We start from the raw sequence: 72,089 nt of genomic DNA, 5'->3' as shown, positions 1-72,089 counted from the left end.
TTTCAGGTTAAAGCGTTGACAAAAACCAAACAATGGATGAATTGATTGAGTTTTAATCTTCAACTAACTTCTTAAAGCAAACAATATGAGAAAAATCCCTTCACGTAACATCGGGGTTTCTCAAAGTCTGAAAGGTAAATCATTCCAAATTAGACCATGAGAGGGTTATTTAATTATGCACGGATGGATTTTGTTGCTCTTCTTATTGAATGTGCCGAAGAAGTGTAATGTCATTACCATTGTTATGACCCTGGCTGTGTATATTTGATACTGTTCTGTTCCTCCTCCTAGAGTGTGAGCAGTCTTCTTTGTGTGTGTGTGTGTGTGTGTGTGTGTGTGTTTGATTGATAGCAGGTTGGACCTGCTGATTGGCGTGAGCCGCCTGATTGCTGCTCCAGGATTGGCCAGAGTGAAGAGAGAAGCCTACTTGAAGCCTTCCTCTTCACCAATTCACCCACATCCAACTGGGACCAGTGTCTGGCTGAAGTAGTGTGTTGTTGCGTAATATGGAACAATCCACCGTCTGAGTTTGTTGTAAATGTATGAAAGTAGAAAACTGTGTGTGGTAGCCCTGTAGGAGGGAGAAGCCATTTTCTTTTACCCTTTTTTTCTCCTGTGTTTCCTGGTTTAGGAGTTAGGTAAGCTTTTGTCTTTTAGTTAACATTTTTGGTTTGTAGCAGGAAGGTAGGGAGATAGTGTTTTTGTTTGTTGTGTTGGCCTTCTCTCCCTCTGAAGTGAAAGTAAAAAGCTACCCCTAAACGAAAAATACCTGGTGACACTGGCCTGCTTGGGAGTGGGAAGAATGGGGAGAAGCACCACTTGTCTCTGTTTTCCCTAGACCATGGGCCTAACAACCATGAATACACAATGTCCCTGTTTGTTTGTGCAAATATTCCTGCTCCTGCCGACAGCAAGATGATCTCCAATCCATACTTCATAGTGATCTAATCAGGTTTCTAGTGTTTTTGCTTTGGAAAAGTAACAAAACGTACAAAAAGTTTTGAGCGTGCCCACGATGGACACTGTACTCCCACAATGCAATGCACAAAGGAGATTGAATGCACATATGGAATCTGTGTGTTTTTATTATAGACAATATATTTGGGATTTAGGTTAAAAGCTATGGTTTGTGGCACGGCTGTAATACAATAGGGAAGTGTTCATCTTCTGCCAAGCCAGAAACATTCATTTCGGTCAATGTTGAGTTGAGAAAAAAATTATTTTGGTGGAAATCAGTCCAGGGAAATCATCGTATTATTTGGTTTAAACGTGTGACAGACCAGAATAAGCATCTTTTCCACGAGTGTGCATGAGTCAGCAATTTCCAATGTCACAGATAGAACTGGGGTCTCACCTCGCCCACTAATTTAGGTGGAACACAACCAGTGAGCTTTCCCTGCCCCTGGAGCCGCACTTCCACCTCGACATATTTCCCAAGAACTGTACGTAGCCTAACGGGGGGGGGGGGGGATATAACAGCCTATATTTGGCTCCGTCCCACTGCCCAAGAACATGAGGTACAAACCAGTATGCGAAGTTAATCAACGTCAGCCCAGGCGCTACCTGTCAGGAGCGGTTTCAGTCCGCTCACCTTGGCCATTTGCTAATAGCGCTTGACAGTCTCAATCATTTCCACCACGACTTGAGATTCCGAGCCAAATACCGGCGCCTCCCCCCTCGGCCGCCACCTCCTGCTAATTCCAAAAAAGCCTCTAATCAATTTGCGACGCGCAGTGGAATGGCTTTGGATGGTCCCTGTACCCCCCCCCCCCCCCCCCAACACACACACACAACAGCATTCAAACTCACACACTTGTTTATCTGGGGCCACTTGGAGAGCGAAAGAGCGTAATTCAACTACCTCTCCGTAAATTCTATTAGGTGGTGCTGGGTATGGCAGTGAGAGTGCTGTGTCTAATGAAGAGCTCGTGGCACCTGACAGCCTGCCCCGGCTTTTTTTTTTTCTTTTTCCCAATCGTAGCGGCCCGGCTCGCTGGAGACAGATATGGACTAAGTGTAAGTATGTGTTTGGGGCTTTGTGTACATGCACTGTAGCTCTTAGGGTAACCCGGCCGTGACTCACTCACTCTGCAGCTAATGTAGTTTCCGTGCAACACTCCGGACAATGTTTTTTTTTCCTGCGGATACCGTTTAACAGATCGGTGCGATGCGGCTTCTTTTATTCAACATGCATCTCTTCTGCGACGTTGCATCGTGCTGCTCTATGATTTATGTCACATATGCTTGACTCCACGAGCGCTTCCTCCTGCAGAGACATAGCAATGACCAGGCACGTGCACAGACATTTTGGGGGGCGGGTGCTCAAACCCCAAAAAAGGGCACCCATCGCCAAAATTATTTGTGAAATTTAAAAATAATAATGCTGAATATATAAATAATGGCTCCCCTGGGCCAGGTAGGGTTACTGATTCTCCCTCATCTGTTTTACTAGTTGATGGCCTGATCCAAGATATAAGAGGGCTGCTACCCTGAGCTGCTTGCTGCAGTTCCCTGTCCTTCTGCTTTTGGAGTCTCTCTTTTCTTGGCATTATGCTGCAAATTATTTAAATGAGAAAAATCAATGTTGCGCATAATAATCAAGAGTGACTTACATAATCTCTATAAAGCTGACAACACAGTACACACACATTTTTACTGTTTTCTGACAGAGTTGAAGCATAAGTAGCATTACTGTAATAATATGCCACAATATACCTCGGGGCGAAATTCTCACAAGAACTCAAATAAATGTCCCGTCAGATATCAAAACACATTTGGGGGGAATTGATGATAGAGAGAGTAATTGTTATCCTTAAATATTGATGAATAAAGAAAAAATTGGGCTCCAGCAGAAGGGGCACTTTTCTCATCCAGGGCAAAAGGGCCAGTGCTTGAGCAACACTAGGGGTCTATCTGTTTACGTTCTGGCAATGACCATATGTGAGCGAGGCCGAGGGTCCGCAGCCACACGAGAGGATCTTTGAGCATGCAGGCATTAGCTCAGCCCTAAACATTGAATGAAAGCGCTGCTGTATGATTGTTTTCCATGGTCCCTGTATTCATTTTGTGTTTTATACTAAGTATTCATCAGGTTTTTGGGCAGTACTTCCCGAATGACGAATATTTAGCAAGTAATTTTGCTTTATTTCCTCTTTATTTCACCTCATTTCACCTCAAGTGCCCATCTACATTTAACAAGGGAAAAATGGATGAGGGATAAAAAAGACAGATGTATTATTTTTTTTCTTTATTTTGCTTGAGAAGGCAAGAGAACAGAAATAGCCTGAATTTTTCTATCAGCTCAACACTACCGCTCCTAAGTAACTTCTTACAAATGTTGCATAAAACAAAGGGTTATTCTGAAAGATAAAAAGCTATCTCACAAGGAGGCTTCAATTGCAACTGTATTAAATCGAGAATAACCAAGATTGAATAAAACATTGTGTTCAGAAGGTCAACTTTCTGGATTCGCTGCCGGCCATTATCAGTCTATAAGCAGTAAATAAGCAAATATGTCCACTTAAGTGTATCGGAAAAAATACAGCAGATTGCTGATTATGTATTGATCTATAATCTTGGTGTTGCATAAAACTGGAATGTCTGATAAGGCCTGACATGAACCACATCTGAGGCTTTCGGAGCGTTCCATGAATTCTATATTCAAACGTAAAGCAAAGGAGGAAATTTGAATTCTTTTGACCTATGGTGCAGCTTAGGGACAATCAGGGTAAGTTATTATGCATTTATTTTCAGAGGCCATGCCCTGATTATTATTCACAGACTGATATGTCTTGTTTGTCTTGCTCAACTCCCCCGACCACTTCACGCTCTCATTGCACCAAATCCAAAGTTGTCTCCCCAGCAGACGTACAGTGGAAGACTCACGAGGTCTTCACTGAAACACGCTGGATTCTCAGCTCCCGGTGCCAGCCATGCTAATGTGGGTCAAGTCAGAGCAACAGCATCAACATCTTTTTGAGGAAGAGAAGAAAAAGAAACATCCTGTCATCTCGTGCTAGATTATCCTGTACGAATAAAGAATGTACCCACATGCCTCATTTTTCTGATGTTGCACAGCTGCAGCCGGTATCTTCTCTCCCTCCACTAATCCATTTTTAAAAAGACTTGAATCTGCAGGGCACAGCACTGTCCTCGCAAGGTTCCTGCTACATGTGATGTGCAGATGTGATGCTGGGTAATGGGCGCCTGGTGTTAAAAAAAACGACTAAAGCACACAGGCTTTGTCAGTCATCATCAAAAATTCAAAGTAAAACAGCTGATGCTCTGTAGCTACAACTCAAATTCACCGACATGTCTTACGTGCTGGCAAATGTTTGCTTCCAGCTTTTTGAGTTCTTTAGTTTTTGAATTGCATTTTTCGGTTGTTGAAAGAAAGTGATTTTCACCTCCGTCTGGCAGGTTATGTTATGATTTTCAAGAATTCTCCCCTCATGGAGCCAGATGTAATCAGGCATTTTTTTTTTCAAGGGAACTGATATCTACGAGAGTGTGCAATTTAAATTAGAAAAGTTGTTTTATCTGGGGATAGTTTGCTGTTTTTATCCATTTTAAATGTTTCTGGAATGGAGATCATGATAGTTGGTTTGATGTTTTCGTTTTGTTGGCCTAGCCACAAGGCTGGACTGAACTAAAGGGGACTGATGTTGCACCTGGTGGAGCTTTGCATCCTAGTTTTTATAATTATCATTGTTATTATTTTAGGTGAAATTCAGCTCGGTTGCACTTAGACAACTACACACACACACACACATACACACACACGCTACCTAACACTACATTCAATTTGAGACACAGTATGTGGGGGATGTCAGGGGAAGTGAGTAACACTCTCTTCCATCAACAGCTCCAATTGAGATGCCCCTGGGCAAAGCTCTCAATCCTCAATTACTCCACTGGTGCTGCTCAGTGGCCAACTGTGTGCGTATGTGTGTGTGTGTGTCCGGTGTGTGTAAAACCAAATTTGGTGAAGGAACAGTCCCAATTAAAACCATGGCCCTAGATACTGGTGTTCATCAAGGTTATACAATAGATCTTTACTTTTCAAATTTTATGATTTGAGCCCCCGACAGAAGCACTCTCCCACCATCCAAAAACGAAGCCAAAATCATTTTCCAAGTATGAGGGATTTTAAGTGCACGGATGCATTTTGTAGATCCAAGTTGGAAAGTTGACGTATTGAAGTGCAAATGGATGCCTCCCTCCTCATCTTCTCGGTGTTGCTCTCCGTCATGCTTCCATTTCAACGCTTTGCTCAGCTGCGGCTGTAGCGTCGGACGCAGAGTAAAAGTGAATAACCTGACATTTCGGCAGACGAAGAAACAATCTTGTGTAACGCCAAAGCAAAGAAAGGAAAAAGCATGTGAAAGAGGAGTGGGGATATGGTTGTCGGAGATGATAGGAAGTGACAGGGCGAGCACGGGCAACATCAACAAGCTCAAAACAAAAGAAAATCAATGTGGTTTATCGTGTATGGACATTTCCCCCGCGACTGTGGACAGCTGAGATGAAAACGGACATTTGAATTCGGCTCCCGAAAGCAATGCAAATGTGCATGCACCGACAACAACAAAAAAGAGAAGGCAGAAGAAGATTGACCAGACAAAAAATGCCCGGCCTGACTCAGCATGTTTAAAGTGTGCTGATGGTGTGCATAACCCCCGCCCCGCCCCCTGAGGATAAGGTCACGGCGGGGTCACGTCATTAACCTGCCCCGTGCGTGTTTTCGGAATCAGTTGCTTTCCAAATCTCCACGGGAATATCAATCATGAGCAGGCGTCCCCGGTCATTAGTGTGCACGCTCTTCTGAAAACAAAACGACAGAGAATTTTGGTTTTTATTGTGGCCTTGGAATGGAAGCTCGGATGGCAGGACAGAAGTTATCGCATAAATGACATTTAGTTTTTAATCCACATGTATATTATTTTAAGAATTTCCACCTCCATCTCAGCAACACTTTACCTTAATGTTTAACCCTTTGATACACAACATGGGTCAAAAGTGACCCGATGGAGGTTTAATTGTAAATATCTTTGCAATAGATGTATTTCATTATTCAGAATTACAGGAATTCCTCAATTAACTTGTTTTTGCTAATCACAAATTCATATTTTTTTAATTTTTCCTTTTTTATTAAAAAATCCTTTTTGTATCACTACCCTTCTAAGGCACAGCATGGGTCAAAAATGATCCGTATTCATTTCACATGTTATTTCATACATGGCTGTGCCTCTTTGCTATATCTTTTAAAATCTATTTATTTAATCATTTAATATTACAAAGTATTCATTCAAATATCTTGTTTTTGATTACCACAAATCATTATTTTCATTTTCTCTGTCTTAATTTTTGAACTAAAATAGTTTAGTCAAGTTTACACACAAGGGTCATGTATGCAAGTGTGAATTTGATAGGAACCTTTGATTTGTAAATGTTTGTAGTTAGGAACATGTTTACTGAGGACAACTTTTCACATGCCACACTTGTCAGAACTACTGTTTACATATTCTCTTTTGGCTAGCTAATGTTAGCTTATGTAAGCTAGGTCAATTCTAGCTAACGATAGCTAGGTCAACATGATGTAGTTCTGACAAGTAGTTCTGACAAGTGTGGCATGTGAAAAGTTGTCCACGGTAAACATGTTCCTTGTAAAAATACAAAAAAACATTTTAGTTCATAAATTGAGAAAGATAGAATGAAAAAAAAAAATTTGAGCTAATCAAAAACAAGATATTTAAGGAATTCTTTGTTTATTAAATGATGAAATAAAAAGATTTTCAAGAATATAGCAAAAAAACACTCAGCCCTGCATGAAATAACATTGTAGGTCAATATGGGTCATTTTTGACACATGTTGTGCCTTAGAAGGGGTTTCCATAGCTTTTGTATCAACGGGTAAATATAATGTGTTTATGGTTTGTTTCTTTCTTACTTAGATTATATCATTTGACTTAAAGTTATGGTTCTGTTTAAACATCTACAAACATTTAAGTCATAATATCATGGTTTCATTCTCCCAATATTAGGAAAATAAAGTAATAATATAATAACAAAAGTAAAAGGTTCTCATTGCTGCTGAGTTATTAACTACCTTTTTCCCTTTTTCTCGAAATATCATGACTTTTTTTCTCATTAAAATCTCTTTGTTTTGTCATATTGGGACTCTCAGATCTGTCATAGTTTTCTGAATACAACATTTTGTGAATAATAGTTGATCAAAAAGTAATCAGTACAAGTAATTTGTTGTATTAGACTGCAATTCACAAGGTCAATTCCAGGCTTCAACTGAGCCCTGAAAGCTGTATTTCTGTAATTAAGACTAAAAAAAAAGTTTTTATAATAAACTTCCTGTATTTCTACAAAGTTTGGGGAGCCACACGCGACAGATTGGGGCAGAACAAAAAATGAGAAAGCAGAATGGTCGAAATCACTGCAGCAGACTCTGACATTCTGGCTCTCGGCCCCTATGGCTCGGGAAATGCTTTATCCTACATTTCCCATAACGCAAAATCAGTTTCATCTTTCATTAGACGCCTTCCGGCCTGAACGGAAGACATTATGCAGCTGTTATCACAAGCTGTGGAGCACTTCCTCCTGACGGGTAAACCGATAATGCAAAGCAGGGTGGAGTGCCCTTCTGCGGCTCGAGTCGCAAAAATGTAAACTTGAATTGGTTTGATGTGGCATGAAATATCTTTCCGGACATTTGCAGAGGGGCATTTAAAGTTGTGTATGTGTGCTTAATGTATTTAAGTTTGCACGTACAACATATAGTCAGTTTAGTGAGGGGGGGGGATCTCGTCTGCGATTGTGGATCAGAGCCTCTCTTCGGCTCGTCGGCTTGACAGCTCTGAACCCAGCCGAGACGAAATACAACATCAATCTGTTTGAGAAATTTCATTAGATGATATGTGAAACGTTACACACACTCCGAGGAAATGATCGCTGGTGAACGCGTGAGTCAATATTAAACATGATTGAAGTTGTTTTTTTTGTTGCTCTGCTCACAAACAAGAAATTGTTGCTCAGAATGTAATAAATTGCACTTTGTAAACATTAAGCTTTTCACAGCCGTCATTTCATGCTCTCTTGTGAACCACTGCCGTACAACAGATTTTCTCTGGGTCATTTCAGGACCACGGGCGCCGGCTCAGCACGGGTGCGGCGGTGGCGCACTGGTGAATGGGATTGGATTTGGAGAGGCGGTGGACTAGTGGCAGAAAAATCGGACTCTGGGCAGAAAATAAAGCTGGATGGTCTCTGGTTCGACTCCACGGAGTGACAACCAAAAAGCACACCTGGATGGACAACACCTGGATCTGTCCAAAAAAGTCCAAGAGGGTTCTCCCTACCCCCACTGTCTAAGTGCCCCTGAGCAAGGCACCTTACTCCCCCAACATCTGCTCCCCGGGGGACGTGCATGGCTGCCCACTGCTCTGTGTCCTGCTGTGTTCACCAGATGGGTCAAAAGCAGAGGACACATTTCCCCCCATTTGCATGAGTGTGCATATGTGTGGGATTAATAAATGTATCTTTGATCTTTTCTATGATTTGGTGGGAAACATTATCAGTGGGCTGTTGTGAGGCCTGGGCATCGATGGAGGCCACTCAGATGAACTGCTGCCACCCAAAAAAGCCGCAGCTATAATGTAAACTGTTCTAATACTAACCGAGCCATGTAATCCAAGAAGAAAAATTGTTCTGCCACAGATTCGGTCCACAACCCACTGGAGGGTCTACTCCGGTTTGCCAGATCCGGGCCACAAGTTAGGCATTGCAATACCACATGACAGCCAACGGTGGCTATGTTGAGGGAATGTTGAGGCCACAGGCTTTGATAGGTAGAATAAAGTAGTAGAATATCTTTTGTGTGTATAATAAGGAACTTGCTTAATAAAAGAAGTCCCATTGTATAGTTCAACCAGGAGAGATTTGCAGAGAAACAAATGAGAACTCGAAAAATAATGCATTTTAAAGAGGAGACAAATCAAAGCACCACCTTCCTTTCAGCCGAGCACTCGTGTGAAAAGGTCAAACCTCGAGCTCCATTCGAGGGTTCTCCACAGTGATTCTGACAAGGGCTATGTCATGGACGTCTGTGAAAACCCCAGGAAAAGGTGCCTTTGCACCCACTTGCACTCAACAAGGTTACCAACTCGGCACCAAGGTCGCCGATGTCGACGTGGGAAATAAACAAAGCGAGAGAGTCCTCTGTCTTTTAACAAGTGGATTAGTTGACGCCGCTCTGTCGTGCACTGTGACCGGAGCTCCTGAGAGGCGAAAGGGGACTAATGTGGTCAAGGGATAATTACAACCTACGTGATGCTAAAAGCCTCCGCGCTAATCTAGTAAGAACACTCGGTCATGATCTCATAAAATTGTAAAAGAAGCGAGATAAAGGAACAGTCTGCCGCGCTTCATAAAACTGATCAACTGACCTCAACACAAAGAAGCTCACTCTTTTTATTGTGGACAATTATAATCAATTAAAATTAAGCAAGATGGACTCGTAGTTGATTTGCTTTCAAAGCGTAGTCGAAGGATAAGCGCCTTTCATTCGTTTCCTTAAAGTCACTCCTGTGCTGCTCCGCCACTCTGTCCTTCAGACAAAGCTTAAAAAAACGTCTTGACGTATATCTTAAGAGACGGGGGAGTATAAGGCCACGGATATCAAGAAGTACTAAAAGTTATACACTTGACTTTGATAGCGCATCTGCATAACCAGTTTCCGAAACACTCAGCACTGCTGCGCTCCGTAAAAGGGATTCATTTCTCCCCCGTTCCACAAAGGAAGTGCTCCTTTTGCTCTCATCAAAAATTGATCATTGGCAAATAGAAACAATGCACCTCCCCTGTCCGCGGTGGCTTCGCCCTGACAGAAATGAATGCGTTTGCTGATTTCCCCGAGCATCCAGGTTCAATACTTTGTCTCGAAGATGGATGTAGGCTCTTACAAATTGTCAAACGCCGGACAGGCAGCTTCGTTTTTGTTTGTTTTGTTTTCTCTAAACCCCCCCACCCCCCCCCCCCCCCGATAAAATGAGCAAACCAAAAAGGAAATCAGCATACTCGCAGACGCCCGACTCTCGGTGAATTACCCGAGCCGAAAGTCTTGAAGGCAGAGATGAGCGCAATCACTTTTTGTCTCACAAAAGGTTCCAGACACTGTCGCGCGTTCGGCAGGAAGCTTCCCCTTCCATCTCGGATTTAATGCTTTTTCTGAGACTCAGGATATACAAGTGGATCTTTACTAGTCCACACTTCCCATGGATTGATGTTTAAAAAAAAAAAAAAGGCATCAGCAACGGTTCCTTAGCAGGTAATCTGAAAAGAATGCATCATTAAATTCTGTGATTTATGGATGTTTAAGGGGCATAAATAATCCACCGCCCACCCGACGCTACAAAGGCCTCAGAGGGCCGTGTAGACAAGCCACAGACACGTGTGTCATTGGCTGACATTAATAGACACGGTGCGCTCTTCATCCGCTCGTTCTCGTGAGCCGCGGCGCCGTCTGATTCATTGGACCGCGTTTTTTTTTGTCCAGCTGTTTTATGATCGGCAAACCAGGGGTGGAGGAAGGTGGCGGGGAAGCTAATGCTGCAGTCATTTACCGATTGTCCCAGCCCACATTGGTGTAAGTGCAGCACCTCATTTCTATCGCCCTTCTGAGGCCATTACGGCTGCTAACCCAATAACATAATTGACTATGCGCACTGGGCTTCGGGGAGTGGGGGGTTGGCGGCGAGTAAGTTCCTTGGTGGTGGCGGTTGGTGGATGGCTGCACATGGTTGTGTGCGCGTGTGTGTGTGTGTGTGTTTGTGTGCGGCTGACTGGATGAAATACCAACACCGTCAATTCCAATTGAGCCGGGCCCTTGAAACAGATTGCGTCCTCGTGGCGTTGCTGTTCCGCGGGGCTCCTATTGTGGAGGATGGCGGTTTTGGCAGGTTGTCGCACAACCTTTCAGAAGTTGTTTTATCGTTTGCCTCGAATTCACCGCCCTCCTCGGAGTCTGCTTCTTTTGCTTGCATATTGGCTTTTGTGGTGTGAGTCCCTTCTGCCGTTTTCCCCTTTTCCACTTGGCATAATCACCTCATGTGTGAGCCTCCTAATGCCTCTTTGTTTGGCTTTTCCTTGTGTAGCCTGAAGAAAACTGAGGGATCATAAAAAAATAAACTAAAAAAAACTACATACAGGCCTTGCCAGTCAACTTAAAACAACACATGATGGGACATACCCCAGGAGACTGCTGTCCCTTGAGAGCACATGTCACTTAATTGGAATGTATTGATTTCCTAACAACCATTTGCTACTCGCCAGCCACCAATCAGTGGACAGTGCCCGTGTCCTACTGAGGATTCCCCCCCCCCCCCTTCATAGATCTTGATTAGCTGTTTCCGATTAATTGCTGTGACAACAGGGAACCCATTTTTTAAGGGGTGGGATTGATTGGCCAGGGCGACTCAGTGAGACGTGGTCGATATGATGCATTTGATCCCTGCAGTGATAGAAATCCAGTTTGATTTTTCCCTCCACAGAAAAAAGGCTCCACAGCTGTCGAGATGGGATGCTGCTGTTGCTGGAGGGAAACGTCTCACAATACTTTATCATATACAATACTGTAATAAACATAATACTAAAATGACTTGTAGTTTCATTTGCATATTTAGGAGATAGTTGTTATCCTTAATTGTTAATTATAAGTCAGGATATGTAAAAAGCAAAGCAGAAAAAAAACTAAAGCCTTTGATTAGTACAAATGGACAAATTGAACATTTTATATCAACGAGTAGCAGGGGAAGAAAACCTGCTTGGATTTGATTTCAATCAGTTTACATCATAATATCATCAAATATAGATTGAAATTGAATTTGAATCTGCAGCAAACTGAACAAACTAAAAAATGTCAACGCCGTAGATATGTCCGATTGCTTCTATCAAGATTAAAACATTGTTCCGTAAGAATTTTTTGGTTAGAGAATAATTTAAACCTTTTGAGTGTGTTTGTGATTTAACAGCCACGGCTTTTCTAGCTTTTACCGGGCAAGTCCAATGGCCCTGGAAACTCACAGACCAATCGCATTGGTTGTGAATCAAATCAAATATATCATGCGATGCCACTCTGTAAAAATGAATGTGTAGATGCACTTGTTCCATCTAATAGATAATAATATATTGCACTGAATCATTAAACTACTTTGACATTATGATGTTTTTCTGCTCGAGGAAATCTTCTTGTTCTTGGGCGTCTCGGAAATTGTATCTACAATCTCTACATTCACATTCATTTTTACAGGCACTTTTCTTTTTGTTTTTGCATTTACATCTTCTGCAGACCATTTACTGCAGTCAAACTGGGGCCTGTGGGAGAGTTGAATCCTCCAGCACTGAGTAAAAGGTCAGAAAACATAGAAAAACACATGACGGCACCGAGTGGGCCAGTTTTGAGTTGCCTCTAAACACTTTATGTTTGTGTGAGTTTATCCACCGAATGAAGAATCTCCTTATGATCTGATGGGAAAGCGTGAAATCCGCTCCTGACCCGCACTCGTGGCCCCGCTCCATCCAGGCAGATTGCCAAGCTCAAACCATACATGAAGAGGTATTGTCTGTATGATTCCACAAAACAGTAGGTTCACAGAAAATTGGACAATATTCGCACACCGAGGCCTCTCGACCGACCTCCGAGAAACATGTTGGACAGCTGTCAGCTGTAATCATCGGCTATCAAACCGGCCTCAACCCACCAGGGTGAGAGGTGAGCGGTGCCTCTCAGCCCCTCAGCAGTAGGCGCAAATTTGGCTTGACACATACACACGGCTTTTACACCCCGAACCCTGTCCAGTCTCCTGTAGAGTGAGATTGCAATCCATTAGGCCACCTGGGGGACGGACGACTCCACGAGGCTTGTGGGAAAACACACGCACACACAAACCAAAGGCAACCCTGTCACATGAAAGATCACAAAAGTAAAGGCAGGGAAGGAGCGAGAAAAATGAGAGAAGGAGTGAGTCCACTTGGCAAGTGATGAATGGTTAGCGGATTAATTCAGGAAGTCAACAACCTGCGCCTGAGAAGCGCTGGAAAAGCAGATTCTCTGTATCCTCAAGCGACCTTGTGCCAGTAGCATCTTAGACTCTGCTGCGTTCTTTTATTCCGACTTTTCCGATGAAGCATGGAAGCGGGAGTTAAATGTCACTGACCACAGTGAAGCGAATGAGGATGATCCGTAAGTAAGAAGAGACAAAAGAGCTGGAGTCAGACGGCATCTACTCCATCCGGACTCCTAGATGCTAGTTTCCCAAAAAAAAACAATAAACAAGATCCATTAAACGACCTGTGGGAAATATGTGAAAATGTCTTAAAATGCTATGTTGAAGAAAGTAAAAAACAGGGTCTGGATCCATCACCTTAATACTATCTCAGTTAAATTCCTTTCTGGTTATTCATCTGGAGTAAAAACACAACTTGGTGAACGTACATGAGGAAAACAAAACTTCTCCACTGACATGGAGGAGGTGGGACTCGTACGTCTTTAAACACAGTCAACGGTTATGACCTCTCGATTCTCGAAAAAGTCTTTCTTGTACAACTTTTCCACTCACACGCTCACTCCCGACACGAATCCTCCGGTCTCTATGAACAAATAAAAATCCATGAAGCCAAATAATTTGTCTTTAAACAGAAGACAGAGCGGGACAGTGAAGTGCTGCTCAAAGCACCAGGACTCTACTGTTTCAAATCCGTCCAATCCGCTCTCTTTTAAGCAACAATATATTCAAGACGTTGCATCAAGACGTGATGCAACATGGCGACAACCGTAAAGCGCTGTGTTTTTTTTTTTTCTTCCACTGGAGTGTTGCGGTGGATCGGAGTGGCAGATTGAGGTCTGCAGTGAAGACCGTTGCCCTCCGGGGGCTTTGAACCCGACTGCGGCTGCCCTTGAAGTGAAGTGCCTTCATCCCCGCGCCGACTTTGCGTTGGCATTCAATGTAAGGTTGATTGGATCCCTACTGTCTCCGTCGTATAATAAATCAAGCGCCCCCCCCCCCCTCAACCTCTCTCGCAATCACCCCGGTCCCCGTAGTCAGCGTAAAGAGCAGGGACAACTATCATAATGGTGGCGCCGTGGGGTGAGGCCTGTGTAAGCAAAAAAAAAAAAAAAAAAGTGGTCGCGAGGTTAATCTCAAAAACAAAGTCCTCATTGTCGCCTGTTCTCCTTCGCCCGCCTGTAAAGCATCCGCGCCGGCTGGCACGCCGGCAACTCCATAAACTTTAACCTGCATTTTTAAACGAGCGGGGGGGGGGGGGGGTGGGAAAGGACATCGCTCCGCTCCCTCTCAGGACCAACCGGCGGGTCGGCTTCGGTGGTGTCGCGGTGGAGGAGAGAGGATGAGCGGGAGGAGGGGAGGGAGCCGGCGTTTTTTTTTTGCGGGGAGAGTGATTGTGAGAGGGCGGCGGTGGCAGAAGATGTCCTCTGCACAGTGATTAATTCCAGACCCAATGTGATTTATGGCCCCACCACGTCTGCTTTGTAGGTCACTTTGGTGCCACATCACTCAAGCTGCGCAAACAACAAGTCCGATACCAGCGTTGGGCAAACCGCAGAGGAGGACACACATGTGTGCCCCGCGGTGAAAATTCAAATGTTTTGCTCTGAATTCAGTATTTGCCTCCTCTGCCCGTCAAATCCACAGAATTTGGAGAGTGTGAGTCACGGGGCTGGATGTGATGTGCTGGCAATAACACACCAGCGACCCGCAGAGACTGGTGTAGGAAGAGCGGTAAACAAAACGCATGGTGGAGTCTAGTCCCTGCAGGTTCAGCTCTGAACAATGTCCACAACCAAATATGGTATCGTTTTCCTGGTCATTATGTTTTTGTGGTTGTTATCGCTTGCAGCACTCTTTCCCTACTAAAGCTCCCGAGCTGAAATATACCCAAGCAGACACAGATGTCAGCAGCAGCAGGCAAACATGTTTGTGTGCGTCCTGGCACTTTAATTGTTAAAGGCACGGTTATATTTTCACACCTGCTCATCAGGAAAAACTGTTTTTTTTGCGTGTCTAGCACATGTGCTGTCAAATAGTCCAATTTTGTCTTATCCTAAGAAGGGTTGCAAAGGGGCGGAACATTTCTGGTAAATTTCTGAAAATTTTGAAAAAGAAAGAAAAAAATGTTAATAATTAAACGCTGAGCAATTAAAACATCATTCAAAACTCTATTTGAAAGATGTTTGGAATGCAGTACACGCTGCACGTTGAATTTCAACCCTCCACTGTGCATTTCTCCATCACATGCACAGATAATTCCCAGCATCCTGCACACTACAGCAGGGCTATTGAGGCCTGCTGTAGTGTGAAGGACTAGTCAGGTAAGTTTCAATGATATTACTGGGGGAAATATATTAACATGCTGATTGAGGATTGTTCATCTGTCCATCTAGCCTCTGTCTATTCATTTATCCATCAATTGTAAAATATTTTTAAAGACGATTCCAATTGGCCATCTATTTATATCTCTGGCATTGCTTTAGTGTTTTTTTACAAGCTTTTTTCTCATCTTATTCTACAGAACAATTCCATGTGCACTATCTCATGTGTGGAGACATTTCACGCCAGCCAATGTAGAAGGAAAGGCTGTGTACATTTGCAAATACTGTGCAAAGACCTATGTTAAGAATGACACAAAGATGCACAAGCATATAGTCAAGTGCCCAAAGTTTCCTCAGGACTCAAATCAGCCTATGACAAAACAAAATGTCTATATTTATGTCTGTATATGACAAGGTAAATATAGGTTAGTATAAATTACCCACACAATTTCAGGTAAATTACCGTATATTCCTGTTAATTCGTGGAAAGTTTCCAACTTTGAATATTCTGGTTTGAAATTCCCCTAACTGAATGTTTTGCAACCCTAATCCTAAGTACACTTTCTAAATAAAGATTTACTTGCCATAACCACAATCATTCTGTGACAATAAAGACACTGTAGTTTGCATTATGACCTTTGCCCAAGTTGGCCCCACACAAGGGGATATTCGGGCCAATTTCAAGATTCAATTTCAGGGCGGCACTGCCAATGTCAATGTTAGTCTCCCTTATGTTTTACAATTCGAGATCAGGGGGACGCACATCCAGAGGTGGTGTCTAACAGGATCAGCGATTTGGTAAGTGAACAGAAACCCTGAGATAGCCAATGAGAGTGAGGAAGAGTCACTAACTGGATGTTGCGTGGTTGTGTTACAGCCGAAACCTACAACTTCAACAGGACTTTGGCCGTGCTATGGCCGTGGTATTGTGAGTGATTCTCCTTTAGTTACGTTTAAAGGATCATCAGCTTGCATGTTTGTTTTCATTCAAATTGGATCCTGTGTGTTTGGGTGTTTTTCTACTTCTCTGGAATCACCACTTAGAAATGGTTGGTTCAAACTCCACCAGTGTGCTCAAGCGTCTCGACCTGATCATGTAGTCGGCTCTCACAATTAATACCATGAATAATTTATTTCACCTATTGTTGTGTCTGTGGCCTTCCACTTTTTTAAAAGTCAGCTGAGATTTGAGAATCCCCTCGAGTGCGGCAGGCTTTCCAAAAAAAGTTCTGATGACACAAATATCTGACGGGAATCTGTCTGTGAAATGTATGGAAATGAGTCCCAGGTCAGTGATTACAATTGTGATGTAATCATTTTGTGTTGCTAAACACGTTCAAAAACCACAGTTCGGCATCATTGAGAGTCATGAGCAGACAATAATCCATTTGTTTCATTCGATTTCTAAAAACATCAAGTGTGTATTTACCCCCCCCCCCCCCCGACTTAGCTCCAGCAAAGTGTGAAGTAGAAAAACCGAGCCAGTGTTCTTTGAGTCACTTAGCTGAATGAAATTAAAGCTGCCATTAGAAACTCAAATCAAAGGGTTGCCAGGCAACAACAGTCCCAAAATCCATCGCCTCAATTATTCGACTGACGTTAATCCTTTTCTTCGCTGTGGCTCTGGGATTATTGATGCAAATTTCGCGAAACGAGAACGGAGAAGATGTCCCAGTCACTTTCCAACGTCACTTTTTTTTATTTGTCACGTATCATCAGAACCACTCATTGACATCTGGACTAGAGGTTTGTCTCTAAAATCTAGCTTTTACCTAGTTTCAGTGCACATGCTCTTATCGAGGCAGTTTCGAGGAAATAATCACAAATCAATACCACGCCGGGTTGAGCCTGAGGTCAACCTGACCTTCTCTTCACAAGTTTCTCCCACTAGTGAGGCCTGTGAGATGTTAAATTCAACCACAGGTTATTTAAGTACGACATGAAGGGTGGAACGTTTAGCCTGCTTTACTCAACCTGCCGGCTTCTAAACAAGGTCGTCCATTCTTTGGATGAGATGAGGAAGTGTCTCGAAAAAGGAGAGAGAATTGGATTACCATCAGTTACAGCTCAATTGGCTTCGGTCAGCTTCTCTCTGACAGGCAGACAGTGTCTTCATCCTGCAGAACCAGTGACACCAACAGATGAGGCTCAGCATCTCAGCAGCTGCTCGACACCTCTAGGTATTTAAAAAATCTAAATATTAAAATCATGTGAATGCACAGAGGAGCAAGACTGGCTGAAAGTACAGGGCTGGTGACTGTAACTGGTGAGAAATGGATGTCTGGATGTCTGTCTGTTTAAAAGGAGAACTGCATGAAGCTCCTGGCCACATTACACAGACACAGGAAGTAAAACAAGGGTCAAAAGAGAGGTCATAACAGAACGAACTGTGGGGTGAAGAGACAACCTCCACAGATTGATGTCAGTCATATGTTTTTTCATGGGCCTCAAATTACAACTTCAAGATTCTTGTCGGCCAAGATTCTGGGGCCAGAAAGCTTTTGGTTTCTGTTTTTAGTTTCACCGATCACACTTGGACAGGCTTTGGTTGCCTGCAGGTAAACACAAAAGAAGGTCATCGGCTGTGACCTGCCGGCTCTCATAGACCTTTTTCCACTCCAGGACCAGTAAGAGAGCAGGCAAGATCATCACTGATCCTTCCCATCCTGGTCACCACCTGTTCCAGAATCCGGAAAAAGTTTCCGGGCCATCAGGACTAAAACCTTGCGTCACCTGAACAGTTTTTTCCCCATGGCAGTGGGGCTCACAAACAAGCCCCCTGCATCACACTGACTCTGCATCACACTGACTCTGCTGACCCCCCCACCCTCGCAGATAATTTATAACTCTATATTACTGGCACTATCACCAATCTCTGCACCTTAAAACCGCAACTCGATGTTGTTGTTTTTAATTTGTTGTTTGTAAAGTGCACTAACCACACCAAGGCAATTTCCTGTATTTGCAAATATACATGGCAATAAAAAGAATTCTGATTCTGATTCTTATTCTGAAAAGGTGGAACCCACTGACCAAAGTGCATCTGCTTTCCCCTTTTGAATTTATCGGCATTTATCAGCAGTTAGCCATTAATAGAGATTAGCCAATGGTTCAAACCCAAACCAGTGTGATAAGGACTATTTAAAGAGAGAGTTTGCTCCGTGTCCAATCTACTAACATGGATGAAGCAGGCATTAGATCCTATACTACAGCCAGGGGGCAATCAACATAGTTTGGTTACACTTTTTGGGGGGTTGTCATGTCATCCATCTAGTCCATGGCACACAAACAGAAACTGAGGGTTATATTTGTACAACGTACTGTGTAATCGACCATTTTGTTCCTGTGCTATATGCTAATAAGTAAATGGGGTCATTTAGGTCAGTAGTAATAACATAGCCTGCAGCCACAGCAGCGGTGTAACCTCGATGCCTGTTTCAAACCCATTAATAACCCACACTCATAAGCACTGTGGATACAGGACTGATTTATTTTCTGACTCAGAGTCCGGGTGCATTCAGCAGGGGAGGACAGCGCCCGAAGAAAGCGCATTCAGGCCTGAGACCTGAAAAGCCTGAATATCTTCCTTTTCGCCTCTCCTGTTTTCCCTTTCAGCTGACGAGCAGATGTTTGTTTGCCCAAGCGGGAGACCCGCGCTGGAATGCAGCAGGCTTCATTAGCATCGTCCACAAAGCTAGATTTGATTGCATAATGTATACTGAGTGGAAAGAAGGTCAGGCATGCATGGCGCCGTTTCCTCCAGCTCGGCCTTTCACGCGCTGAATCCAGAAGAAAAATAAACCTTCAGCTGTCAACCCACTTCATTTGGATTAGAAACGTAATACGCCATATTAAAATAATAATTTGGGGAATGTTAAACGGCAGAATACTTCTCCCACGGTTTAGCCGAGTTGAAACTTTGAGATGAGAGGAGATAGTCGCTAATGCAAAGATTATTTCTCCGGGATATCCCACAATGTGGTTAAATCTGGATGCGTCTGACAGTGGCGGTAGAATAAAAGGATCTCGGCTGCGTTCGGCGACATGACGGCTCGCTGACATCAAGTGTCTCTCTCTCGAGAGAGAGCGAGTTTCAGAGGAAATCCCTGCCTTGACTTTACAGCGACACAGACAGAGGGAGGGGGGAAATCCTCCCGATGCAGTGATCATTAACCCGGGCCGACATCTTAGCTTCTGTGGAAACCTAAGTTTGAACAAAAGCATTTTCTCTTTTCTCAATTCACACATTATTAACCAAGAATGTCGGAGGTCAGGCTACTCTAAATGCATCTCCAAAAAGTAGACTATGCATTCAGTAATTTTAGTTTTCGATATTTCTTCAAATATTCTCCAATTAACCTTATTGTTCTAAAGCCTTGTTTGCAAAGTGCATTTAGCAACCCCAATATGAATGATTACCAGGGCTCCCGTTGGTGACCATGTTTTTGTACCGACTGCCAAAATTATAACAAGAACACCGGAATGCTCAAGAAAATGAAGTACCCAATTTGTTAGGAGTTTAAATATCCGTTGTTCATGATTATGTCGTCCAAATTATTACAAAGTTTCAATTAGGGTATCTGCTGAGGTACATTACACAAGTTAGACTCTCCAACATCTTTCAAAAAAGAAAGTTTTAGTGGGTGTGAGAATAAACTTCCAATAATCCAACATTTAGTCGGCAGTTCTGTCTCCTGTCTCCATAGTGTTAGCAGGCTGCGCTGCTACACAAGCTTTGTGGACGGTAAATCCTTTAAGAATTGAGAAGGAATCAATCGCGTCGGAGTCGAATCCATATTCTGCACTTTTGAGGTTTTTCCCGCCCAAGAAACTATCTCTTGCGCTCTATTTTCAAGCCAATTATTACGACTTTTCTTTGTTATGTCGGAATGTGTCACATCTGTTGCCTTCCAGTACTAAATCAGCATGTGGTAAATGAGTCCCTCTGGAGCTTAAGATAATTAAGAATGACAGCCTAGAAGAGAGAGAGCTTTTTTCCTTTTTTATTATTTTTTTTACAAATTAAAAAACCACATTGAAAGGTTACCGGATCCTTCCGGGATCATCCGAAATCCTGAAGGTCTTTCACAGGGGGAGGAGGAGGGAGGGTTGTAAGGGCAGTGGGGTAAAATTCAATAAAGTTAAATTATACAAAGCCTGAGCCAGAGCGGGGGGTGGGGGCGGGGGGTACAGGAATAGACACTGGATGACCCATTTCAGGGAGTTCTGCAGCTCGGTAATTCACGATGATGATGATGATGATGATGATGTGAACTCTTACTTTGTCTCGGGGACTGGATTCGTCGGGCCAACAGGAGCTGTGAGTGATGAACCCGCCATCCGAAGTCCGACCTGCCTCCCCCTCCGCCAACCTTTAATTAAATCACGGAGGGACGATTTAGATTTTGAACTCTAAAACCAAATGGCTTCCTAATAGGGAGCGTCCGGCTCGGAGAACCTGGGGTAAGTGCAGTGTTCGTCATTGCGGCACAGGCCTAAACCAAGGCAATAATACTGGAAGGAGGCAGGAAGTCTTCTGCCCTCCTCTCCTTTCCTTCTCCTCTTTTCTTTTTAGTTTTTTTCAAAGAAAACATCTGAAGCAGAAACTACGCCTGGAGTTATATATCATTTCCCCCCTGTTGGTAAAGATCATCACACTTTAACAACACCCATCCACTCGCGGCCGAAAGAGACAAGAGCAAAGAAGGGGAGGAAGAAGAAGGAAGAGCGTGAAATTAAATTTAGGCTTTAGAAAGTTATTGCCCTCTCAGAGAATTTGATGCCCTGAGTATTTACAACCGGTTGTTATCATTTACGGTCACCAGTTTGAAGCCTACAGGATTTGCTGAGGGTATTATTACCAGCGTTTTGCCATTGATGCGGTTGCTGTTGTTCTTATACAGTCGCTGCTGCTGCTGCTTTTGTTGCCCTCCATCATTTCTGGATAAAAAGAGTTCCCGGTCAACAATATATATGTATTTTCATTTACTTCTCCTTCCCCTCCTCTTTCCCCATGACAGATTTCAGGAAAGAGGAGGGGGAGGAGGACAATTAGCCATTCTAGCTATTCTTTCCCGAATTTCCTTTTGGGAAATAATCTCCTGGAGAAAAATCAGGACAAGCGTAAATATTTCTGTTTAAAGCACATATGATAGATGGATACTTTATTAATCCCGTGGGAAATTCAGATCATCCAGTAGCTTGTACACTTAGCACATCACTGACATACACACACAAATCACATACGGAGAACAAATTTACAGACACAGGAATGGAATGCAATGCAATGATGTGACTGTGTCAGTGTCCAGTAGGAAAGTGTTCTTGTGCTGCTGGAGTGGATAGTACAATAAAATACAAAATGTCTATATATATAAAAACAGCAGAAAAAAAAAAAAATATATAAATATCTAAATATATAAGAATATGTAGTATAAGTGAATGCTCCCGGTTGATCTGGATACAGATACAGAGCTATTTGGAAATGGCACTGGACTCACATGTAGTCCAGTGCATTGTTTTAACACTCGATGGAGGAGGTATCTCACTTTTACTGCTGGCCGAGTCCACAGCAATCACATGCTAACGCTCGGCACACACATGCTGGTTGTCGATGCACAACCACAACCAGATGAGCGCACACCAGCGTTCACCAGATTCAATAAGGACATTTCTTTCTCTTCAGAATAAGAGCCAAAGAAACACACTTGACAAGCCCATTGCGGAGCTTTCCTCTCTCTAGGTCCAGAATTAACACATAGCTCCAGTTGCTGCCAACCCATAGGCTGCTGAGGCTAAACGGAGCCCTTTCTGCCACAGTGCAACTAACTGGATTCACCCCCCGTGTCTCAGCTAATCCTATCCCCTGGGCTGAAAGTACCATTAAAGAGCCAAACTAACAAATGGACGCGGCCGAAAGTGACGTATGGCGCAGCTCTGTGTTCGCGGAGCCTTGATAGCGTATGGTGGTGGTGGGTGGTTGAAAGTTAACATTAAAGCTCAGTAGACTACAGCGGGGTTAAAGAATCGTTGGGATTTCTATTTAAAATGGGGTTCTTGAGGAATTGCAAGGTGAGGCGTTTATTTCCAAGGTTTACAATCCGACTAATCTCAAGGTTGTTTTTTTTTCGTGAAGAAATGCAATTTCAGTTTGAATTCATAACACATCAGAGCGGGCTGAATGGAGAGTGAATACGCTCAATCTCCATCCTCGGAGCGAGGGATTGAGGTTACGACCCGGGCCCTCCTCGGCAGCTGGTTGGAGGTGGAAGCTGGGGAGCTTCCACTAAACGAAGTTGTTTAATAGACGATCCAGCCGCTTCCTGGGCAGACCACTGTGTTTGCAGCAGAAATACCATCAATATTCATGTCGTAAAAAATACAACATTCCGTTCTCAACATTCCGTTCTCCTTCAGATTGTCTTAGACGCAACTGCTGTTGAGTGGGCTCTCCGACGTGGGCTGCTATCGACTTAACAACGGAGCGCAACTTCAAGTGTGTTTACTGGGCGAAATGCACCGATTTGTCAAGGGTCTGACCCCGAGGAGTGAACCGCGGCGCCGCAGTCCTGAGTCGCTCCCCGTCTTCTCCTTGGACCTCCGCGCTTGATAGCGGCGGGGCAGACAGTGACTGATTGAGGCTGTGACCCCAGTGATGGACTTCCATTGCGGCTGTCCGGGGTGGGGGGGTCTCTCTCGCGCTGAGGCCAAGCTGTTTGATTTTTTTCGGTCCCGGGTGGAGATCGAGTTCACCCCCCCGGCGTCGGCCTGGGGGGGTGAATTCGAAATCGGGCAATGCAGGGTGTAGTTTTTTTTTTTTAAAACTCGGCGAGGAACGAAGCTGTTGCTTTGCGGTGTCACGGCTCAATCTTGGTGCACAGAGCACAATTAAAAAAAGAATCAGACACAATTGAATCACTCAGACACACCTAAATCGAACTCACTTATTTCTCACAAATACAACAACTGGCAGAATCTGCAGCTGCGACTCGCACATGCTGTTTCCTCGGTCCATCAATGAAAGTGGAGCATGCGTGCTGTGTTTTTATTTGGCCGGTGTCCCATCCACCACAGTGGAGGAGGTGGGATGTGTGACCTATGCCGCAGCAAGCCACTAGGGTGTGATCGAGATACTTTGCTGCCCAACAGCGAGGCTGGTCAGGTTATCCGTCTGTTTTGTAAAGTCTATGATCAATACGCATTTGTTTCTCTAATGAGGACGACGTTCTAGACAGACTACAGCGGCCCTGGTTGGTGGAAATGAAATGCATTTGGCTCATCAATTCAATTGTAATGGTTCTTGGATAAAAATGAATATCTATGGCACAGAGGAACAAAGCAATCAGTTGATTATTGATGGCATTTCCGTGGGGTTTGTTGTCACCGAGAAAACAATGAAACACATTACATAGACTTGTTGTTCTATTTTCTATTTATTTCTATCTACTCTGTTTACTCCGGGCCCCTCATGTGCCAACAATCCAGTGGAAACGTGTCCTCAGATACCAGTGATTTCACATAGTGGGCCAGCAAACCAATGTTTTAAAATCATGTGGGCAGTCGAGGGGAGATTGGATGACTCAGCCTACACTATTTTGTTTTTTGGCTGCTTTGTTATATCGTGTGTGTGTGTGTGTGCCTTATCTGACCTTGTTTTTATTTGTTTTCCGCCGTTACGAAAATGAGATGTCCCGTAATTGCCAGGCCCGAGAGTGACGTGGCCAGATAGAATGGAGACGTTGCGGAGCGTGTGCGATGCGGCCGACGCCAAAGCCGCCGCGCTCGCATTTCATCTGCACACAGACTGTTTGGTGTCCGAGAGGCTTTTTTCTGAGAGATTCCATATCGTTCCCCTTTCATAAAGATGCCATTACTGTCTGGGGAGTAATGGGAGCCACTAATTTGATGGTCTGACCCCTAAGCTATTCATCAGCTCAGAGGGAAGAGAAGGATAGATGATGTGGGAGATCCCATTATAATTTGGCTACGGGATCCAATAGTCTAATGACAGCATTAGCTCAGACAGCTGCAAAGGAAAATGTTTGGAGATGCAGGGGGAGCCGATCCTGGCGCGGCGGAGCGGAGCGGGGGGGACGGAGAGCCGGGCACGGCCGTCCAACTTCTCAGCGGGGAGCAAACATAATATTCACACAGCTCCATAAACAGGGAGACGTCCTTGTCATTGTCTCAGCTCGGCCCCCTCAAGCAGCACTTAAAAGTCACAGCAAAGAATAATAATTTCTCCAGAGGATGGGCTCAGGGTAGCAAAGCTGAATTATTATTCTTCCTTCTATTTTTTTATCCCATAAATACCAAGGTTGTTCTCTTTAAATAAAAAAAAAGAAAAAAAGTCCAAAGCTGGGCTCGAAAAAAGAGGTTGGTGTTTATTAAATTGTAAGCACGGGCGTTTCCACAGAGAGGTCTGGCTGTTGAAGTGGTTACAAATCTCCGTCTGAGTAAATAAATGAATAATTGAGGGGGTTTATCCAAATCCACCCTCATGTAGAGGCTCTGGACTGTTGCTGCGGCATTAACACTGTGACCGGGCGGACATGAAAATGAGATTAGAGGGAGAGAGAGTGGGAAAAGGGCGGTGAATGGGAGACAATGTCAAAAAGTGAGACGAACGCAAGTCCTCCTTTTTTTGAGAACATTTGGGATTTTGACAATTACATGGACCTTGGATCCTCAGAGTTGTTGACTGATAAAGTCCGTGAGGTGAATCCATCAGCTTCCAATGAGGCTCGAGGACCTTTCGCCACGATATTGCTCTGTCGGGATCTGCGGCCTGGATCCACGGGAACGGGATGGGAGGGGTCCCCTTTTTGTCCTTAGTGATCTTTTCTCTTCCTTTAATAAGTTTGTGTGTGTTTTTGAGAACTCTTCTAATATCTTCCACACAGTTAGAACACATTACAGTTTTCAAATAGGAAAGACACAACCATTGCCTACCTCCTCAGGATTTGAGTTATTAGACAAAATCCCTGCTAAACCTAAACGCAGCTTAAATATGTCATGTTATGATCCATCTTTTTGCACATTTTGTGTTTATGGACCTTTATCTTGTGTTTTGTTTTTGGACACTGTTTTCTCTTCTGTTCTTGCACATTCAGTTATTTACTTTCTTACTCTCCTGCTCACTCTGGTGTCTGACTTCACTGGGCTTTACTTCCTGTCTTCGTCTGCCTTCCCTCCTTCACTGATTGGTTTCACCTCTATCTCGTTAGCCGCTGTGTTCAAACCCCCGCGTCCAGTTTACGCCTTGTCGGATTCCTGTGAGAGTTTTAGCGTATTCGTCGAGTTGAAAAGCCCAGAATCTGATTTCATGACATAAAACACTGCCAAACTATTTGATACAGTGAAAAACTCTTAATTTCCTAGACTGTGATGTTCTTATTCCACTCAAGGCATGCATATTTCATTAATGCAAACAGTAGTTATTAACTGAATTTAAATAATCACCAGTATGGGCCTTGAGATAGCTCCACGGCTACTACACCAAATCAAATTCCGTGTGACACACTTATATTTTTCTAAAAATGTCAACACCATATCTACACAACATGCATCAACCCCCTGACTACCACATGTAACTGATTCTATATAATTCCCCCAAAAAATGACGCCGGTTGTGATTTATCTCCCCCCGCGCTGCTTTTGATCCAATCCACAGATCCACTGTTGGTTCCCCCCTCCGCCGGTGTCCAATTACAGCAATAGATTATGTGTCCTTCTCTCTGAGGGATCCGACACACTCGTTCGGCCGTCTATCATTGCGGATAGCTTCCTTCCGAGGCCACCGCTCCCTCGCCCCCCCCCCGTGATGAATCTGCGCCCCGTTCAAAACGTCATTTGAACGCCGTCGGCCGCGGCTCACATTCTCTTGACCCCGGCGTCGGGTCGGGACCCCCCCGCCGTTCGGTCAGCGCGCTCTCATCCCCTCTGAGTTGGTCCGATCCGGGCGGCGGCGAGGGCGGGGGGGGACTGATGGATGCACTGCACGGAGGGAGTAATGTATTGTGGTCCTTGCAGGCAACGGAGATGAGGTTTAAATGATCTAGTACGCAGGGGTTTGTAATCTTGCTGATCAAATTTGCCGGGCATCCTCTCCCCACCACCATCTATATATATGGAGAAATAATGGAGTCCAACACAAGTGAACACAGGAGCTATACTCCATCAAGGGCTGTGCTAGTCACTGCGGCGTATCAGGCTGCTGATCTCCAACCAGCTTCTGACACAGGGTAAAGAATAAAGAGAAGCTGTAGCCACTGCAGGCGTTTGTGATAGACTGCTAATCCCAATTGATGCTTGACATGGGATTCACCTTTACATTAAAGTATCATGATGGAATTTTGGTGTATAACATTTTTTTTTTGCATATTGTTGCGAAGGAAAAATGACCCTTGAGATCAGCGAAAGCTAATCAGACAGATTGTTTTGATCATAAATTGACATGATCCAATGCCTTTTAGTTTTGATCGGGTACATTTTGACTTGTCGTGAAGAAGTCCCACTTGCATCGCCTTGAGCCTCGAGACAGTCGGAGAGACAGGTTTAACGCAATTCGAGACAAAACAAAGACTTCCTTCCTGGTTGTCATGTTTCTTACGCTTTCTTTCCCAGTTCAGTGAAGGAGAACTCAGCGATGAGGAGAGCTCCCTTCTTCCCCGCACTGACAGCACCGCCAGGGGGCTTGAAAGTTACTCATCATATAGTTCTGCCCCGTTGTCGTGTGAAACATTCAAAATCACGAGGCGGTCGGAAAAAAGTCTCTTTCTCCCTCGTTCTATGTGGCATTTGCATCCCCCCCCCCCCCACCCCCCCTTTGCTACAAAGCTTACACAATAATGTACAACCAAACAGTGCATGTATATTGTCAAACACTCCCCTCCACTGTTCGCCAGCAATTATTCTAATTACACACTTTGCAACTGTGCAATTCTCCGGAGAGGCGGTGATGGTGACAAGTGAGGAGCCGCGTTCTAGTAGCAGGCATCGCTTCAACTCCATCCAGATTCTCTAAAGCCCTGGGGGGAGGGAGGGGGGGTTGGGGGGGGTGGCCTGCTTTGTATAGTAAACAAGTCTTCAGCGGATTTTCGCCCGTAAAGCCATTCTGTGGTTCGAGGTCCTCAGACACGGGGGGCACGTTTCGCCAAATCCTCAAACCCTGCGCTGACATTTAATAAGCCTAATGGCAAACAATGTGGAAATCGGTTAACGTGACGTACGGCACGCGGAGGGCTACCGGACAACTGTCAGCCGAACAACAGTGCACTGTCTGCCCTGGGTCCTCGGGGGGGGGGGGGGCTTGTGACTGGCCTGGTGTTGAATGTGGGAAATCGGCTTTCTCACTGCGGGATGGAAGGGATTACTATTATTCAGTTGAGTGTGTATTTCTTTTATTTCACTGGACCCTCACATGCATGTCAATGTGATTTAATGGATGAAAGTGGATCATGGAGCATTATACTAAACATATGAACTATCCCCCGATGTTTTTTTTGTCACGTGTCCACACAGCCTCTGGGAAGGTGAACAAAGAGACGGCCAATGGTTACAGGCTCACTTTCATTCATAAAACCATGTTTACACACGGGGCATACCCAATCGGTCATGAGGAGGGTGAGTCGGTACCGCATACAGGTAAAAAAGATGTGTGTGTGTGTGTGTGTGTGTGTCCTCGTCAACCTTCACCAGGTTTTACCCCTGAACCACGCTGCTCTTCTAGAGAGTTGCGGTCTCGACTATTTTCTCTGAACACTGCGTGGCTCCCTGATAAAATACAAAAAAAAAAAAAGAATGATAATGATCTTTCACCACAGTTTCAATGTCGAATATGTAACACACAAATATTTGCAACACCTCCTGTGCCTGTTTCAAAGTAAAAGCACTCCACAAATGTTTTCTTGACTGAATTCATTCATGTTTTGTAATGTTTATTGTGCAGGACAGGAGGATGCACGGCTTCCTCCATAGGGTTCTTGCATTTAGGTGAGTACATAGGTCTTTTTTTTTTAAAGTAAATACAGTATTTATAGCAGAATCCTCACGACAACAACAATTGTGTCAAAGGACGCGGCCCATCAGCGACACACACACACACTCTTTGTAGGGTGTGAGCATGTGGCCTGAAACAGTGCACACGGGTTTCAAAGGGATTTGTACCTTACACTTGGGGCACTGGGCTAGATCTTTCTTATTTCTTATGAAAATAGAAAACTATAGCCACATTTTCATTGGACCCTCAGGAAAAACGCAATTTCATGCAGTCTCTAAAGTCTCTTTTTTTTTTTTATAAGCACAATTTCTGGTTGTTCTCCCTCAGCTAATTGCCAGAAATCATCAAGCAAAGTTCACCGCTGGCTTCGGCTTATGTCGGGCCTTTTTCGAAAGGTTCCGAGGCTTTCCTCATGTAAAGAGCATAATTAAGTTTCTCGTGAATAATCGTTATCCTTTTTTTTTCCGTTGGTCTGCGTTTTAATCCAGATTTCCCTTTGAAACACACACATATGAAGAAAAATGGCTAAAAACAATGGCTTACCCTCTTTGTAAGGCGGATTGTAATGGAAGCAGAACGGGTCAATTAAGTCAAGCGTTTCCATAAATCCTTATTCAAGGCTGTTTTCTATATTTATTTTTTTCCCGATAATAAACAAGGGGATTATAGTTTCGACTGTTTTCACTGATGGGTCAGGAGAGCACGGCCGCGTTCGACAAATCCTCCAAGCCTCGCCGCTGACATTTGATTAAACCGAGGGGGGGAAACAATATGGACATCCCAGAATCTGACGTCCGCGCGTTCGACTCCAGGGAGCTTGTTTATCGTCCGTCTGTCTTTTCCTATTTTTAATCACAACTTGTCGGCGTCCCCCAGAGTTTAATCATTATGTCGTGGATCTGATGCGTTCCGTCGCTTTCACGCAGGCGGAGGAGGAGGAGGAGGAGGAGGAGGAGGAGGAGGAGGAGGAGGAGGAGGAGGAAAGAGTTTGAGGACGGCTACAGACAAAATCGTTTTGGGATATTTTTAAAAAATGAAGCTGTTTCGTTTTTTTTTCTGTCGCACAAACCGAACAGTTTCAAATTTTACTACAGACGCTTTCAGATCAGATTACGCGTTTTATGTAATCCAGTGGATTACGTTAATAATTAGACATTTGAATGTATTCACCCACGGACTGAATCTCTAAGTAATCCGACCCAACCCTGCTGATCTCCCGCTGGGAGAGGGCTCACACGCCGAGACACACAATATACCCGGCGTAACACAAACAGCTCCACCGCTCTCGTCTTCCCGACACTTTTGAACCCCCCCCCCCCCACACACACACTTATCCCGTGACCCATAGAGCAAGCCGCTGCCTCTGAAGCACTGCGAATAGCACCATCCACTCCTAATGATGCTCTTTAATAGTCCATTGAACACTTCCTGTTGATCTTATTGCCGCAGTCCTCTCGCTCCCTTTTGGAATCCCTACGCCGGCGTTGGCTTTTTTAATAAAATAATAATAAAGAATGGAATCAATAAGTAGCTTCCGATGAATAACACATAAAATGGTCTGATTTAGTTGCCTAAATGACAAAATTAATCCAAAAGGAAAATTGTCTGCATGAACCAGGGGAGATACCGATGCAGTAATTTCAAATTTATTTAATACCAGCTATTTCAAATTTATTTTAATTCCAGCTCTTCATATTCCACTTTAATTAAACAATTTCCTCACTAAGAAGGATGGAGGGAGGAAAATAGGGCTTCAAACACACATCAATGCACTGTCCTGAAAAGGTCCTGTGAATTTCAATCGCATGTTTTGTTGACATAACCTTGTTTTTTGCGTATCAAACGATCAATAGCGTGATAAGGGCAATTGCTCCTGGCAGCGTGTGTGTGTGTATATATATATACTGTATATGTGTGTGTCCTTCACCTTGCCTCTGCGTATCAGCTGAAAAACCAACACAATTTCCCCGTCTTTTAAGAGGGTGCCGCAAACAATGGGAGACCTCCTCAAGCTGTGCGGTCCATTTTTACTGCTTACGCCCGCTGTATGCATGATTGGAATTTGCTCACTCCGAGGCAAATATCACAGGTTGTCCCACTTTGCTTTTCTCTCTTCTCTTCCTCCTCCTCCTCCTCCTCCTCCTGAAAAACACTGCCGTCCTCCTCCTCTTTGCCTCTTACTCCTGACGCTCGACACCGAGGTTGTTTCCCCCCCGATCTGGTACTCTGTCTTCTCTCTGCCTCCTCCGAAAGCCCTCAATCATTGTAAATAAATGATCAAAATGAGAACAACACTAACTGTTGACATAAATCACCTCTCCGGATTATTGAGTTTAAAGTGGGAACCGAAAGGCTTTAATCAACGGCGGCAGCGTCATCCGAGGATAAATATGGATCTCGATGATAGAGCCCCAGGGGATGAGTCGAGACGTCCTCGTAAATGATTCCTTTTGAATAATCCGGGTAGTAGCAGATGCAGGCTGCTGTGTTTTTTTTTTGACGTCAAACACCCTTGCAGATCAACAAAAGCAGCATCAGCTTTAGTGGTGGGGAAACAAGCTGATATATTTCCTAAATCCTTCTGCACCAGGCTGTGGGAAGTGATGGGAAAGTGCTGCTATCCAGCTGAGCGGTCAAATCTAGGCAAGAAAGCGCAAAGACATGAGGACAGATCGGACATTTTGGGTCCGGAAGCCCGAGACGAACTCGGTTCTGCTCAAGGTGTCTCTGTAAATACCATAAAAATAAAAGCACAGTCTAGACCTTCTCTATATGTAAAAGTGCCCTGAGATAACTTCTCTCTTGGTTTGGCAGCTCGTCTAATTGCTTGTATTGTCACAGAAACAACAACGCCCCCCCCCCCCCCCCCCACACACACACACACACACACCCCTGCGAGTGTAAGAAACACAAAACCCCGTGTTAACAGCTCTTTCGAGTAGTTACAATCTTGCGCAAAGTTAAAACAAGCTCATCTTAGAATTACCCGGGGGTCTCATTGTGAAAAAAATCTAAAATCCTATTCAGATTTATTTCTATTTATAAAAAAAAAGAATTAGGCTCATACATCAAAATTACATTTTTGAGAAACCTGACAGCTCGTGGCGACAGACTGTGTGTAAAGAAGGAGGACATGAGAGCTCCCCAAATTGAATCCAAGGTGTCTTGATTGCCCCCTGGTGGCTGGCTGCTGTATAGGTCATGACTCCTGCCTCCTCCATGTCAGTTGATGGGACATATACCGGAGTTTTTGTGCAACATGCCTGTACAAAATTCCCCAAATAATAGAATACCAGGATTAGTTGTCATCACACAGATATTAAAGTGTACATTTTCGTGGGATGTTTGGTTTTAAGTTGTTATATGATTAATAATGATTGACAGCTAAGACTGCCGCGCAAATGCTTGAGTCTGTGTGCATTTTTGGATAGTGGTGGGAACTCGTTGTCCATCTCTGTACAAAGTCTCGTCTCCTGAAAGGTTATGATGCAGTGTGCTGGGAAGTGCTGGACGTGACTTTCACACTCTCTTTCCTTTTTTTTTTTACAGACAGAAACCAGCCACTCCATTGGAAAGAAGTAAGCACTGACCCTGTAGCTGCAGCCAGCAAAAAGTTCAGCAGAAGTGGGAAAGAGACTCTACTGTGGAGATCACTTAGAACAGTGGAAAAAAGTGTCCCCCCCCCCCGCTTTCCCCCACCGCCGATATTTGCCAGTGACTGGGCAAAATGTCAGAACAGTCCACCTGGAGAGCGCCGGGCAGATGGAGAGGCTCTCAAACCTCTTGACAGCAGGGGTGGCTCAGGATGCTTGCTCAAAACGCCTGGGGGGGAATGAACAGAAGCAGCTCCCCCCCCCCAAAAAAAAATATGAATAAACTATAACTAGCATTTGAGTGGAGTGGAGGTGAAGAGTGAAAGTCAAAGGTCTGAGTAGATTTAGTGTTTTTTTTATAACACCAGATGTTTCAGGATGGGAAACAAACAATGGAAAGTTGGAACAGGTATAGTCTGGTCTACAGAGGATTCCCCTTTTCAAGATGTATCTTGCGAGCATTGTCGCCTTTATTGACACAACAGATTTGCGTCTGCCGTTTGTTTTCCGGAAATGGAAGGACGCATTTTAAATGGACTTCAAGATGGGTGGTGCTGCTGTGCTACTACTACTACTACTACTATTACTACTTCTACTATTACTACTACTACTAATAAAATCACAGCTCTTTTCGAGCCCCCCAAGGAGATGTTAAAATATGTCATAAATAAACACCTGAATAATTTTAATCAAACCAGGTATTCAAATCCGATACAAACACCATACAATATATGTAACACAAGAATATAAACAAATAGAACAGGTATAAGAGGAAAACGGCTAAACCTAACAAGAGTAAGACCAAAGCAAACCTACGCAGTCATCCAAACAGAGAAGCAGAGCACAGGGTCTAAAGGGATTTTCTTCAAAACAATACAAGAGGATGTATATGTGTTTAAAAAATCCAAGTAGCGTGAAGGACGTCAAAACAGGAAGCCATCTCTCTGGATTGTGCTTTTGTGTGAATTGGGTATATCGGAATTTCCACTTGGGAACGGCAGCGGCGGAAATATGCGACACATGAAAAGTCTTGTATTGCATGAATGGCTACTGGAGGAAATGCATTTTATGTATGTAATGTTCTCTCCTGCTGCAGTCGCGCAGATACCTGGCGTCTCCTTTCAATTGCTTTTATTCTCATCTATTTATATGGTTTGTCTGATAGTGAGAAGCCTTTGACATCAGTGGAGATGTTAGCTGTATATTTTTTTATTGTTTTCTCAAGCCCGGGGGGGGTAATTGAATCTTAAAAATGATGGACGAGCCCCACCGGCCTCGACCGTATACAGGTCACCGGTAATCTCCGTCTTTATACGTTCATCAGCGATGTGCCCGTGTAAACTAATTCTCGCTGCTTGGGAATTAACCGTTCTCCGTTGTTTAGTTTGGCAGGCGTGTTTTTGTTCTTGTCCCCCCCCCCCCACCCAATTACGTACAGCGGAGGGAACCCTATCAGTGCTCGGGTCAAGTTCCGTTGCTTTCCTCACCCTTAAGGGCTTGTTATGGATCTCAAACTCATCTCTGCGAGCTGTCTTAACTCCTGCGGTCGACACTCTTCTGGCCTCTCTCACCCAGGAGCACTGCTGCTGCGGGACGCCCGTGGGTGCTGACGAATGGGGGGGGGGATTTGGCAGTGTGTTTTTTTATTTTTTTATTCCTGTTTATTTTTTTTTCCCCCGCAGCACTGCGTTTATGTTGACAGTCAATTTAAGCGGATCAAGGTGTCCAGTTGCCTTGTCTAAAGCGAAAGGCTTAGTATGACAAATAGCGGGGCAGTAAACTCCAAAGTCTATCTCTTCAGCCGAGCGGCCCACTCCCTGTCCGCGGAGATTAACCTTTTCCCGGCTGTGGTGACACACTTTCGATTATTTCCGTGGACGCGGCGTGAGCGGAGGCCTGGATTCACAGGATGCCGCCAAGCCTCCTCCCTCCCCAATTCAATTTAGAGGACAAAAAGAGCTGAATAGCAGAGAGGCAGAGAGAAAGCCGGAGGTAGAGAAAGGGAGAGAGTGAAGGAAGATGGCTCCTGCCACAGCAGCCATTCAGGGGATCAATGGAGACGGTTGACAGCTGTATGCCTCCTCTTCTTATACAAGGGGATGTGACTTAATCGCACGTTTCTGAAGCCCGATGTATTGAAAGTGGGACAAGTCAAGGCTTCAACTCGAACATCAATAGAATAGTTAATCTGAACATTTGTGTCACCATCATTCCATTCACCTAAAGAAGTTAATTCAGTTTTATTTTTTTTCCCTTCGTAATTGGAAAATGCCTCTGATACTCTATTCAGTTTAACAAATTACAACAACGGATATCACATTTAAAGTATTTTATTATTATAATCTCACAGGGAATAAAACTGGCATAGCATCATAAATCTAGTCAAAACCATCTGGGCAAATTCAACTTTTAACATATGTGATGAAAGCTGCAAGAAATGACAGAAGCCATCTTTGGAAAAAATGTATTTGACGTAGACTTTGACTTTACCGTTTGGCCCATGTCCCGTCCACTAACATGGAGCCATTATGTCGTCCATCTTTATACAGATTTATGAGATTGGTAACTCCCCCCAAATGCTGAGATGTTCCTTTCAAGGGGATTTGTTAAATGTAACACAAGGCAAACACAAACCAGCAACTGCATCCGGACGCAGCTATAATGTCCTCACTCAGTTCACTCCGCATTACGAGCGGCACGTGACACACAGGGAAACAATGAGGATGAGTCAGGTCGCCTTTGGCTGTAATATTTCTTTATATAATCCTTATCCAGGGAACATGCTGGGTGGAAGATGATGTGACAACTATCAGAGGTCAAACGTACTCAACGAAGAACCTATAGGCTACATGTTGAGAGAATATATAGGTCAGCTGGACATAAAAAAACATTATTTATTTAACTGTTTTCATCTTTTCATCCCTGTCTATTCTTTTTAATAACACAATATGACTGTTTTTCCAACCTTATATTCAAATGGATGAATCTTCAAGTGTACAAGCAACCACATCTCCAGCTGTGAACCCAGTGACCTGACAGAAAACGTGACACGACAACACGTAAAGTGCCCTTCTCCACAAAAGTCACATTATGTTTATTTTAATGCTGTGTTAATACCAGTCCGTGCAAAAAAAAAAATTGCCGGGTGTGGAATGAACACCGCGCCGCAGGTGCAGCATCTGCTCCTTGTTTATTTGTGGATCGGTGGCTGGGTGTTATTGTCTTTCACTTCTTTGCAAAAAAATAAAGGCTGAACGTGCTGCTCGGAATTTTCCCGATCAGCTGTCTCATCCTTCACTTGGATGGCTGCGCTCCGAAGCCTTCCCGGTGGCCCCCGGCCTCAGACTGCACCGCGTTCTGTCAGCGGAGGTATGCTCGCCTTAGTCGGCCTCCTAGACTGTGAAACGGGCAGATGTGGCTCGCTGTCATCGCCGACCTCTGAAAGTCCGGGTCTGCTCTCGTGTGTTCTGACCCCTCAAATCATTCCCCGTGGAGCGTGTCTGTGTCTCCTACTTCACACCCTCTCCACTAATTCCCCGGGGGGGGGGGGGGGGGGGGGGGGGGGGTTCTCTGCCTGTATCTTCTCCCCTCTGCTTCACAGTGCTGACTAAAGTCGACTCCTCCATCATCCCCTCTTCCCGCAGACACACACAAACACACACAGGCCTGCATGTCTGGCTGACTCGCTGACATATCAAGTCGGATGCCTGCCCGCCGCTTTAAGCTTATCGCTGGTGACAACAACATAGCGGATCCTGCCTGGACCACGAAGCATCTCATTGTGATCCCTGGCAGGAAAGTGTCGTGTAAGGCTCTCCGCGCAGCCACAGAACCTTTCCTTTAGATATTTAGCTCTTGGAATACGAACAGAATATTTACTCACCGGGGACTCGGACCTCTGATCTCTAATCTGATCTCCTGTCCAGCCCAGAGGGATTCCCAGTCCAAAGTGTTTTACTTGGCGTGTACATTTCAACATCTACCTGTGGTCCTCAAACGCCCCCGAGTTTCACCACCTCTCCGTGCAAAACAACTTTACACCCTTGTATCACATTCAAGCTGGGGTGGGCTTACAAGGCTATAAAGGGAGCCCCGCCATACCTCCAGACCATTGTTGTTCCACGTGCACCATCCGTTACTGGCACCACCGAGTGCTTAGCGCTCTGCCTAGTATATGAAAAAACCTGGCCATTGTCCCGTTAAGCTTTGGCTTTCCTCCCCCCCCGACTGGCAAAAAAAAATCTTAAATTAGACGAGACCTACTTATTTTTAGAAAAACAGTCACTCACCACTCTGCCTACGTAAGCCAGAAACTAATCTCTTTAAAGTGACACTGCATTGAAATTAGTTTTTTGAGCTGAAAACTCAATTATACAACTGTTCTTTGAGTTAAAAACACATTTATGCTGCTTTGATCATTACATTTAATAAGACAATAATGGAAACCATAGACATTTTTTTTTAAATACCACCTTGTGTTTATAAACCGACGTGGAGCAAACCAAACCATTCTATCGACCAATTTCAGGGTGATACCAAGCTAATTGAAGACCACCACAGTGTCTTTTAATTATTCTGCTCCTTGTCAATGGTTCCTTATTTTTCCGTTTATCCCCTCGAGCATTTGCCTAGTGTCTCAGGGCATTTATTCCACTTTTCTGCAGCACGAGTGGAACGTGTCGCAGCGGAGATCCTCCTGAGAAGGGCTCCGGGGATTAACAAGCAGCCACCTGTAGCTCGTGGATCCTGCTGACTGAGCTGCACGGCCACAGAACGGGTGGAGACAATATAGGCCTGAGAAGAGAAGGAAAAATGAAGAGAAAAGCCTTACTCCCGTCTACTGTCGCGGACAACATGGAAGCGGCGGCTAACAAGATGGATGAGGCCCTCCTGCATTGGCCAGGATTGAGGCGAGGGGGGGGGGGGGGGAATTTTTACATTGAGCTTAAGCTATAGGGCCGGACTCACCGTCGGGAGAAGAACGGAGTGGGACTCACCATTTTTTTTATCTGCTCGTGATGGTATCTTTCAGGGGATGCTACCCTTATACATCTCTACACCGCGAGTCTCAGTCGTAGATGTGCTTTACTGCTCCGGCAGCTTTCATCACGCAGCCGTGGCTTGCTCACATTGCAAGACGCCGCGATCCCACAGGACTACAGAGACAATATCCCGGCACACCCTGATTGAAAGGCCCTTTGATTTTCTCCGCGGCTCTCGATTCCACCCTCCCCAGTTCCCCACTATATAATGTATATGACCCTGCACAGGCCGCATATCAGTGGTAAAGCTCTCACACACCCCTGCACATCTAAGACAACCTCATCTCTCTATTTCCAGGTATGTTAAATTGACCTCAAATCACAGGAGTACTCCATGTAGGGCTGTCCAGCACAGGACCGGTGCTTCCTGGGGGTTTATAGTACATTGTGTGTCTGAGTAAACCCTTGAACTGTGCTACATCTGTCTTCAATGGACGTCAACAAAGAAAAGGGCAATCCTTAAAAGCTGGTGTTAAGTTGCCAGTTTTCCCAATGCAACCACTCCCGCCCTGTACCTATCGTTTATAGACATCACAGAGTAGAGACCATCACGTTCAACCACAACCATCCCAGCTTTCGTAAGATCATCTAACCAAATGTTCCACCATTCTAAATTGAAAGTTAAAGATGGATTGTCTTCACTTCCTCCCACTTTCAAGAGCCGTGTCTTCCATGTATAGACAGTCAATTGCGTGAATGAGGTGTCCCTTTAAGAAATGGGGTTCAGCACTATGCGGCATCAATTAAAACAGACATAATCAGTTTTTAATTCATTCATTATCCAATGAGGAAAACATTAGCTTGGGGCTCCGTGTGTTACAATGTTGGATGATACTAGAAGCAAATACCAAGTAGCTTGTGAAATGTTAAACACGCAATTTCCATGTGACACTGACAACAAACTGCACAATACTAACTTGATAATATTTGTGTCTCCAGTGTTAATATCCCTTCAGGATAAAGAGCTGGTGACAGTACATACTTTTCAGTTTTCAAGTGCATTTTGCTGGTTTAAGAAAAAAATATTATTTTTACCTCACAAGCACATTATGGACTAAAATATAATTTCACCATCGGCTGTGGACCGGACTCCTGTCCATAATGCACTACTTTGCTTTAGTGCTGTAAATGTTGATGAGGGGAAATTAAAGGAGAATAGACAAGAGCTGCAATCGTATGAGAGCCATGACCCAATATGGATTTCTGGTTTTATACAGTAATGAATACAAGCTGTTTCAAACTGCCACAATTACCCTCATCGCTGTATTTTATGCCTTTCAAGAGGGTTAGCAAACTGCATATGAATATGCACTTTGCTAACGCTGCTTTAATTTTATTAAAGTATCATCTTCAGAGAGTCATTAAAACACTCCTGGGTGTCTGTCGTCTTCACAAACTCCATCACATCCCGGCTCCAGAGCAGCAGCTGGACCTGTGCTTTGACCCGTGTTTTCTTTGGAGTTTTCTAAAGACTTGCTGATCTTGTATCCATCGCTGACCACTGCTGGATCTGCCGCAGATCTAACAGGTCAGTGAAGGGAAATGTCCTTCAGCTGCTTGACAGTCGTCCAGCCAGTGCCGGGGCACGGTTTGTGGACTTCAACTTGAAATGTGAAATAATAGCCCAAAAAAATATTAATAGAAAAACTTTTTCCAAAGAATAAAATTAGTTTGAGCTTTTCTGGAGGATATAATACAAAATCTGAATAATTCACTTTTCAGGAATCTTTAAAAACCCTTTAAAAGTTTATCTTTACACAGACATAAACTTAACTTTTGCTTTTTCCCCTGCCACATAAAAAATAAAACAAGTTCAATGCAACAAATACATATTCTTGATGTCGCAAATACATAACCAGACAGTTACAATTGAAGGATATAAATGAATATTACCCTGCATCATATTTGACATACCCTTCTTCTACTAGTTATGAAATATTAAGTTGTTTAACATAATGTATTTTATATATTTTCTGAGCTTTTTTCATAAGTTCCAAATATGGCAGCCGTATTTGATGTGGCAATTAAATACCTTCTCCCCAGTGCACTGATAATCCAGCAGTTAACAGACAATGTGTCCGATTGGATGCAACGTGATCATGTTAATGAGGTAGAAGTCTTTCACGCAAACGTGTGCAGCAGACACAGTACAACAGGTATTACTGCTAAGCTCCCTGTGTAATATGTCATAGCAGAGCTGCCACACAGGAAGCCCTCCCAGCTGACTGTGCGTGAGCCCATCTGTTTGGTGCATCCCCAGCTCTCCAACCGGTAAGACTCACGACTGAAGCTCAAACGGCAAACGTTGGACACGCGTCATCATGGTTGTTGCTCTCTCTATCTCCCTCTCGCCCTGCCGTGTCATTCTCATTCTACACTGGTGGCCTCACTTCCCAAGCCCTCTCTGTGGAGTTCCTAAGGTGAGCTGACAGCACAACTGCTCACATTGCCTTATTCCTGACGGTGACGAGTTAGCGTGTAGACATGAGGTAGAACAGCTGGCTGTCTGGTTTCGGCCAAAACAACCCGGGGCTAAATGCTGCTGCTGCTGCAAAAAAAAAGATAGGTTCCTGGAGGAGCCCCCCCCCCCCCCTTTATTTCCCATCAGTGTCAGCGGTGTAGCCCCGTCCTGACATAAAGCTCAGCAGATAGAGCGTTTCTACGCCGCGTTCGTTTGAGACGTCCACCCGGTGTGACAGAGCCAGGCGGCATCACATCATCCAGTCGGGGAAGGAAATCCCTGGCAGCAACTTGCCCCCTCTCCAGGACCTGCACAGCACCAGGATTGGGAGTCATGTGACTCCCATCTGGGAAGCGCTTATATTAAAACTGTCAACGGCAAAAACCACCAGACACGTGGACAGCTTCCTCCTCCCCGGTTGTCTCACTAATAAAACAACAGATCCGCCCGCGCTCCTTCAACCCATCAGCCGTGCCCTTGTGAGAGAGTGGATACACTCCGAAGACAAACTGCCGGAGCCAGAATGTGTTTCAATTTCAAAAAAGATGCGGAGGTTTGTTCGGCCTCAAAGGTGAAATCTTGTTACAGCAAAGTAGACTTACTTCATGTCTGCTAATTACTTAAATATTGTTGAGTTGTTCAGTAACAGCCCCCTCTGAGACCCATTCCAAAAAAAACAAAAGGCTAAGGGGTCATGAAGTTGAGACGCCACGCTCGTCTCCCCACACGGCCCCCAGAACTATGGATCCCAGCTTTAAACTGTTTACTTACACAACCGAGGATTAGTCCTTGTTGCCAGAAGACATAACACTCATTAATTCCCACAAAAAAAGCAATGCAGGAATCTGTCGATCCTACTCTCGATTGGCCTCATTAAGGGAAGCAATCACCAAATCTGTGGGTTTAGTCGTAAGCTGCAACCGCTCGGCTCTCGGCTCTCAAGCCCGCTGCCACTCTAGAAGAGCCCCGTGTTACAATGGGATCAAATAAGAATCGAATTCAACCCAGAGCCAGATGTTTGAGTGCAGAGGCCGAGAACCTATTGGAGGTCATTCCGTGGTTTGTCATCGCCATCAAATATCTCCCCATGGTTTCATCATTGTAGAACGAGCTGAACCGGACATGCATGGGACGAGGGAGGGAACTTTCGAGGTCACTGATAGGCCGACCCCGCCGTCCACACCCCGGCACCCAGCTGCTGAATGGTCATTGAGAATTGAGAGTTTTCTATTTGAACTGGCACAGCTTCTCTCGGTTCAGAGGCCAATGGAGACGCTCGGAGCAAATGCGTGCGTTGTCGATTGTGTCACGTGACGCCACTACGCAAGTGTGTGTCTCACTGAGCGGGTCAGGGACTGAAGAGAGGAGAGAGAATGAACTCATGTTAGTGAGCCAGATAAATAGATAGGGGGAGGAGAGCAAGTGTTCAGTTGTTAAGATGTGTTGAAATAGAGTTCACAAAACAATTTGATGTGTTTTTGCTCAAATCAAGCACTTTAATTTAAGATGTAATTTGATTTAAGCAAATCTATTTGAGATGTATCTTATTTGGATATGCTTTACATGAGAAAAGAGCACATTTGTTTTGATTATATGACTTATTTATGTGACAATAAATGATATTGCATAATTCGTCCTCAGAATTTGATATATCTGATATTAAATTATAGATTGCTAGAGTCATAACACTAGTCAGACATTATGATGTTCCAGACATTGCTGCAGGAAATGTTCTCTTTCTGGACCTCTTTGAATTTGAACTGAATTGCCCTGGTATAAATCAAGCTCATCTGTAACTGGGTTTGTGGGATAACATTTCAAACACAGCTCTTCTGTATAATAACACAGACTGGCCCTATGTAGTCAGAGCCATTATGGCACGCTAGTTATAAATGACGGTGACCTTTTCCTCTGGTAAACGACTGGGCCTGCATGACACACATTTCACAGCTGCTTTGCTATTTGGCACGTTCCGCGTTCGTCACGCTGAATGGAAATCCTGCGACGATATGCAGAGCCTTTACGTCACCGCTGCTCATTTTCATTCTGCCCACCATCGGCGGCCACAATGACAATTTACTCCTCGGTGAGTAATGGCACACCGGGGCTCAACGTTTACGCCGAGCTTTTTGGGGTGTCTTCCTCCGCGCTCACCCCCCGGAGCCCCGGAGGAGACAGGCAACCCGTGGAACCCATTAACAAGAGGGAGATTAATGTGGCCACGTGAACCCGCCACTGTAAATCATTCTTAAAATGTTGATGCACGAGATGCTGCGCAATTACATGATCACAAACGACCCTGACAAACCAGTAATGGGAGTGAACTGGGGGAGGGTCTTTAAAGCTGATTTATGACGGTGATCTGACTGTGGAATGATGCTGTGGGATTTTTTTGGGGGGTGGGATTGAACAATCGGGGGCAGATTCGGTGTCAACAAAAGTAAAAAATAAAATCTAATTGAAGGGCCGAAAAATTTGCAACTAGTTAAAAATACTTATTTTCTAACTGCATTAAACATTTTTGGCGAGGGAGATTATTTTATACTCCATCCATTTGAAGGGGGCATATTATGTAACATATTTTGGTCAAAATACCACAAGGATCATTTAAAACAGCACCTTTTTACCCTGTCTGAACCAGCCCTCCTCCGATTGACCTGTTTTGAGTGCCCCGCCCCCCTCACCCCCGCTGAGCCTGGCTGCGAGAGCCCCAGCTCCCCAGCGCAGCCCCGCAGTGGGAGCAGTGGGAGCTAGAACTGGCGCAGCAGTAGCATCCTTCCGCACTGTTGAGTCAACGTTTAGAGGTGTCCCGGGGGTCCCTTGTTTATGCGGCCACTTAAATGTCTGACGGGTAGCAGCAGCGAGCTAACGCTAGCAAGGCCATGTAGTGAGACTCCCTACATGGGCGTGGTGTGACAATGACGTTTATTTCGGTCGTAATCCCATTCGACGCACTCTAGCGTATCGATTCTTACATAGAGGAACCACAACAAATTGCGGGAGTTGTTTTTTTCCAGAGTTTTTGGGGCGAGAGACATGCCAGATACCCAAATTAACGTGTAGAAGCACTACAAAAGTGGAATTTTTCATAATATGTCCCCTTTAAAATCTTCTGCTTTATGTCCTGGCCACCCACACCATTTATTACAGGCAAATCAAATGTTCCTAGCCACTGCCAACAGGGCCAAGAGCCTCGCGTATGACTGCCAGACAATCAACAACCTCATCACGGGAGCACCAGCCCTTCATTTCCCCATTTGTAAACAGACACTGTCTCCAGTCATGGGTTGGATCCTCCCAAGGACGCAGACCTAAGAGGGGTGGGGTGGGGGTGGGGGGGGGGCTCTTGTAAAGTCCCGAAGGCCGCGCTGACCCCGAAGTCTCCTCCTGGAAATGACACCGCCTTCCGTCTGCAGATGAAACCTAATGGCGCATCCCGGGCCGCCGCACCAACACATAATGTTGAGTATGAAAATGTTTACAACCACATGGCCAAAAAGTGTGAAAGTGCAACTGTGTGTCGAGTTTACAGCGCAGAGTGTACATTATTAGATTTCCCCCTAAAACCCATGATGGACTGTTAAACACATCCGTAACTTTCCACTTCCCCGCTAATGTCCTGTGTTTAACACCGTAGAGTTTCCACTATTTACTCTTTTTCATTGGTCTGGCCCGAGCGACATTAAAACCGGTGATCGATGACCGCCTGTGTGCAAATACCAGGTAGATTGAACGCGCACGGGTGACATTTCCCGACTTTATGAGTAGAGGAAGGCCGCCCGGCTGCCTCATTAATTAACTGGCCAGACCTCGATGGATTATGGGATGCTCAGGGCCGCGGAGGATTCGCATGTGCCGACTAAATTGTGAGAGGGAAGGAGGCTGCATTTCTTTTTAAGCGTATTAATTGGGACATGTTATGATGTATCTAGTGTGAAGAGGAAAAAAACCTCTGAGGATCCAGCTGCTGAACTGGGACACTGGTGTTTCCAAGCCCAGGAGGTGAAGTAGTGGATTTTCGATTCGGGCGAGATTTAATTAAAAAGTTTGGTGTGTTGACTTTTTTTTGTCGCCTGGTTATCACGTGCATGCACGGAGCTACATACAGGAACCGAGCCAGACGGCTGTATTGACCGAGCGTCCGATTGGCTGACGGACACAGTGACAGAAGAGCTCAAACAGATAGAGGCAGATAAATCAAAGCATCTTGACTGACAGGCTGTGGAACCCCGGCCGACGGACCTCTCCGAAAGTCCAAGAGAGGTGCTTAATAGAACTGATAGGATAGAAGTCCTCTGGATAGGTGCGGACGCATGGCGGCTGTGATAACCGGCCAGACAGCTTCAACTCAATCAGGGCCTTTCAAAAAGATGTGAGGGGAAAGAGGGGAATAAAGGAAGCGTTCTGCCCATTCTCATTCAAGCCCAGATTGAGGTGTTTATCAGGGGGAAGTGGGGAGACTGTTGGCAGAGTGACAGAAGAGAGAGCGAAAGTGAAAGACTGGGGGGAAAAAGAGAGAGAGAGAGAAGCGGAAAAGTTTTATTGTCACGTCAAGCTTGCCTGGACTCCTTCCTCTGATTTGGGTATGCAGCGGAGCTACCGACTTCACCGCTGTGTCCAAAACGGACACCTCTGACAGGGACACGACGCTTCTCAAAAGCTTTTCATCACGCAATTACTGCAGCGTGAGGTGATATTTAGTTCAGTGCCGAGACTGGCCTTCGCGGGGCACTTCATCTGACTGCTGCTCAAACACCTCCTTATCTTGTCCGGGTGTTAAATGAAGGCTGCGTACGCGGTGCCACAGATAAATGAACAGTTTCATAAAGCAAACATGATACGTACAAATTCAAAAGAAGTAGTTAAATGCACGGTCGTCTGTGCAAATTTAATTAAAAAAAAAAATCACCTTTTTTCCTCTTCAGGATGGAGTCACGACTTGCAGCAAACCAGACAAGGCGGGAGGAAAACAAAATCACACATTTTTTGTTTTGCGTGCCCACTTGTTTTGTAGCATTAAAAATGAATTTGGCGATTTGTGGCTTTTATGCATTATTCAGGCACATCAGCGGCTCTGTGAAAAGAACATGTTGTGACTCTCGACTAAACAGCAAGGTTATCTGTTGAGTTCAGGTTCAGACAGAGCATTTAGTAAAGAAACGTGTCATTTTTTCGTCCTCCTTCAGTTGGAATTAAAAACACAAATATTGCCATCACACGAGATCTCCTGCCGTAGCGTTACTTGCCTCGAACAAATCCAAAAAAAATCAAGAAAGTTCTGGGACTCGGGGCGAAGCAGAGGACATCAAAGTGTCTTTATGAAGCCAGCCCTGTTTGAAGCGCAACATGCCCACAGCGTCTCCACATCAGACACGTGTATGATGGGGCTGCTGTCAACAAACATGAGCTGTTACAGGCAGGACTGCTTTCCCAGTTTCTGTTCTTTCACTAAATCGGCTGACAAACTTCCAAACCAGTAGCTGATTTATGCAAGAAGAGGCTCTTTACCGTCCAAGACAACTGTTACACTCATTAAAATACAATTTCACCAACTAGTATTTTTTATTATCAGATTTATAAGTAGGTTTTTGAACAGCTCACCCTCTGGCATGAATATCCAATTTGACAACTTAGAAAAAAGTTCACGCGTATCTTTTTCTTTGTTTTGTTGTTTTTCTGTTGTACTTGTATTGTTACCACTCGCTCAGTCTTTTTATTTGTGTCACTTATATAATTTTGTATAAAACATTAGTCATTATCGTTTGAAAAAAGATTGAAAGTTAAATTAAACATTGTGTCATGTCGTGTCCTTTCACAGCTCGGGGCCGCGTTCCCTTTAGGTTGACCGCTACCTGGGCTGCGGCACTTTGCTCTTTGCCACTCACCTGGAGAGCTAAATGGAATGCGGCCTCTGTCCCTGCACACCTGGCTGCAATTAGTCCCCCTGTGAAACTTGGAAAGAAGATTCTGGAAGATTCTGGAAGATGCGCAGTTTGCGCGACACAACAAACGACGGGGGAATGACGGTTTGACGCACAACAAACAACAAGGTAGTGAACTTACGGAGCCAGAAATCTGGGGTGTGAGGCCAACTTTTCCCCGGAGGTCAGCCAGCAGCGGTGGAGGGTGCCACCATCGAGGTAGAGGAGGCTGTGGTGGCGCGGACGCTTCACGAGCAATGGCCGACCAGAGAGGAGTCTTCAGAAACGTGGAACCGCCTATCTCTGTCTGCTCGTGTCCTTCCAATTCTTTGTTAGATGTTGTGTTGCAGGAGAGCAGAGGCCCCCACCGAGCTCTGTGGCTACTTTGGAATTGATCCAGTCCGCCGTCCATTGCTTATTCAGCCGTGTTGACTGTGTGGATTGTGGCCCGGCGCACGATGTCTGCTGCCGCGCCGTGTGACTCATTAGCTTTAATGACTCACCTGAACACTGTGCAGACACTGTGGACGTGTTTCTGTGGATGCCAAGCTCCAGGATCAGTCTGCGTACGTCGTGTATTGGATACATGCATGTGTACATGTTTTGTTAGATCGCACTGTGTTAAATAGTCACATCCATTATGAATATCTTATAGGGGAGAGCGGGGTAATGTGATAGTATATTACACATTTCCCATTGACTCAGGATGTTTTCTAGCAATGGAAATTATCAAAATGTCTTCATGACAAAGGGCAGTGAAAATATGATTTTTTTTTTTTAAAGTGAGAAATCAAGAGGGTAAAGTGGTCCACTTACTTTTTCCACTTTAAAACTACCATAACGAGACATGCTGTAATAGTTCAAATCCTAACAGCTAGATTGAAAGCCACACATTCCAAAACTAATATCGGACTAGTAACAGAATCACTTGGACAAGGTTGTCTTCCTGTAGTTACTTGGCATGATGGCTTTTCTACAATGTTTATGACATTAAAAATGGAACATATGTAACGTAATATTGCACTAAAATATGTTTAAGCCTAAACTTAACTTGTGCTTCATGGTTAACTTGTGCTTCCGTTTTAGAAAAAACAACATCTCTTAGCAATTCAGGCTAATCTTCAGCTAGCATCAATCACATGGTTTTATATGTTCGAAGTTCACCAGCATGTCTGATATAAGTTTTTCTACCTGATTCAATTTGTTTTGACACAACAGTTCAAAGCAAGAAAATGTATTTTTACATGGAAAAAAACAAATTTTTGTGAAAAAACATACTTTCCACAGCGCCAACACCAACTTCTCCTTCATGGCAAGGGGGGGATGGGAGGGGCTTGAAAACATAATGGTCACATGACCACAAATCTGTTCCGTTGCCTAGATACATGGGGTGGCTCACATTACCCGATGTCTCACGTTACCTTGATCTCCCCTATCTGCTATATTCTATTGGAGCATAGACCTGTGGAAAGAATAGGAGCAGAGTGACATATCAATTGTTGGGTGTTCTTCTCCACAGTCACTGTATGCGAGGATGCATATGACCAAGGTGACCCTGGTGTAAGTACTGCAGGTGCCATAAACCATAGGATTGCAGCATCTCTATTCATTTTAATTTAACAAATATTACTCGCAGACTATACACAGGACACAAGCTCTGTTTTCTTTTTAAGAAATGGTGGTCAAAGTGTTTTGGTTGGCCTTAGTGGTCTTGCTGGGTCGCAATGATCCTGCCCTCTGCCCATTACTTGTTTGGTTCCTTCCTCCCAAGTGTTCTTGCCGGGGTTTTGTCAGTTTTCTGCGTTAAATGTCCACATGAGTCCATTTGAGAATGCGACAGAAAAATGTCCGTTTAATTTGACGTTTCTAAAAAAAAAAAAAATCTGCTGTTCCTTTCTTAAAATGCGAAAAAAGGCAATGTTTAAAATGTTGTTGATGGTCACGTCCGAAAATGGCTTAAGATAAATGCGGAAGACACGCCGACTTGGCTTTTGAACTACTCCACTTCTGAAATGAGTGCTTGCTGTCAAATTTAATTTACCAGGGACTCTCGGAAACAACAGCCGACCCGGTCTGGCACTTTTGAGGACATCGCATAAGGTGCTTTTGAATAATGGGAGGCAAATGCAGCCCTGCAAATACCACTAATCCAGTTATTTGTCTATTTATGCTACTTCTGCGTCTTAATGACTTTGCACGCCCCTAGAAACCGGAGCTGTTACTTTCCTCCGTTGACTTTGAGCGTGACTTGTCGCACACTGTTCACCCCGAACGCCATTTCCTGACGGCCGCTCATCAACATTACCTTTGAACTCTTGCTGAGGGACGTGCGCCAATAACTGGGCGACATTGGGGGTGTCTAGTCGATGTTAGGCTTCCGGGGATGTTGCGTCTAACTGCGTGAGTCATATACGCTGTGATAAGCCCTTGAATGACCTGCGAGCACAGGCTCATTCCGTGAATAGACGGCAGGCGCCGCCGGGTGGATTTTGCTTTTGTTTTTTCATAAACCTAATGAGTGTAACGCCTTTGACCGTCTATTTCAAGTCCTCCAGGATGAATGACTTCATAATGTTTGATTCTAAATCTACTGTACGTCTTGATTAACATTAAACCAATTCTCTCCCAGTGAACGACTGTTCGACATTCGCCCGTGTTGTCGCTCTTAAATGAGGAGCTCTCGCTCATCGCTGCGGCAGAAACAATGCAAATCTGATGAAATGAATCCGAATGAGTTGAATTTGGATCAGACGGGCTCATTTCCCTAATTAGCCAATTGTGTTTGGAGAGTGACTCATTTAAATCTGCTCACTGTTGAAATATGCATGTCTTGAGTCATTAAAAAACAAGGACTTATCTCTAATACAGTACGCGTGCACGCCGCGGCTCCTCCCGTGGAAGTAATGAAACGTCCCTCTGTTTGCAAACACGTTGCAGCTTTGATTTGTAAATTCAACCCGAGCCCAGAGTGCACCAGTGATGCAGTGTGTGCCATACATGTTAATAGGGGACTGGAGGAGTAAATACATCACTACTCCTTTTCCAATTATTGAACTGTGCTTGAGTTAATGTGCCCAAATGCAAAACACTGATTAAAAACAGTGGTGCCCTCATTTGGATAGAAGTTCCTCCGTACTTTCCCCCCAGTAGTCATCACTAGACTAGGGCCTGTATTATGTGTGTCTGTGTGTGTGTGTGTGTGTGTGTACTTTATCATTTGATATATCTTAATTCCTTTTGAGAAACAAGGCCAGGGAAAAACAAAGCAAACTACTTCAGCCTAAGTTGGAGGAAGCAAATGGAACCTTTGTTGGTTTACAACTAACCAAAGATGTTTCAGGATGAAGGAAAATCCGATGTTTTGAGGTGGAAGGTTAGAATAGTGGCTAAACTTTTATGATTGACACGTGCTACTTGAAAATGGCGTCAATTGTATTGGTTGGAAGTTCTATAATACTGTAGCTTTGTCATTGTTTGCTTTCTAGATGTTGTTAGACTTTCATTCTACCTAACAGCAGTGAATCCATTAAACCATTCCTTTCTAGTCTCTACTTTGATTAGCCCCTCGATCCAAAAACTGAGGCTCCGGCTCATTAAATCCAAACGTTGATGAATGGGAGTTCAACTCACCGTCTCATTCTGTTGTATTTAGTGGAACTCAAGAGTGGCGGCTCATCCCTCTCAGACTTATCTCTGACAAGTACCGACAGCGGCACGCGGAGAGCACACAAACCGGCAGCAGCTACGTTTAATTAGTCGCAGTTGATGTGACGAACCCCCGGCGAAGGATTCTCTACACTGATTTGCCGAGGCCTGACCCTGCGCGTCTTTGCGAGCGCCGTGTCTGAACTCGGTCACTCACCGCTGTGCCCAAATAATAAACTCACTTTTTACATTCGCTGGTTTTCACAGGCGCATTGATGCTCCACTGGAGCATCAACAACTTTCTTTTTTTCGTTCTAAACCACCACGGAAAATCGACTTAGTCAATTTAGACAAGCGTTAGCGTCGCTGACTCTGCAGCTTTTGTAAACAGACTCGCATTGAGCTCAGCAGGTGGTGGATAGGATTTTTAGGACACAATGTTTGCAAACATTTTTGTAGAAATATAGACCGTCTATGACCTGAATTTTGTTATGCACACCACACACCAAACACAATTTTACTTACAATGCACATTTATTAGAATGCAAGTCCAACATCTAAATGGGCCAGATTTAACTTTGCAGGGAAGTTTTCATCTTCTGGTAGATGACACAGAAATATCTGCACAGGCACATAATTAATGAATCAATAATAATGAATTAACAGCTACTCTGTTGCAATCTAATCTGTGATTTTTGCTTCACACAGGAAACCCCAAAGACTAGAATAGGTCGTAACATTAATGGCTCCAGAATTGATGTGTAAAACAAATGCTATGTCCAGCAGCTTTTTTTTTTTACATTCAAACAAATAAATCTCAGCCCCGAAAGTTAGTTAAATGCCAGTAACTTCAGTACACAGACCCCACCACATCCACTGCCTCATAAACATTGTCCATGCTTTGATGATCTCAAGTCTGAAGAACATCAACTCCCTGTTAAAATTGCTCATTTTGGGTGGGACCACATTTTTCAAGTCGGCCGAATAACAACGAGGTTAGCGTTTATCAACGAGCATCAGCAGTAATTACATTTGACTATAATTTCAATTAACTCCACGGGTGATTCCATTTAAATTCTCTGAAGTCGTTCATGAGATCTCTCTCTTTTATGTTTGTCATCACGCTACCTGCAACATATGGTATACTCATTAAACAGGAAGTGAATTACCCATTAAATCTGCAGGTATCTGTCCGGATATCGCACTTAAAGGTAATTTAGAGAGGACCGAATTGGATGTTTTTAAATCAGTCTGAGAGGCAATGAAGCGGGAAAGAAGAGAATAGAAAGATAGATCAACCAGTTAACATCAGAAACTGTGCATCAGGCCCACTGGTGGCCGGCGTCATCCCTCACCACTGCAGCTGGGAATGAAAAGCCCAAACTGAGACATTAATATCTGCAGCAGTTTATTCACGCAACTCCTTTCTTGACTGAGACGCAGTTTTATAATATATATATTTTTTTTTAATTAATCTTTATTTAACCAGGAAGGGTCTGCTGAGGTATAATATCTCTCCTGCCAGAAAGTCCTGATGAACTCACTGAAAGAATAAAATGAAAAGATTCACATATAAATACAAGCAAGGACAAATTACTCTGAAAAATATAATAAAGCACAGCAAAGGGATTGGAATCCATGGCAAAAATGAATTACAGCTAATGAAAAAGAACATGTTGAGCTCATTGAGAGACTGGAATTTAAAAAAATGACAACAAAATATTAGTGAATAAAGTTAATAGTCCCCGAATGAATAATGAAGGCTAACTTTTAGAAGAATTATTGTTATTATCATTATTAAATTGTGTTTTCTCGATGAAAACGTTCAAAGAGGGGGAGACTAACAAAGAGCTCAGACAATTTTCATTTAAAAAATGTAACGTCATTGCCATAATGGCCCTGTAGTACATTTAATTCAGTCCTACGCACCACAGACCAAAGCTCTGTGTTGGGACAGAATAAGCCGCCACTGACACAAGAGTCTGGCAGTTTAGCTCAAACTTAAAAATTGTCTGGCCTCCGGAGTAAAAAACATTTTGGAGATGTATGTGATGAGGGATAAACATCACTCACTTCATATTTCTTTCATTAACAAGCAGCAAGATATTCTTTCTGTCATTTGGACACTGCATTGTGCTCTTTGGATGCAGGCGGAGGACTTCAACCGCAACCATGGCAGTTGTTTCCACGCATTCCCAGTTAAAGCAGGCGCCCATCCGCATGAACATAGCACAGAAGAACTGGCTGAACACTCGGAGGTTTCTAAAAATACCGCATCCTGCACTCGACCACCTTTTACCTCAGCCGGGGTGAGTGGTTTGTAATCACCACAGGCAAAGACTGAGTGCAGAACCGCTCCCAGCCAGGGGGTTAAACACTCTCGGGATCAGGAGAAAGGAACCAAACAGGCTACCTGTGTGCACGGACCCTGCCTGTATTGATCCGTTATGCAGAATCAGGTCACATAGTCTGGAAGCTCCACTCCAGAGAAAATCGAAGTGATGGAGTATCCAGACAGAAAATGCATTTGTTAGTGAAGAACCAAAATAACAGACGTCTTCAGGCTTGACGCAAACACCTAAATGATGAGGTGCTTCCAGTTTATCTGGATTGTATTATGGGAACTCTTAAAACACATTTTCTCTCTCTGATTGCACACGCGAGGCTGCAGTGGTAAACCTTGTGCTCTTGTTTGACACCAAAGAAAACGGCAGGAGGGTAAAAACAGACATGCATTACCACAGTGTGGACGTTAGAGGACGAACATACAATCAGTGCAGAAAGCAAAAAACACACAAACTCCATTAGTGTGCGGCATGTGTGCAGCTCCCACTGTCTCATGACGAAGATAATGGAAACATTCTTGTATTCAGTCCATAACACAACCTTGTGTGCAATATTGTGGTGATAAAGGCCATATATATATATATATATATGTATATATGTTTACATATAGTTGGGTATATAAAGAATAACATTTATTCTGTGTATGCTGTGTAAACTGTCTATTGACCCAGTGGTCTCAGATAAACATGCAGACATCGGGGAAAAACTGTATTTTCCACTTTGTCCATATATCTGTGTGTTTTGAATTTGAAAAATAAACACATTAATGTTTATTCAACCTAAATAAATAACAATAATACATGAGCTTTCCTCCGGCAATATCACCAGTTACAAACATTCATCTGCTTTACTACGCTATTTTCTACTTTTAATTGTCTGCACAATATTTTTTTTACATTGTGCACAGTGTAAGTGTGAAATAGGAAGAGAGAGAATGGGAAAGACATGCTGCACCGAACCTTCACCCGCCGCAGGAAGGCTCTAGCCAATGTAAAGCAATGGCTGTGGCTCAGGCAGTAGTGCGGGTCTCCCACAAGGCCAAAAAATCTCCGGTTCAATCCCTAGCTTCCCCTTTCCATGAGCCGGAGTGTCCTTGGTCAAAACACTGAACCTCAAATTGCCCCTGACGGCTGTCCTAGCAGTGTGTGTGTGTGTGTGTGTGTGTGTGTGAACAGGAAAATGGACCAACCGCACCGTGAAGAGCTTTGAATGCTCATCAAGACTATAAAAACACTATAAAGATAATATATATAATATAGTATTTACCTTTATAATAAATACCATTCTGCCTGTAAGACAGTATTCTCATTCGTATTAAATTTCGCCGCTCATCTTGGCAGGTTCATTGCAAATTTTAATGGTTGTTATTTGAGCTGTTTAATGTGAGTAGAGCTGCTTAAACTGGAGGCCAGAAATGTTGTATTATGTGTCGTTTTTATTTGCTGTATCATCTTCAAAATCTTTATATGACCTTTGAGGAAAACCACCTCTGAACCTTTGGATAACACACGGTGGTAAAAAATATAAATTGAAAGTGTCACAGTGAAGGAGATACAAACAATGTTTATTATCCAACAGCTTTAAGCTTAAAGCCTTAACGGTCATGAACCCAGCATTTCAAAACGATTTATCTCAGTCCAACGCGGGGCAATCACACCAAACCAAGATGTTACTGCCCCTTCTAATGATGACTCACATTTTCTAAAGCACACTTGATCATTTTAACTTTGTTTATTTTAGACTCCCAGCCCTGCAGTTCCATTTCTTTTGATGAAATCAATGTAGCTCGGGCCAAAACCAAGTGTCTCACTGCCCCTTTTCACTTTTTTTCTAAAACATTCAAGTAGCAGTGGAGATCAAGGACAGCTCTGGATTTCAAAGCTATCTTCTTTCTTTTTCTTTTTTTTTCAGATGAAGCCCTTGTAGCAAAAAAAGAAAACCTAATGGAACTTCAATATTTGACTGCAGAAAAATGTGCCTTTACATATTGTTTGCTCTCTTTTTCGTTTTAAAACTCAACACTCAAACACTGGGTTATAATTTCATTAACGCTCACTCACTGCACAAACCAGAGACGGAGTCATTTGCAATGCAGCCCAGTGTAAAGAGTGGAATTATTTCTCCATCATTGTTGGAGTTCTAACAAGTGCTATTTACATATAGAAGTGTGGGAACTTCAAAGCTCCCCCGAAGCTGCAGCAAAGCACACGACTGTAACACTTTGTTCTCGGGGGGAAAGCCGTTGTAAGTCACACTTTGAATCGCTCTGCAATACCTGCTTTGTGCTGAGCCTTGAGTGCAATTGAAAAACCAGTGGAAATCACACATATGGCACCGGTTCCACAACGCAGAACGAGTCACAGCCGATGCGTCTAACATCTAACGGGGGGGGGGACTAATGCTTGCTCTGCTATCAAAGTGACAAGCGACGTGGCGTTGGACCCCAGTCACCTAGAGAGAGCACGGACAAGTGGAGAGGACCCATCTGGCGGCGTCCATCGCAGCAGATGGAGCGGACGAGCAGCCGAGCAGCCTCTGTTGTCGCCGCCGGTTCACTTCACCGGCATAAAAAGGACCCGTCTGCTGGTCCACACCCCCCCCCTCCGGTGCATTTTCTCACTTGTAGACACGTGGAAGGGGCGATCAAAGCGCAGAGTGTCGTTAAGCCCAAAGGGACCGGTTGCATGCATGGGATGGAGACTTGGCCCGCTTACACGCTGCCGACTGCTGCTACAGAGGGGGTGGGGGGAGGGGTCGTCTCAGCTGAGCAGAGGGAAGCAGTGGCTGTTATCCCGGACATTGATCCCAGTGGGGGATCTATATAGAGCGATCAATACTTTTTTTGAAGTCACAAATAGCTTCTAAAGCCCAATTCTGCACCTGATCTAGCTCCATGACCTTGAACTACAAAACACCACTGATGCACGCGGTTGTGTGCTGCAACAAAAACGTGACCCTTAACAAGTTGTTTACCATGACAAGCTGTGAGCATCCTCTCTCCCCCCTTGGCCACAAGCATGTGGGCGACTGTGAACCGATATATTCGTGAGAGCAGCTTCGTATCAAAGCCGGAAATTGTTTTCCCGAGTTTGGCATGACGGAACTTGATTGGCCCCTTCACCCAGAGCCCCCGACTTCAGCCTCCGTCCAATACCATCGGGATGATCTGGAACACGAAGCTGTGAGCCAGGTCTTCCAACCCGACAGCATGCCCCGACCTCGTGCTCTGAATTGGATTGATCCCTGCAGCCAAGTTTCCAAACGCTGGTGAAGAGCCTTCCCAGAAGTGTGGAGGCTGTTGTGCAGCCAGCGGCATATTCATTCCCATGGTTTTCTTTTGAGATGTTCAGCAATCACATCTGGGTGTCATATTTACTCGTGACACACTCTTGGCCTTGCAGTGTGTTGGCAAAACTGGTACGTTTCCAGTAACAAATACAAATCAATGCTTCTGCGAATGAGGAATATCTCCAGTTGACAATTGCTGTAATCGTAGTGCATCAGGACAATTACACTTGTTGCTTTTAGAGTTCATGTAGTAGTTGGTAGAAAAATGACCCAGCAAAAAGGGGGACAAAGCATTTAAGGTGGTTACGATTCATTTCAAAGTTTAAACCATCCCTGGGTTGACAGCCGGGCAACTGGAAGTCGAGCACAGCGGCAGCCGCAGTAGAAAATATGAAACATGTGTGACGCATCCACCAAGTCTTTTAACCATATGACCTTTATCCAAAGTAATTTTCAACACGGCGGGGGGGGGGGGGGGTTATCATACTCCGCTCAGGCCGTACGCATAACACAGACTCATCGGTTAACAAAGCTCGGCCAGTGACTTCAAGGCACTTGTGTTTTTCTTTTTCAGAGAATAACTTTTATCTTTGTGCTGGAATCTAATTAAGCTGCATTTAAAAAAAAAAAAAAAAGCACAGAGTCGGCTCTCTGTGGGCTGATGGTGTTGTTGATGAGCGCCGGGCAGCATCAATCCCCCCCCCCCCCCCACGCACACACACATTTTACATCTCTGGTGATCAACGATCTGTGCCAATCCGGTGAGGTAATTGGACGTACATCTTGACCAGTGAAAAGGTTAATTAGTACGCTATTATGTGGGTGATTGAAAGCCATGATTAATAACGCAATGGCATTTGCTGGAGATCCGTCTGCTGCAACCGGTGATGTTTGGTTATTGAGTTTATCAGCAGTGAGGCATTTGGACGCGTATCCTTTACATAACAGTATTCACTCCTGCTTCAGAGGACGTGCAGCGTTATCTACAGGATGAATTCCACCTCGATACGTCCTACATACTGTATATCACACGTCGCACTTGATGTTACAGTTGAATTGAAACACGGTGTAACTCTTCACTCCACCAGAGCTCTAAAAATAGACATGGAGCACTAGGGGCCACGCAGCTCTGTTTAATAATTCCTTCACTCCAGACACATGCAAAATGTACATACACTGATTTAGTATCCAGGCAGAAATACTTTTCCCGGTGATAAACAAAAGAACAGACTTCTCCAGCTTTTCAGGACAATATCTGAATAATGAGGTGTTTTCACTGACCCAAAACACACAGATCTAGTGTAAAAGCACACATGCATTATTATATTGGCTGCGAGAGGATGAACCTACATCACTATGTCCCTGTCCATTCATCTGCCGGAGCACAAATCAGACATAGTCCCTATAGTGTCCAGCCTGTGTGAAGCTCCTCATGATGAAGATAATGGAAACATGTCTCCGTTCAGTCCATGACATTTTTTACTTGTTGAGCACTGGGGTGATAAAGGCTGTATATACAAGGTTGTTAGTAGTGCACAGTATAAAGAATAGTATCTTCTGTTATGTAAACTGTCCAATCTCAGGTAAACACTCAAACATCCAGCAAAACTATATGTTTTACAAGTTATATTCTACGTTTTCCATTTGGATAGACATATTGAAATTAAAGACACTGTCTGTAAATGCTTCTGTGGGTGTTTGATTAAAAAAGAACAATTGTTGGAATAATGAAGACAAGGGTACATATACGTCACAGGGATGAGTCCCTCTACCATGCTCGGAACGAGAGCACAAAACAAGTCTCAACAGTGTAACTATCTTTCTGTTTAACTTTAGTCCAATTTTAAAGCTGAAATACTCACATGGGATGCTCCTATTAACAGTTAGTAATTGAGTCTTTAAAGTCTTGAGAAGATATACTTTCATCGTATCATATCTGTCCTGGGTTAGCATTTATTAGAGACAGACAGAAATACTGCATCATATCTATTAGAGCCCAAAACATCACCCAATAGACAATCGGGGGGGGGGGGGGGGGGGGGGTGATACTCCAAACCCATGTAAAGTCAGTATTTTCATAAAACCCCACATTGGAACTATTACAGAAACAAAAGCCATTTAGAGATTTTCCTGATAACCTTCTGACTTCCTGGTAATATATCAATGCTGGCTATGATTGGAAATGCATAATCTAAAAAAAAGAACCCCTGGTCTCTTAACTATCTTATTACCCTGTTCAAATCACTTACACTGTACCATGAATAGAGATGAGGAAGTAAATTGACTCCGCAGTCTGCTCGGCGTTGGGTGTTCCACAGGCGTTTTTTTTTTTTCATCAGTCCAGTGAAACATGGCCTCGCTGTGTTGGATCTTTTGGCTCTTTGGTGTCCCATGGTCTGGGGAGGGGGCAGGGGGGGGGCGGGGAGGAGATCAAAAGGCCCGCTGGGTTGGTAAACACGATCATGCTGCGGGCGATCTGATGTCACGTTGCATCATCTCCGACAGTGAGGCCTTTCGGAGGCGGCAACAAGCAAAGTTTTCTGGGCGCAGAAATATTTGAAGAATTGAATTCCTCACTCGACGCTACACCAGCCAACGCACACACAATCAACTGTTTGGTTCAGAGCCGGAATGATTCATCGCCGTGACAGACTCCATGCGATGGACCCATTCCTCCAGTATTGAGGGAGTGGGCCTCCTGCAGAAGTAGCCCTCTGTCACATTGTGGTCTCCTAACCAACGTCAAAAAAGAAATAAATAAAATCAGGCCCGCAAACTGTACATTATTCTTTGAATCTCAATTATGTCGTCATTTGTTAATCTCTGCCAGAAGGGGACTGCTTAATCCAAGCCGTGGGGTGAGCTATCACTGTCAACAGACGTGTGTCCAACACATTGGTAATCTATCGCCTCCTTCTCACGCGATCAAAAGTTATAACCAGACACAAGATATTTTTCCTGCTGCTCCTACTTTTCCCAGATTAACATTTCCATAACATCCCAAAGGGGGGAATCATTGCCATGTATTATTCATATTAAACAACCCTTGAGCATTTATTAGCATCATGAGTGAACGTACACAGGTGCAGGTTTAGATAAGTGTGCATGTATATGAAAGGTAATTTTCTTATTAATCAATGCTGTTGAAAAGTCTCACAGACATCTGCAGACGGTGCTGCGTCAGCTCCGGAGAAGGGGTCTGATCAGTGTGCAGCCAGGGGCGGAACAAAACACGCTCTGGCTTTTTCGTAATTCTTTAACCAATTTTCTTGGTTGACATTAAACACAATGCAGCATGCGGCGACAGTGCCCTTGGTGTTTTGGTGGAACATGCAGACAATGGTAGGTGCCACAGTTGGCAAAATAGTACGCCACAAGGCTCTGTAAAAGTTTATGACTTTTACTGGTTTCGAGTTTGAGGATTGGTGCCCTAGAGGTGAGGCCCCCCGATTTGTCAGCTGAATGTGGCTGTTGAAGACCTTCAAGACGTCAAGTTTCAGGAAAAAATATAGTTTTCTTCTATGTGCAACAACATGAGAAGCTTGTGTGAAGTGGAAAAGGATTTGAACGTTGGTCAAGTCAAGGTCTGTTGTTTCCAGTAGAGGATGCATAGCCAATAAAAGGCCAGGGCAGCTCTGGCCCATCCAGGGAACTTTAATCATCAAAAAACATTTTTCACTAAAATAATATGTAAAAAATACTAAATAAATAAAATCAAATGATCAATTTGCAAACTTTCGAAACAAGCAGTAGCATACAGCTGGACTGGGATTTGTTGCTATGGTTCACACAGCACATTGGCTGTAATACGGGAGCTGACCGTGGTCCTGAAGTAGCACTGGCTGTAGTGAATGCACAAGGGATCCAAAGTATGCAATTTCTGTCAGGGATTACGTTTAGTTGCCACTTTGCAATTTGAAAAAGCATTGATTTAAACCTTGCACCTGTCACACTCTCTCACATGGACAAACCATTAAAATGTCCCAACTGTATAGCTAATGTGCAGCTGGTTCTGCTGGGGTGAACAGGGCGTAATGTCCATACTGCTGTTTACAGCCTTTATAGGCCGAGTTGTTATCGGCAGTGTTATGCTGTTACTCCCTTTGTAGTGCATATTGCTGCAAGGTAGGAATTATGTATTTTTTTTTTTTTTTGAGTTTGTGGATGTTTGCCCTACTTTGACTTGTAATTCTAATGAAGTTTGTCTGGGAAAGGACAGCCCACCCACTGTGTTTGAAAGGGCCCATCCAAAATATTATTTAATATTTTGCCCACTGTCAAATAGGGAATGAGTTTTGAAAACCATAACATGCAGATAATGGCAGGGGGGAGGAGCGCGCCGCGTGAACACAGCCACGGCCTACATCTGGTGAGCTGGACTGCACATACGCCGGCCTGGACATAGATTTAGAGCAGCCTATCAAAACAGGTGTACTGATACTCCACAGCCAAAGGCAGCGCTGGCATGATCACTTAAAGCTGCACTAAGGCGAAGTCAGAAAAGCACGGGAAAACAGTGTCTGTTTTTTTACTGTGCTACGCGGAGCTGACCCTGCCTGTAAGGGCGCCCTAAGGGGGATGAGTTAATGGGGCCCCTCACTGCTAAAGGCAGCGGCTCTTTGTATGTGGAAGGAGGGAAAATAACAAATCTGTAGCCTCATAGTCAGCCAATTATACATCAGTCAACAAAACAGTTGCTATTCTTAGATCGTATACAGCATATAAGGGACTGTCCTATACTGTCCTGGTATGAAGTAATAATTGGACTCAAAAGTATCCCTATGCTGTCAAGTCATACACAAGTAAACCTACTGGAAACATGCAGCACGTCTTACCTTATGGTTGATTAAATATTTGGAATGATACTCCGGTGTTTGTTTTGGACACGAAGATGAGCTCCTCTCTGTTTAAGATATATCTCTAAACTGTCATGTTGATAACGTTCTATCAATAGCTTATCTAAGATTGATAAATAAGTAAATGAGCTGTCTTCAATGTAAACAGCTCATATAGCCAACCTTTGTAACAATATTACAAAGGTTGAATATAACCTTTTTATATAATGATTATGCATTGCATAAGCACTTTCAGAGGTAGGATACATGTATTTTTATTGTTGTACTTCAGATGTGTTAGGCTACATGTAGAGATGCAAAGGGGCGGAACATTTCCGGTAAAATTTCCGGAAACTTTCCAGAAACTTTCCATGGGAGTATTAAGCTTGGGAATTTTGGGGAATTTTGCACAAAAAAAAACATAAATTAAACGCTGAGCACTAAAAACATCATTCAAAACTCTATTTTAAAGATGTATGGAATGCAGCTCATGCTGCTCGGCGAAATGCAACCCTCCACTGTGCATTTCTCCATCAGATGCACAGATAATTCCCAGCATCCTTCACACTACAGCAGGGCTATTGAGGCCTGCTGTAGTGTGCAGGACTAGTCAGGTAAGTGTCTATGATATTACTGGGGGAAATATATTAGCATGCTGATTGAGGATTGTTCATCTGTCCATCTAGCCTCTTTCTATTCATTTATCCATCAATTGTAAAATATTTGTAAAGACGATTCCAATTGGCCAACTATTTATATCTCTGGCATTGCATTAGTGTTTTTTTACAAGCTTTTTTCTCATTTTATTCTACAGAACAATGCCACGTGCACTATCTCCTGTGTGGAGACATTTCACCCCAGCCAATGTAGAAGGAAAGGCTGTGTGCATTTGCAAATACTGTGCAAAGACCTATGTTAAGAATGACACAAAGATGCAGAAGCATATAGTCAAGTGCCCAAAGTTTCCTCAGGGCTCAAATCCGCCTATGACAAAACAAAATGTCTATATTTATGTCTGTATATGACAAGGTCAATACAGTTAGTATAAATTACCCACACAATTTCCAGTTTATTCCTGTTAATTTCCGTTAATTCCCGTTAATTCCCATGGCAAGTTTCCAATTTAGAATATTCCCGGAATTTTGCAACCCTAGTTACATGTTTCATAAGTGTTCTGCCCATATACAGTTCTTAGCCATAGTTAACGATCAGATTGAATTTTTCACTTAAAATCTGCCTTTTAACTTAAAATAGTAATCTGACATTTATTGCGATAATTATTGGTATCGACTGATATAGAAATTCTTATCGTGATAAATGGTTTGCTCTAATTACTCAGTGGCATTGTTTTAATGGGGAATGCCAGACGAGGGCATGTTGGCAGCTCAGAGCTTCTGAGGAATCTACTGTTGAGTGCCTCCATACTGTCCCCATGGCAACAGGCCATTTCCCATGGATGTACAGTTCATGTTGAAGTGGAGTCAAAAAAAAAAAGAAAAAAAAAAGAGGAGAAACCATCAAGCAGGAGTACAAAATCTAAAATGTTCATGTTGTCAAAATGCTTCATGTCGAGGCCACGTATAATTACCGCAAACTTATCTTGCCATCGCCTCACCACGCGTGCCTTCAAAGAGCAGTCAGAATGCATATATGCTTTTGATCTAATATCTCTGCCACTTTATCATGTTTCAGCGGGATTATTGGGATCACTGTCTGTCGGGAGCAATCCGAGGCCCCCCCCCCCCGATAGAAGCATGACCGGCCACGCTCTGTTTTTCTGCTCGGCTAATCCGACAGCACCTTCCGAGGAGATCCAATTAAATCTCTCCTTCAAAGAATATGGGACTGCCGGAGCGTAGATGAGATGAGAAGGATGGGCGGGCGGGGGGGGGGGGGGAGGGGTCTCCGATCTTCTGTTTTAATCATTCCAGATCAGTGTCACACTATTTAACCAGCGCCTGCACACACCAGAAGTGTGTGTTTGGGAGAACAGTGGAGATTAAAGAGCCTGCACTGTGTGCGAATGGATGCACGCAGGTCACAGGGCTGAAACTGATGAACACATCCAACCGACTGTTGATTAAAGGTGATAAGATATATCAGTACCTTTGAATCACTGCATAGGTTTGACTGTATTTACATCATGCATTCCTTCTTATGATCTCACAATGTATAATCTGTCTTTTTATGAACACAAGCTTGAATAATACGTTATCTTAATCAGAAAATATTCATAATTAGACCATGATTGATTTTGTAATTTGGCTGAAAGAAATTCTCTGATAGGAGCCTTAACAGACACTTTAATATACGTGCGGATATATGTGTACCTCTTACAAAAAAAGTTTTTTGAAGCTCTCTATATATGGTTGTATTGGTGCATTCTGTTATTTATGGTATTTTTTATTATAGTTTATTGAACTGTAAATTGTTTTTTGATATCTATTGGTTAGTATATGAATTAGACAATGTTTTACTCATTAATATCTGTTTCCGGCATCTGGCCCAAAAAAGTCGGGCTCTACCATGCAGAAAAGGCAAAGTGTATTGATCGCCACCTGGTGGCTGGTTGCAGGATAGTTCATGAATCCCATCCAAGTTTATAGGATATCGACCAAATTAAAAAGTAAAAGTACATGAAATATTATGAAATAAATCAGTTTTGTTATTTTAGGTTATTCTTATCAAACTGATTTATGTTCAAGTGTCTATTTTCCGCTAAGTTTGGTGGTATTTTTTATCTGATTAAATGTCGTGATTGACACAGGATTAGTCAAACCTTTGGTCCAGACTCAGGATCCGAATTCACAGGACGGGGACATTTGCCTTTGGAGTCATTTCTTGATCGCGGCACGACTCTCTTGAGATGCAGCAGATCACTGTGGTTCCATTCGGACTAATAGAAAAAAACTACATCAAAAACGATTTCCCCCACAGACGCCCATACATCACTTAAAGTATATCAGTATTTGAGTTAAGTGTTGCAACTTGTTTGGATTATTTCCAGAGGCTCGTGTTTACTGCGTGCTGTCGAAATACAATTTAATCAAGACTGTGACTAATTGTTTTTAGGGGGGGGGGGGGGGGGGGGGCATGGGAGGAAATCCTGATGGGATGTGGGGTAAAGAGGATGGCAACCTCCTTGTTTGCACAAATAATACTGTTTATTTTCCTTCTTTGTTAAGAAAAAAAAGAGACAAGGAAGAAAACTGTGCGTCAGGAAAGCCACTCCCCCTCTTCACAGTCAACACCAGAGGTGTCCTCTGTCAGAGTGAGTGGCCAATAATTATAATATACACCACGGGTATTTTCCTGCTAATTAATTTGCAGATAAGCAGGCAACCATGCATGTGTTCCACCTTATTAAGCCGTACTGCTAGAGTGACAGTTTAAAGAGTGTCTTGCCAGGGTGGATGGATACATGACGATGGGAGACCAGGGAAGATGAGTGGGGGGAGCGTGAAGAAGGGTGGATGCCCGACTCCAACTTGCAGATGCGAGAGATGCAGATGGATCCATGGATGATTGCACGTATTAAGTGTGTAGCAAGGACCCCGTGTCAAGTTAGATGTGTCAGAGCGGAGAATCCACCACAAAGTACCAAGCCTCTAAAGCACTGGAGGTGCTGACTCTCCCAGTATGGTGCTTAGACCCTCTCTGTCCTCCCTCATCCACACGTTTGGATGGGAAAAAGCCTCTTAGGGCTCAAAAACCGCTTTAATAGAAACTCCTCCGATTTTCTTCTTCTTCTTTTTTTTTCCTGCTGGAGTGTACACTGCACACTTCGCCACGGCTAAAGAGATCCAGAGCATAAATGTAATGGCCTCCCATCCCAGCGTGACAGCTGCTCCGAGCGACGCACTGTGACATCCTGCCGAGTGGATGGTCCGCAGTGGAAGCGATCCCTCACATAATCTCCAAATAAGCTCTAATTGTCCGAGGGAAGTGGGCGCAGTTGTCCCGGCTGTCTGTGGCCCGCTGAGCTCTCCTATGTCCGCCTTTTGTATTAATGAGACGCACCCTTCCATCACCATTTCAGCTGGCACATTTAAGTCTACGTTGTTTTAGACTAAAGGCTGAAATGCATCTGTTTTTTGTTCATTAGAGTTAATAGTCGAGTATTTGATTTGAGCGACTTGTTCTTTTGTTTGTTGTCTTGTGACACACACTGACCTTAAGAATTTACAAGTCGATTGTTATTTGTGTAGCAAAGACCATCATTCCATAGGCGATACTGGAATATTGTAGTCACCAAATAAACGCGAATATTAAAATAGAAATGAGGTGTTGAAAAGGTTTTAAATATCCTGGTTCAGAAACCTTACCTTGCTACTGTGATGGCAATTGCCACGTGTCACTAACCTGAAGCTAAAAGGTCACTTAACATTTAATAACGGACAAAAATCTGTTTTATTTTTGCTTCGATGAAAACTTAAAACACTTTAATCCAAAAGATGTATAAATGTGAAATGATTACAATTTGTAATCAAATTAATCACGGGTTTCTATGGATTAATCATGATTAATCACATTACCGATTTCTCTGTATATTTTTGTGAAAACAAACAATTTATGACAAAAGACGGATATATACATTTAACCTGTTTTCTTTTTATATTCATAAATAAACAAAACAATGGTGCTGCAACTCAGCAGTCCCTCTATCAGTTCTCTTTGCTATTCCATATGGAACATTAATATAATCTTCATCCTAAACAGAATTTGGGCTTCTGAGCCATTGTATGGTTGAATAAAACGTTTTTCTTTTCTTTTTAAATCAAACAGAAATTATTTGAGCTTCTTAGCAATTCTTTTTATAGGATGGTTGACATTTTTTATATTTTTGGTCAAACAACCATTCACCACACCATGACACAATCTAATGCCTCTCAAGGTCCTCTTAGCTAGCTTAGCTTGTTCACATTCTCAGACAGTAAAGCTGACCGCTTCTTTTGCCCAATGTGTCCTGTTGGTGAAGCTGGTTTGGCGCATTGCACCTGAACGCCCCTTGCCGACTAATGCATGCTTCGCGTTGCGGTGGTACTTTAGGCGAGTATTACTACTGTGAAACGATAACGTCTTCCTGCAGTGTACATATCGGCTTGGTTTTATTGAATGTTCGATCTTTGTTTTTTTGGAACACGATCTTCCCGTCCAGAAGGTTCTCAGGTTCATCAGAATTATCCATGTTGTTTGTTTGATTGAATAGCAGCTGCCGTCTGACTGCATTAGAGCGGCGACTAGTGCAGAGTGGGCTCTAGTATAAATATATAATCATGAATTAAATATGTATCACTATTTGGACGTTTCTTTTGTATTTTTTTTTTGTGTGTCCTTTCCCACCACACTGCTTGCTCTTCCTATTATGGTTTTTACATTTTTGATCGATTTGAACAAGATCATGCAGACAACATTCCGCTGGCACCTCCACCTGTTGCTGGATGTGAACGTCCCAGTGATTCAAACAGGATCATGCAAACCACAATCGCACCAGGACATTCGTTTGAATATATATCGTTAAAGAAATAAAACACTTTTTGTATCACTTAACATTTGTTGTTTATAAATTACCTTTATTCAGTCCGGTAAATGTGCTGGTGTAATCATGCGATGTGTTATAAAACAGCGTGAATCAAAATGCTAGTAGAGTAATGACTATTTTAGCCTTATACACTTTGTGGGCACCATTCAAATTACAATATATAGTGGCGATGCCGCTGTGAATGTCAATAATGTGACTTTTAAAAGCAGGTAATGCATGTGTTTAATTTCTCTCTGTGACAGTCTGCCTTTAGCCAATGGAAAGTGACGGCCTGCATTGCCTTGTATCATCTCTCGCTCGCCCCCCCCCCCCCCCCCCCACACTACGGCGGCGCCCTGTTTGCCTCCCACACGGAAAACCCGTAAAACACAAGCAACCCCAGTTTTGTCGCGGCATGAAAGTAAATCTGTTTTGCCTAAGACAACAACAGTGTGTTGTTTCGCCCCCCCTCCCCCCTCTCCCACCCCCACCCTTCTGTCTCCTCGGCTGCAAAAAAAATTACGGCATATTTGCACGACGAAAAAAGCAACGCGGGCCTCTTTGATATTCCTCTCCTCTCCCTGCCCCCCCCCCCCCCCCCCCCCCCCCCCGCCCCCCCTCAGTTCTTCTTGCAGGCCCTGCTCACCAGGGACAGATAATTGTGGGGGAATCTTGCCCACTCTCCCTTCTCGTTCCTCTGCTTGCAGTAATGATGGTGAGCCTTGGAGGTGCAACAGGGCTCGGGAACCAATTACGGATTCTGACTTTAGCCGGCTTCAGGAAGGCGGGGGGGGGGGGGGGGATAGCAGGAGGACCACACTGCTGCACTTTGTTAGGTAATAACACCGAAAATTAGCCATTCACAGTGGGTTTATTTTGTTTGGGATCTTGCCCCGGATGACTTCTGAGGATTCTTTTCTTTGAGCAAATTTGCCGATGGAACCAACCGATGCCAATTGTTCAACTGCAATGGCCGCAAAAACGAAGTGATAGGAAATGAGGGGATTTTTTTTTTTTTTTTGGTCGTTTGTGGCAATAGAGTTAGAGACCTCTCTCCCCTTTAAGCCAGATAATCCTCCAAATCAAGTCAAACATGCAGCCGGCTCTTCCTTCTCAAAGGGAGAGAATCAATTACCGACGCAAGAACCATCATCGCGCTTTCTCCCCCCAAAAATCTTTGGAACAAATGGGTCAGCGTGTTGTGCTGCATGGATAACGGCGTACTCCTTCCACTTTTTTCTTCACTCCCCTGCTCGCTCTCTTCTTTTTCTCCAACCCAACCCATTCAATCACTTTCTCGCTCCCCACGCGATCGAGGATGAATGCCTCAGCTGCAAATGTTCCAGCAGACTTGTGAAACGAGGGGCAAAAACAAAGGCCGCAGCTGTGTGGTTTTTTCTTTTTTAACCCGGGGAAGCCTTTTGTCTCGGGGACGACTCGTGGTGCCTTTTGTCTCGTCCCAAGTCAGCAGCGAGGACGCATCGCCGAAAGATTCGTCCTCCTTGTGAGACGTGGAGGACTGAATGTTCCATTTCACCGCTTACATTTCACCGAGGCCTATAATGCCTGTGATAAGGCCCGTGGCTGCACACACAGGAAATATTGAATATCCTGCAAGGGGCAGCAGCAGGGACGGGGACTGGGGGGGTTGATAGAAAAGCAGTTGAAGTTCTCTTGAAATATCTGAACTGATGGCTGTGTCAAAGGATTTAATCTGTAAACAATTTCCGCGTGATCCTCCACGTGTTGCCCATCCCAGGCAGACTTTCCAAATGGGTGTTTTTTTTACTTAAGGATCCTGCAAGGAACTCGGGGAGACCTCAGCTGCTCCCCCACTGGGACGATGTTAAAATAAATGCCCCTGAAAGCAATAACATCTGACAAATGCAGGCAGCCCAGGTTGTTCACAAAGGGATTTTTTCACCTTTGTTTAAAACGATTCACATGCTCCTCAGAAACTCATCAGTCTCACGGACAATAACTGTGGAAGAGGGGAAGGAGTCCGACTAAGCTTGACTTATTATGGATTATGTCGGGGAGTTGTGCAGCTTAACTATGCTCTGCAGACAGTATATGTATTTAAATAACTCCTCTCCCCATCCTTGAACAAGTTCATTATCAAAGTTTTTTTTTTTAGTTTTTTTTCATGAAAATTATTCCTCTGTGCATTTTAAACCCCGGGGACCTCAAGCCGTTTCACGGCAAGTTAGACGGAATCTTTTTTGGAGGCATTTTTATGTTTTCAGTCCAAGGGGAGCTTTCAATTTCCTGAGCAATTCTTGAATGTCCTCCCAGACAACATAAGAATCAGCGTTAAGACAGAAATGGACCGGAACTTGGTTTAATCGTGATCCTGCAGAGTTTGATCAATGACAGTATTAATCACACTGGAGAATCAATGGCAGCGATATGAGTCCCTGCTGTGCCTTGTTCCCGATCGACATACCTCGGGGTGCGCAGCCTCGCTGTGGGGAAGGTGGCGGGGTGGGGGGGGGGGGCAAGGCTTGGAGGAGCGGAGGCGGAAGACGAGCGCAAGATCTTCAAAGCGTCTGCTTTACAAGTCTGATGTGGTCTCACTAGCCGCGTTAAAATCCTTTGTGTCTCATTAGGCTGCGATTTTTTGGGACGGCCGGACAAATTCTGTTTGAAATGCAAGGATAGAGAGGGGGGGGGGGGGTCTCTGCTATATGCAAACCCATGGGCTCGGGCTTTGTTAGTGAGGAGAAGAGGGTCACTCGTCTAAACCAATAAATGGATGATTCCATCTTCCCCTATAAAGAGGAGTAAACATTGTTATTGGTCATTGTCAAAAAGGAGACACACACACACACATAACACAAACACACACACAGGCTATTTCTGTACAAGCCAAAACGTGTGTTGTATCCTCTTGCAGAAACGACGAGCACCATATGGTCTGATTGTGTTGTTGGTTGATTGAATTTGGATAAAAACAACAAAAAATAAGCGTCCGGAAGAGGAATAACGACAACAGTGGACACAGCAATAACTAGATAAATAATAAATAAACAAGATCCAACAGTCAATAAAATCAAGCTGCACCACAATGTGCCCGCGCAAACACTTCAGTCCCCGAGTTCTCCCATCAAGATCCATCTGATTCCATTGGAAATTGGTGAAAAAAATCCCAAACCATAACCTCCTTATTGGAGGTAGGAAGCGGCACTACCAGCACAAATTACAGCAACGACAGCAGTTAGGGCAAAAATGGCCAATAAGGACACAAATAACCATCACCCCCACACTAATGACTGCAACAGTGCCGGTGATAAAAGCCATAACAACCAACACCAAAAACAAAACTGAAGAAAATTGATCAAACGGAAGCAATTAGGAACACAATTTAAAAATTAAACCCTCTCCACTCGGCATAACTACGACGCTAATGACACACCAGTGGAGTTTTCATCCCCTCAACATCAACGGTGGCAATGATATCAGGTATAATAGGCACCACCGGCGGAAGCAGTGGCAACAACAACATGGTGACGGCACAAACAACCAGCACTGGCAATTGTTGTAGCGGCAAAAACAATCAACATAGTTGTTACACTGGGATTTGGCACTTTTACTGGTTTGAACCCCGATCGGAGTTGAGTCGAATGTGACTCATTCGTCAACATATTAATTTAGTTGGAGGAGACAAAAAAAAAAGAAAAGGACAATTAAACACAGAGAGCATATTTAATAACGATTAGGTTTGCCTCGAACCAATTATTGGAAGCGAGGCACCCCCTTCCATGTTACACATTATGCACTAATGGGGGTTTGCTGTGTGTCTCTTGGAAGACGGCCGCTGCATTCGAGCCAAAGCAGTCGGCCAGTTCTTATGTCTTTAATCACAATGCATGTAAGAAGTCACATTAAAACACTGAGGAAGAAGAAATCCCCCCCCCCCCGCACGCACGCTGACCATTATGCGTGAAGTCTGTGGTCATTTGATTAATTCCAATTAATTCCAAGCTTCGTAAAAAAAAAAAAAAAAAGTGCCCCTCCTTAGCCTCGGAGGCAAATGAGTGATTTCATGTTAATCGCCATTTCTGTCCAGTAAACCAAAACATGTAACATGCTGTCGAAGGGATATATCATGATTTAAAATAGAAGAGAGCCGAGGCCCCAATTAGACGGTGAAAACTTGTGTAACACCGCGAACCTGCCCTTTACATCTCCTCCCCGCTCATTCGGCTCTTGTCTCCTCTAATTGCACAAAGGGCTGGCTGCTCCGTTTATTCGCGTTCAATAATAGGAGATGTCATTGAACTCAAACGCTGGGACTCGGTGAGGCTCACTCCGCCAAAAAAATATACAGCCCCTTTGGTTTGGCCAAATCCCAGCGTGCACGCCACTCTGATTTGTGTTCACTGGGAGTTAAATTTCTCGGTATGAAAAGTAAAATCTCCGCTTACCCATCAAGACGTTCAAATCTTGCTCATATTTGTCAGCAGTGTGGTCGTCATTGTCACCACCCTTCTAAAATCTCAGGATGATATCTGCTCCTGGGAGCGGCCATATCTAATTGAACGGATTTCGATTCATTCCGAAATCTGGACAGGGATGGTGATTTTTAAATGAACATATGGATGCGCAGTGCAGCTCGAGAGTTAACCTTTCCGATGTGATCTGCGTATGTTCTCACGAGCCAATTCCTCGAGATTAAATTCTCACTGTAAGAGCTCTCGTAGTGCTTCCTGGCCTCGGGAGCGGGGGGGCTATAGGCTAACAAGCCAAATGCAATCTAATGTCATGGGTTGTTTTTTCAGATAATGACTCTCTTGAATTCCAGCCCTCCTTTTTGCTTTTAGCTCTCCGCCATGGCTCCCTCACATCTTGCAAATCATTACCTCACAGTTTGTGAAGTACCTGCGATTCTTTCCCGGCGAAATGATGGCAAATTGGAGAGCCATGTAGCAATAAGTAAAAGTCAGCCGGACCAGTTGTGGTAACAATCCCCCATCGCCTGGAAAAAAATCACGCAACACAGATCCAATGCATATTGTATTCATCCAATGAAGGAGCCGGCATCTGAAATATTGATTAACGCCAAAATAGGAAAATTAATGATTTACATGAGGTTAGGAATCAAAGGAGAGGTTCAGTGCAGAAAGTGAGGATGACCCTGCCCCCCCCCCACCCCCACCCAGCAAACGCTCGAATGCACCTGCTCACCAGGTATGAGCTCACTTTTTTTTTTTGCGAGGGGATGCAGCGGTGAAGTATGCTAACGGCGAGCAGGATGCCGGGATGAAACAAACAGGGAGAGATGTCGTGTGTGGCCCACTCGACTGATGCAAAATGCTCACGCGTCCTCGCTGAGGGGCGTTTGCGGCGAGAGAGTTTTATTACACTTACACTCGGTGCTCACGGCCGCCACACTGTTCGGGAACAATTTTCTCCGATGTCAGTTCACATGACGGATGCAAATTCGGAGATGTGTCACAGATAGTCATGCTCCCCTTGGAAAACGCAGATTTCCTCCTCTGTGACAAAGCTTGGGAATACAAAGCCATGGAATGTTAGTATTGGGCTCATGTTGTTAAAACTAGTGTTTAAATTGGGACACACAACACGCTGCTTTTGACATGGTCTCCTGCTCGTTTACTTGATGGATGAGTGGATTTTCAAAGGGCAATGTCCTGTTAAGATTAAGATAAGATACATTAAGATACATCAAGATACATTTATTTGTCCCAAAAACATGCACAGACATGCACAGGCACACTCATGCAATTGTAGGGCAATTTAACCTCGGCTTTTAACCCATCTGGTGCAGGACACACAGAGCAGTGAGCGACCATGTATGGCTCACAGGGAGCAGATGTTGGGGGAGTAAGGTGCCTTGCTCAGGGGCACTAGACAGGGTAGGGAGAATCCTTTTGGATTTTAGGACAGATCAATCCAGGTTCGTCTTTTTGTTGTTTCTCCCTGGAGTCGAACCAGAGACGAACCAGAGACCTTCTCTGCCCATAGTCCAAGTTTCTGCCACTAGACCACCGCCTCTCCTCGGTGTATGTATGTGTGTGTGTGTGTGTGTGTGTGTGTGTGTGTGTGTGTGTGTGTGTGTATGTGTGTGCGTGACACAACCCAGACCACCTAAAGAATAGATACCCCCGGATTGTTTGGCTATTTTCTGAGTTGTGCACATCCCGAGTCTTTTCCTCTGCTTTGATTTATCTGCGATGTGCTAAGTTCATTAGCAGCAATCACTGAGGCTTGTCAGAACCGTGCTAAAGTGATTTTGCTAATGACTCTGGAGATTGATCATCCTGATGCATGTAGACGTCTCGCAAGGAAAACAGAATAATGTGGCTGCACTTGAAACCGCGGCTTCCATAGACTCATCAAATACTCGCTCTGAATAGTCAATACCTTCTCATTAGCAAGGGAAACATCAGAAAGGAGCGGGGGGGGGGGGGGGGGGGGGGAGTTGTCAAAAGTACAGGCAGTAAAAACGCCAAAGTGCTAATAACATGACTACACAAAGAAGAGAGAGAGAGGCCGTTGTTTGAGTATGTTCAAAGCCTCGTTTGAATATGCAGAGTTATAAGAATAAGAGTAGGCCCGTTGAATATATATAGTTGCTTCGTGTAGGAGTTCTTCTTCACTGATTATGTTCCATATTTTATTCCCACAACACGGATAAGTGCAGTTAAAAACCATAAATCCCCTCGAATTAAAACATCACCGAACCCATTCAAAGTGACACGGCTGGATTAGATCTTTCAAAAATAAATAATACATTCCATACGTCTTGTTGCATGACTTCTCCACCACATGTTATGACCAGTGTGGAATTAATAGACCGGCAACATGCATCTTGCTGCTTTTATCGATTTCAAATGTCACAAAGAATAAGCATCTTGCACTGTGCGCGGAAATTGTATCATGCCGGCTGTAAAGGCCCCCGCAGACACACAACACCCCCCAGGGTCCTGCTGTGGAGGATGTGGCTTTCCTCAGAGCCCTTCCTCCTCCGTCCCACACAAACATGCTGGCTCCCCACTGGCTCCACTACACCAGCACAA

Source organism: Platichthys flesus, chromosome 22, assembly GCF_949316205.1.
Source record: "Platichthys flesus chromosome 22, fPlaFle2.1, whole genome shotgun sequence".
In the NCBI taxonomy this organism is placed as follows: Eukaryota; Metazoa; Chordata; class Actinopteri; order Pleuronectiformes; family Pleuronectidae; genus Platichthys; species Platichthys flesus.
The sequence above is the reverse complement of the archived record's forward strand: the minus strand, read 5'-3'. Positions refer to the sequence as shown.